We start from the raw sequence: 69325 nt of genomic DNA on the forward strand, positions 1-69325 counted from the left end.
ACTTACCTTCGAATTATAGTTGGTAAAGTAGTGGCTTTGTCTAGATTGATGTCCTGTTTCTCGTCATGACTGGCTGGAAGGCCGAGATCACTCAATACTAATCAACAGGCTGGACACGAACTGGTCTTTATCACTTTGTCCCCTTTATATGAATCCCAACCTTGGCGGTGCTACCAGTTGCCTGATTTCTCATTTTGTTGCACTGCGACTGACAGTGAGCGGCTCTGATTGAGGGGATCCATTAGGGATCGGCCTGAGGAAAGCTTGTTTGATGGATGAGACCAGCAGTCACCTTCAGAGCTTGCTAACAACACCTGTATCCTCTCTGTCTCTCTCACACACAATGCAGAGACACACAGACACACACACACTTTTGCTGACATAAAGCAATTCACACACATGTCTGCACATAGAGAACGGAAAACCTCAACTCCACTATCAAACCACTTGGCGGAACCTTTATCTAAAACCAATAACAAACAAAGATCCATTTGGGAAATAGAACTACTTTGTTTTTGTTTGTTTTTTTAAGTACAGTACTGTTTTTTTTTTTTACTTCAGTTACATCCCTTAAAATGACTAAAGTCAAGTCCGATCTGTCTGGATATTTCTTTCCTTTGAGGCTCTGCACCTTTGTATTCCACACTTTTTAATATCAAAGGTTTTCATGTATGAAATACAACAGGATCTTCAGTAGCAGCCAATTCAAACCCATTAGGATGAACATATATTACCTGCTCTAACAACCAACAATGTAAAGTCTTTGAGGATTATCTACAATCATGCTAATCTAAGCAAATGTAGTTACATGATTAAATAAATAATTATTATTAGGATGTTGTTCATAGAAACTTTGGCTTGAACAAGGTTCTTATTTCATAATATCTCACAGGCATCAGAGATCAGAAACCTAAAATCAGTGAGGAGAAAATTTAAAACAAAGAGAACGGAGAATCAAATCCATAGTTTTTTTTTAAATAGTTAACTGCCAGGGAGGCTTCCCCTGGTTGACACGATTACGTCATACACATCACTGCATATCATTTCTCCGAAACATATTTGTATCAAGGATAACGCATATGCAGGTTCGGGGCAAGATGTATTTTCAGGAGTTTGTGGATTCAGAAATCTTGCGACAATTCATCTTGCTAACAAGGTAAATCATTAGTGGCTGATGGCACCAAAGTTTTTAGAGCTGAATCTGTACTGCAGTTGATAATCTGTAGTTATAATTCAAAATACTAAGAACTGTCAACCCTGAACTGCGCAATTAGGAGATAAACAGAGATTTTTCAAAAACCTGTTTCTGATTTTAGTAGTTTTGCAAAAAATAATTTATAATAATAATTTTCAATATTTTTTGCAGTAGGCCCCATGTAAAAATGAAAACATATTAAGTGGTGAAACCTGGAGAAAATTGCTTTTCTCTAATTGTCAAAATAAAGCTTGTGATTTGCAAAACCGCAGCAGCTTTGTTCAAACAAACTGATGAATTTATAATCAATTTTCCTTAACCTTTGAATCTAAACATACACATGGGCTCAAATATGTTTGAATGTGAACAAAATTTGCTGGTCAGTTGTTTCAAAACAAACATAAAAACTGTTTTTTTTAGAATAGATAAAGCAAGCTCACATCACCCAGCTTAAGAAGTATCATCTGTTCTTGAAAGTCAATCTGCGCTAAGAAACAGAGCAATTCAAATTAAGTCTACTATTTTGCTAATAAAAAGTACTGGTCAAAGGCAGATCCAAAACCAAATAAGAGGTTTAATCATTCAACTAAAAGCATTCTGTCAAAGTGCAGCTTTCCAATAAACATGTGATTAGTTGGGCTTTATGTTTTATCTGAGCTTGTATGTATAATTCTCTGTGTGAGCTGACACAGTTAACAAAGACTGCTGGAAAGATGTCAGATTACTACTGATTAAAGTCTGCTTTGTAATTCTACCTGTGGGTCAGAGTAAAATCCATGTTTTGTGCTGATTCTATCTTAGAAAACTAGCCATCCATCCATGCATCTTCTTCAGCTTCACCCGTTAGGGTCATGGTTGAGCTGGTGCCAATCTCCAGCAGTCTATGGGAAAAAGGGAGGGGTTATACTCTGACCATGCAGATGTCAGTTAACCTAACATTCTTGCTTTTGGACTGGGGAAGGAAGCTGGAGTACCTGGAGAGAAACCACACAGGTACGGGGAGAATATGCAAACTCAATGCAGAAAGACCTTCAGCCATGAATCACAACCAGGACCTTCTTGTTGAGAGGCAACCGCACAACAAACTTATACCAGTATGTTCATATGTTGCAGATTCATTCTTCTGGGAAAAATAAATGATTTAAAAAACTCCTCATAGAGACATAATGTAAATTCTTACCGAAAAATATCTTTAAAAGAGCCTTTTTATTTGACCTTTTATGACTAAAACATTGTTTGATGATGTGAGGGACAGAGCCAGCCAAGCATGAGGATACAGTGGTGATTACCAAGAAAAAGTGGGTTTTATTTCCCCAAAGTAACAAAAATCCAGACAATAATTACAGGCTCCTTAAAATAGGTCAAATGAAGAGACTAACTAAAGGCAAAACTTATCAAGGTTAAAAATAAAACCTCAAACTAACTGCACAAACAGAACCGACCGACACACAGCAAACAAAGGGGACTTAAATACCAGCTGATCAGACCAGACTGACACACCTAGGAAGATGTAGGTAGAACATCCACACAAATCTAAGAAAAATATTTAAACAGTTACCCTAAGCATTAAACTTAAAATACTAATAAATTAACAAAATTGACAAAAAGAGTAGATTACAAAAGCAAAATAAAGATTATCCAGCATATTAAAATGTGAACTCCTTTGTCTTCCCCAATAGTGGAACTCCAGATGGTACCACCCAATCTATCACTCAGTCAATGAGGAGTGTGACAGCCAGAGTCCTTTGCCTTCTCCCAGGTGAAAGTACTCTCTCTACAACACAGGAAAGGGAGAACAAATAACATTAAATATTTGACAAAGTTCAGTTTACAAGAGTTAACCAAATGTTTAAGATTCAATTGGATACAATGTCTTTTATTATTGTCAAAATAAAAATAAACAAACTAACATATTTATGCTGCCGTGTGTTTAAACTTAAAGTGAAAAAGTGGTTGTGTGTGGGGTTACCGACCATGTGACCATCACAGATGAATAGTCTGACATCTCAGTAGTTTAGCACCAAGGCATCTATAAGCCTGTAGCCAATTTTCCTGAATGTCAGAAGTTCCAGCTATTCAGTGGATTTGACTTCAAGGGCGTCCATGTTAAATGGACACAAACTATCGAAACTTTATATTCAAGAGGGACTTTCTGGATACCCAGAAGTGACCAGCACCCAGCTTAGTCTAAGACTTCCAACCAGAACTGTAATTTGTGAGACAAATGTGGATAACAAACAAACTCTGGTTTTCTGGCTCCTATAGAAGAAGAGGGCAGCAAGAAGGTTCTGGGTTTGATTTCCGGCCCGTGGTCTTTCTGCATGGAATTTTACATGTTCTCCCTGAGCATGGGTGGGTTCTCTCCGGATACTCTGGCTTCCTCCTCACACAGTCCAAAAACTTGACTGATAGGTTGATTGGTTTCTCTAAATTGTCCTTAGGTGTGAGTGTGTGCGTGAATGGTTGTTTGTCTCTGTGTTGCCCTGCGATGGACTGGCAACCTGTCCAGGGTGTACTCTGCCTCTCGCCAGTAGACAGCTGGAGACACCAACACCCCTTGTGACCCCGCTTGGGATAAGCGTGACAGAATATGGATGGATGGTTTGCCTTTCATACAAATTTCAACCCATTCTTTTTCTTTGTCTTTTATTTTGCTGTGAGGCTGATTCTTTTCCATAAGACTTTCTGTAAGACTTAGCTTTTTTTTATCAAGTTTGTGCACTCAAACAATTTAAATTTCCCTCTGCTTTTAATGAAGACGTTTTCATTACAATAAGATTATAATAAATAAAGACTTAAAGCCCTTTTTATATAAATATGTATCCACACAGTGTTTTAACAAAAGATAGATATAAATAAATTAGTTCAAATATCTATCATTCAAATATCTATGGTGCTGATTGACTCTATGAGCTGCTTTTAATTTTTGTATCTAAGAGGTTAATTAATGTTTGCTTTTGTCAAACAATTCTTCTAAAAAGTTTATTGGAAAAACATTGGTCCATTATTGTTTATCCAAATGTCTATCTTTTTTTTTTTATTAAAGAGTTTGTGTTACTTAACAGCACTGTGAGAGACTGAAATGAATATCTGGATTTTAAATCTTTGCTTCAAGATTAAACAACCCTTAAATAGTTTTAAGAAGGATTTTCTTCCATTTTATTATTGACCATGAGCGTGAACATATAAACTAACAGGGTGCATGTCTAAGACTATGTTTGTTTTTGTAAATAGCCATCCACATTTAACAAGCTAATTGCTCCGAGCAGTATTATCTCATTATGGCTCATCAGCATTTGACATTTAAATACAGAGCTGCTAAAAGCCTCTGCTTATTTAACATTAGCATTAACATCTAGTGGTTCTTTTGGAGAGACAGGGCAGGTACAGACCTGGGTCTTTTTAGCTCATTTCACTTACCTCTCAGCTCTTGAAGCCTCTCAACAATTTTTTTTACTTAAATCACCAATTTATGCATTTAATAAGAATAATGCTGCTAATAGCCACAGTGTGAGTCTGGCAGAAGAGCAGTGAGAACAATTACATCAATAAGGAGAGAAAGTGGCGACATTAGCAGAGAGGAGAAAAGTGGGACATGGGGGAAAGAGGAAGGTCAGAAGAGTAGTGCTAGAGAGGGACAGTAGAGCCTGATGGGCACCAAATGAACAAATTATGAGGGACTCCATTTTGCAGGATGGGGTCACCCCCTCCTCCCTTCCCCCCTCTTCCCACCCTCTTCTCTTTTTGTAGTCCTCCTCTCTTCTCTTCTTTCTCCTGACAGTTCAATTTCCCCCTCTCGCCTCCCTGCTCCTGTCTGCTAATTGTGAGTGAAGCCTTATCATTTGGCCCCCCATCCACCCTCGGTCCAAGGAATCGCAGTCTGAGAGAAGAGACTGGAATGTCAAAATGTTATCCGAAACAGCAAACAGCCAGAGAAAGAGAGGTCACACACATTAAGGCCGAATATTCATTTGAATACCCAAACACTGAAAAAGCTTCTGTAACAGGAGGCTTAGAAGGAAAGGTATAAATAGCATATGAAAAGATGTTGCAGAAATTCATAATTATGCTCTGCTTTTATGCTCATGTTTTATTTTCTCTTTGATTTTCCACTTATGTCCTCTTAAGCAGTTTGGATTATCTTGCTCATGAATGCTGTGATACAAATAAAATTGCCTTGCTGTCACTTTAACATAAGCAATTACCACCATTATTCTTCCCTGTAGGAATGAAGTATTCGCAAAGATGTGCAGAGATAATCTCTACACTCCTGTAGAGTTAGCATGGTTCTCTAGGTTTAATTTATGATTTTCTCTCTCATTTTCTCAAAAAAGGGGGTCCTATTTTGTTAGTTCAGCAGATATCTTTCATTTTCAAGAATCCTTCATTTTAAAAGACATAGAGATAAAACAATAAAGCAAAGATATGGGTTTATTTGTAAGTGATAAGGATACACTTACATATGAACTAAATAGAAAAACACACAGATCCAACTACTTAAATCTCATGTATGAACAAATGGACCCTATCTGCAAGGTGGAGCCTTTTTGTGATTATAGTCCTCAAAGAGGCAATCTTTACACAGCGGGGAGCAGCTGTTTTTTTTTTCAGATAGGTTGGGGTTTTAAGGCACTTTATCGGTCAGCCGACAGCACTGATCTCAGGTCAGAACAATCTGAATATAGGAGGAACTATCATGGGTGACACTGGACAGAATCACTGACCCCAAATGTCCCCCATCACAGAAAACTAGATGGCGGGTAAGAAGAGAAGAAAAGAGAAGCAGGGAACATTCTGAGGGGGGAGAAAGAGCATTCATCTATATTCCTACCATGGTAATGAGGGTTAATTCACTGGTTAAGGATTAACAAGGAGAAGGAATATGATGGGTAAGTAGTTGGCTTTTTGAATATGGGTTTAAATCAACTCTGTAATGTGTGATGTAGGCATTAGAGCCCTGCCTAGTGGGAATGTAATTACGCTGTGATTTCAAGGACTCTTCTTGAAGTGAAACACCAAACGTTTCCTGCTGAGAGTTATATTAAAGAACAAAATCAGTGCAAAACTAACTCTGTGTGAACGCTGTTTAAAACGCTGTTGTTCAATGGATACACATGTTAACCCTCATATGCACATAAAGCACACTTCACACTAATTCAGTGTGGAAAAAATTGTTTGCTTCGATGACATGCATTCAGGGGACGCAGGTGAAGCACTTCCTCCCCTGCCATCATGACGAGTAAAATTATATGATTCGATGAATAGAGAGAAAAATACATTTGCTAGGGTGATTTATTTAGGAATGAAGTTGAGGGCCGGCAAGTAAAAAGAGTTGTATTAATGTGATGTTTCCTTGGACTTCATATATAAATCAAGGTAATATCTTGCATGATTTCCAGTTTTGATTAAGAAAATAGATCAGACAAATTAGAAAAAAAATGAATGAATAATCAAACTTGACCTTATGTAAAATATTTTGGTTTATTATATTAACTACTTGTAATGGTTTCTGTCTGTTCCTGCCTGACAAGCTACTGCCTGCAGTCCAATGGCATCACACCCAGCTCCCATGCCTGTGCTGGCCATTAGGTCTGAGCGGTTGCACCTGTGGCAGTGCAACGAACTGCTGCATCCAGGAGCACCATATATTTCTCAATCTTCTAGTGGCTAACCGCCAGATACTTGAAAGCCATTTGTGTAAGTTGACCTTCCAGAATTCCTTGCATTGATCTTCTGATCTTGACCTGTCTTGTTCTTGTTTTTTCCTCATGACCAAGTCAGTTTGCCTTTGCCTCTGACTGGACTGTTCTGTCTATTGAGTAAAATCCAAGCCAGAAACTCAGATCTGCCTCCTGCCTTTGTCCCTTTGGAAACCCCTGTCTAGTTAGAATGCTTTTTCTTCTTCTTGATTCTTCTCTTGTGCCTCATGGACTGCTTCTCTATGCAGAACCAATCATTAGAACCAGCTAAACCTCCCGGCTTCTGAGGTTAGTGGCTTACATTCAAGGCACTTTCAACACCACTGAGTTGTCTGTGTGTATGTGGTAAATAGAGTAAACATGAAACAATTTATTTTTGTATAGTCCATAAAGTGGGCTGTATTTGTACATTCAGTCCCTTGAAGGATTGAAGGAATCTGTTCAAGTTCTTAGCAACAGATAGCAATGTCGGGGGATCCCTAAGCAAAATGAACCTTTGATAGGAAGCATCCTGGTTCCTTTTCCTAACTCCTTCCTTACTGCCTGCACTATTTGCATATCACTTTTAATGGCAACCCTGACGCACTTCTACCTTGACCTAAGAGTACTTGCTAATATTAAGAATATAGAATACCCTTAGTATTCAATATTTCTCAAGAATTGAGCACCTTAATGGGATTTGTAATTTTTTGTGCTCCCAAAATCTCTAGGTGGCGTCTCTTTTGCAGTATTTTAACAAATTCTTAAGTTAGGAAAGGCAGAACTTACAAGTTCTGTTTTCAGCAACAAAACTTCAAAGTAATTTACATGGTGAAAACATAAAATAAAATGTAAAAAAAGAAAATAAGATAAATTGTAAGGGCTGAATAAAAGAAAGTAAAGAAAAGTTGAAAAAACACTAAAATTAAATTTTAGTAAACAGCTTATTTGGATGAGTCCAAAGAAGTTCTAAAATAATGAGCCTTTAACCTTAATTGAAAAGAACTCATAGTTTTACCATTTTGGCAGCTTCTTTCGGTTTTTTCCCAATTAACAGAAACTCAAAACTGGTTCAAGTCTGCTAGCAGACTCTGAGTGGACCTGCATGGTAAGTTTGCAACAATGACAACAAATATTCAATGCATTATGGTGCTAAGCCATTGAGATGCTGAGTAACTGAGGTGTATTTTTAAGTCTACTTTGTCAGTTATGTGCCAGTGTATAAGGTGAATGGGGATGTGATTCAGCCTAGACCTCATCTGACTGAAGCATCTCCAGTTAAATTCTAGAAAACTCAGCAATTTTAAATTTCTGATAGAACAACAAAAAAGGCTTTCTTTTTTTATGAAAAAAAGAAAGTAATTGATATATAGATAGCAACAAATCTTTATTATAAAGACAATATGGTCGTTAACACATTTTCTTCTTTTGAAATTCCATAGATAAACATGGCTCCTCATCCATTTTTGTTTCACCAAGAAATGTTTAACAGGGGATTTTGTTCAAAACATATTCCCTTTATTGTTAGGGTAATTAGAGAATATTGGGTATTCCGTAATAAGCTATATAGGTGTTATTTTGTCCAGCACAACTCATTTTGCATTTCATCCTAACATCCTGCAAAAGATTGTTGGAACTCATAACATATAAGTCAGCTGTACACAGGATGTTTCCCTGTTGAGACAGAAATTTAATTTCTATCACGTAATTATCTTCAAATAATACATTTTAAACTCTAACCTAATTGATAATTAATCTAATCTACCAGCAATGTGATTGAAACAGATCATTAATGTTAACATTATGTGTAGGCACTTTCCTACAGCGGTGCTCTATCAGCAGACAATCTATCTCTCCATCTGTACTCTGACAGACCAAAGGAGTGTAAGTGACATTTTAATGAGGCCTAATTTACAAAAGCTCAAAACTCAGTTTGGCTTGAACCAGACGTATTAAACACAGAAGTATTGAACAACTGTTGTCAAAACACATTTAGCCAAAGAAAAAGAAAAAGCAAACAGAAAAAAACCACAAAAACAACATATCTGTAAAAAAAAAAAAATAAAGATCTCTTTTAAGACACTTCCTTTTTATTTTTAGATTATTTTATTTTAGACAATTTAGCTATTTTATTTTTTCAAATGTCACAGCTACTTGTGTATCATTGTTTGTATGTGTTGTTTTTTTTTTTTGCAAACCAGATGAAATGTCATCTGGCTGATGTGACCAACGTAAAAATAAGGCCTTTTATTACTAAGATTATTCTTTCAAAAAAGAGTACAATATTTTCTAATGTGTTCTGTAAAGCTTTTAAACTTGCTAAAATGTAACATCCAAATCCTCATAATCCATCTAGTCATTGAATGTATATGACTGTTGTACATGCAGGATGTACTGTATGACCCTGGCCGGAAACAAGTTCTGGTGCAATACCTTTGCAGGCTTATTTGCATGAAAATACATTTTCAGTAGGTATGAACACTGTTTTTCTTTAAATATGGATACTTGCTATTGTTTCTTTCATACATCATCTTTTATACATTGTGTGAAGCACAAATGACCTCATAAAAAACAATAATTAAAAGAAATTGTGCTGTTATTAAACCAAAGCCAAAATATTCTAAAATAAGCATAAAATATTAAACTTTGTCTTTTGGAGTGGAGCCTAATTTTAGATTACATTATTTCATAGTTCAATCTGAAATTTCTTTCAGCTTAAGCAAATTTGCTGTGCATTTTTTAAAACTTTATACAATCTTGACAATGACAAACAAATTAACAACCTGAAAAAACACAATGAATGTACAAGTGCAAGAAGAAAGAATGTACTATACTGTTATTTGTCATTTATGGCATCATTATGGACCTACAAATATAGTTATTTTTTCTTATTCTGAGTGAAAATGAACCACTTGATTTCCATTTCAAGCCCTAGCAAACTAATGAAACTTAAGCTAATACTTCATCATTGCCTTGCCTTTGCTTGATAAATCCTGATTCTATTAGAAGACTAATGGCTAAATGCTCCGGCGCTGCTAAAGAGGATACAGCCACTGACATACTTGGCATCTGTTAGCTCATTTAGCATGGACACAAATGAGTCTGTAAAGAAAAGACATGAAGACTTGGAATATCAGTGACCCCTTTCATACTATATACCTGCACAATTATGCCACACACACATACAGACACATGGACACGGTGACCCCTACACATCTGATGAGATGGGAGCTGATATGCGAGTTAGTGGGAGCCACATTTGTAAAAAGCGATAGCCAATTACAGCATTGCGAACTGGGGGGATAATAGCCTGCCTGTCAGGATCTGTGTGCAGTATATGGGAGCTTATTCATGTGTGTGTCTGTGCCCGATCACGTAGTACCCTTGGGTGAATATTGGACTCTTATTCTCATCTATTTGCTCTATATCTCCATTTCTTAGATATTAATTTCAAAGCAGAGCTACAGCGCTGTGCCCAGGTCGTTAGCATGATTTATCAGAGGTTCAGCCACAATGTGCTTAAAAATGACAGAACATGAAGACTAGTCAAACAAAATGGATCGTATACCTCTGTGAGATTTTAGCAACGTGCAATATTGGATTTTTCTTTCACCCATATTGTTCAGGGCATAAAAAATTATATATATTTACAAGGATTAAAGTTAAAAAGAGCAATGAAAGCAACTGTTCAACATGCAGTTATAGGAAAGTAACACCTGTGGGTTTTGTATTTTAGAATGTTATAAAAGCTGATCTTGTCTTTCTTAGATTTCCAAATAATGAAAATCTAATTCATACAGTATACAACTATGCAGCAGATTCTGTTTTCTCATTGATGTTTAAACTGAGATAACTATTGCAAAAGCTGTGTTGGAAAACTAATTACATCCCCTCCAATAATTCACTCAAAGAAGAAAATGTAAATGCTATAACTTGACCAAGACATCATAGAAGAATTCTGTTCCACTCTCGTTCAAGTTATTTCAATAATACATTTAGAAACATTTGTTTCTGCAAAGAACCAATCCACTTCTGTTATTGAAATATGCAAAAGATGCAGCATCTTTTCAAATGGTGTAACTAATAATTAGGTTTGGACTTTGACAAGACACCTGCAAAAGACCATTCTGGTTTATGTTGCTTGGTTTTCTCAAAAGATGTCCACATTAAAGCAAAAGATCTCCACCTTAGTCTTATATTTCCAAAGGACACGGTTGCGGAAGTACTGAGGTCCTTTCAGGATCAACTTTGCAGAGTAATGTAATGAGGCTATCTTCTTCATAGAAAGTAGATGTGATTAACTTTAACTTTTGACAAGCAAACTGGTAGAATTATCTTTCTTAGTGTGGTATGATGATGCTCCATAAACTTATTGCTCATAATTTTCCCTCTCTGCCTCAATGTATTACCACACACCTGTAAGCTCCTGACTGCAAAAAGTCTTGCCTTTGCAAATGTCACATTGAAAACAAGAAAATAAAAAGAGTTTGATTTTAGGCCTAAGCAGAAACTCGAACTCTAATCTCACATGAAAGCATCAAGGGTTTATTTACAACCAGATTTTTAGTTGACTTTCTTTTTCCTTTATTGAGGTATTTAAAAATGAAGTATATAAAAACACAAAAACACATTAAAGCTAATATTCTCCCTATTATTTCCATATACGCAACAACATTAATCCAAAAAGCGGATGTGCTTTCTTTTTTCATGACTGTATATGTCACATTATCTAATAGACTGTGTTTGTCAGAGCACTCATATAAAGGTCATGGATCACTGAATCTACATGAACCTCTAGGAAACACAGCCCATGGAGAAACGGCAACAATAGAGACACAGTTGGAAAGATAGCGGTTTGTGTCCTGTACTTTCCACAGACACATGATCTCCTCAAGGACTTGGCCCTGTCAGCCCCAGCAGCCAGCCATCTGAAACAGGGGCATGATAGACTATCAGAGGAAGGGAAACTGTTCAAGGGAATTGTGTGGATTTAGTGGTCTAGTGCTGACACATGGCTTTGAGCATGGTAGAAAAGCACTTTAACTCTTGAGTGCTTTTATCGCATGCACACACTCCATAAAAAGTGGGTTTTAAATCGTCGGATGGCTTAGACATACAGTACAGCAACACAGAGTGTGCATAGCACTACTTCAGTGGAAAAATGGCTTTAAAACTGAACCAACTGATATTTTACGCTACATAACAGTCTTGCAGTTGGTAAAAGTAGACGTTCATAAAGGGAATACAGACAGAAAAGGTGACTTAGATCTTGTTTTTAATTAAACTTGTGACTTTAAATATATTTAAATAGTAAGTCAGTGTTAACCAGTACCAGTACTTACAGGTACATCAAGTTTTATTCACATCAGTCAGAACAAATAAAAAATAGATTAAACAAAATTAATATTGGAATTAAGTTAGTATTGATATTAACTTAAATCCTAAAACCCTCTGTTCTTTGGGTTTTTAGACGTCTCTGCTCACAGAAACATGATGCTGCAGCCTGTTGGTCACCATTTTTTTAGGCCTGGAGTGTGGCAGCAGGAAAACACCAAAAACATGGAGGGTGGTGGGGCATGAGGGGTTAAGTGTTTCTCCAGGTTAGGAAACACTGAACTACTGTAAAACCATTATTAAATATAATATAAATATATACAGTGGTTATTTGTTAAAACAAGAATCTAGAAAAAAGTTAAAGATATGTAGTCTGGACAGAAGACAATAAAATCTTAAATTCTGGTCAACAAGCAAAAATGGGACAGAAACCCTCAATATACAACCCCAAACGCTGGCACATTAACATCAGTTACTGTATATGGTTTGGGGATCATATTCTCTATCCAGGACATAGAAAATGGTTGGAGCCGGAGGGCAGGTGGAAATTGCTACACTTAAGCTAAATTATGAGTATACTTGGAAGATTTTTATTTTAAATAATAATATTTTAACCCAAAGGTTTGTTTGGTATAAGAAATTAGAGAGGCAACTAAAAAAAGATAATAAATCTGCAATCTGTCTTTAAAAACATCTATTACAAAAAATGCATAACTATTGTTTCTATTAATAAATAATGAAAAAAGTTGGCTTTTGGAATTACAACACGCTTCCCTTCTTGTAATGCAGAGCAGCCATTTGTATTTTTACACTGATACTTTAACAGTTCTTTGAGCTTGGAGACGGATTCATACATAAATTCCATGGAAAATGAATGACCCTAAATGGCAAAGCTGGTATGACAGCCAACAATGATTAGTAAAAAAAAATCCAGGCCTGTTTTGAAGCTGTTCCATCTTTTTATTCTGGACAGTAATGAAAATGGTTGCACTGCAATATATGTAAATTTGGTTGTAATTTTATTCGATCTATTACTAAGCCTGTTTTTGTATATTACAGAAATAATAAGCAGAGGCTTTACTACGAAAAAGAAACATGGAAGTTATAGTATGTCCTATGTGATATTCCCCTCTCTACTATTCATCTCTGTAATAGAGATGCAAGGTTTGTAATGCTCGCTGGGAGCCAAGCATGAGATTGAGGATTTCTCACACACCATGCATTATTCATAACCCAGAGCAACAGAGTGTGTAAGATGAGAATTACACAGCATGAAGAGAACAGGGGAGAGGGGGATAGAGAGGAGTGGAGGGGAAGAAGGAAAAAAAAATAGATGAGATACAATGCGGAAAAGAAGGAGATTTACATGGAGAAACCACAAAGCAGCGATTGATAAATCCGTTCATTTCAGGGTTAACACCTGCATTGTTTTTGGAGGTTGAGGACAGTTGGGTGGAAGAAATACATAAACATATTATAGCCCAGAATGGTCAACAATTTGCATTTGCTAAATGTGGGTATAGTGAGTTCTACTTTTATTCTGAGCACAAACAGAATAGCGAGCAGGGAATTTCAGGGTTCGTGTTCAGCCTTAGTCTCCGTAATAAAAAACAGTGGGAAGTGAGGCCGGGTTGGAATTTATTTGTTTAACAATAGAGAAGAAACAACCTAGGAGGGATGGAGCAAAACAGGAGGTATGCCGTCTTCACTGACAGCTTGAGACCAAGAAATTGCAAGAATTATTTCTGGACGGTTAAAAAAAAAAATTGGTTTTATGTCCGTTACTTTGTTATTACACTTTCAGTCACACGCATCAGGATGTCAAATGGATTTTCTGTGCTTTTTAAAGTTAAATTGGTACATATAAAAAAAAAAAAAACAAGTATTCAACACTCATTTTCTGATTGTAATTCTGATTAGTAAAACAATAGCCATACAACTTTAATTCTTCCTCTGATGACCCCATTTGCTTGGTCTGAAAGCTTTTTAGCAGGAGACTAATGCTGTTAGTTTACCCAGTTAATGGAATATTACATTACATTTTTTTCTATTACATATGTGAGCACAACTGTGTGTGAGCATCTCCACCGATGCAGCCTTAATGACAAGAATGTGATGGTTACTGGCTTTTTAGCTTCCCAGTGATGAAAAGCCAGTATTAATTTGGGCTACAGATTTCATTTGTTCTGAACAGGAAAAACAATATAAATCACTTTTAGCGTGATTAGAGTGAGAGTTAGATTAATCCAGGCCTGATTAGGGCATTATGCCGGCTTGTTATGGACACACAGGGTGACTGACGGTAATTACTGTCTGTAATAGGAGAGTGCACGTTCAGTCAAGCTTTGAGCCGGACAGTGTGGCTGAATATACGTGTGCAGTTATCTATATGCGGCATGTGACAGTATTGCTTGACTCAAATTAGCAAATTAAATGATTTTTCTTTTTAAATAAACTGTGAGTAGACTTGTCTGCAAGGCAGGGTGGAGATATTGCTAGCTGCATGCAAAAAAAAAAAAAGACTTATGACTTTGTTTATGATTATAGATATCCTTCGATAAATATATTCACCTGGATAATAAAAAACGATTGGCTGATATGTTTGGCAAATATTAGCTTGCAGAAAACTCCAGAGGTGCTACATCAGCAAATCAAACCTGACTGCAGTGGAAAGGTGTTTGCAGAGACACTTACATCCAATCCATCAACACAACATATAGACAAAACATTAGTGCAGTTTCTGCCGAGGCATAAACTTGAATCACGTTACAACCTCATTTATTTCCATCAGTATGTGTCATTTTCTCTTAAAGACACAAATCAAAATCCAGATTCAAATCTTCACAGCTATGAATTTTTTGTCTTTTTTATAACTTCAAGATCAGTTCATGAGATTTACAGGTCCGGTTTATATGACAGGTTAATAACTAAAAGAGCAGACAAGCTGATGGTAGGAGGGGCTGGATGGTGGATGCATTGTTGATAAGCTGTAAGACTTTATGAAATAAAATTTTCTTAGAAACAAATGAATGAACACCAAATACACAGTCCCTTATAAAATGATAATAGTTTAGGTTTCAATGCAAAATATTAAGTCAGGGTGTCTGGCTATCATCTGACAGCATGTTCAGATCTGCTTCACCAACAAAATCTAACAAAAATGGCAATCAGTGATTAGTGTGATTCTTATTATAGCCTTACGATTAATGCTTTAATAATTAACTGATTTGTGAACTTAAAAATATTCTGGCCCAACATTACAGCCTGTTAGGGAGGGATGGAGGGTCCTGTACCGAGGCAAGCAAAAGCCACTGCTCTAGACATGTAATTTCAATAGACTCTGACTGTAAATGAGAGCTGTCCCATTCCTGTAGGTTTTTTTCACATTTAAGGTTTAAGCATGCCTGCATTCTATCCAAAAAACAGAACAAGACTTTGAGCATAAGACACCATCGTCATAAAATTATTTATAATTGAAGAGCATTTGCCTGGTATAAAAGGTTGTCACGGTAAAGTCCAAGATTACTGGTAGGGACTTTCGAAAGCAGTTAAATGCTTGAAGAAGGTTAACTCAGGCCAGGTGATCTGTGTATATTACATTAACAGCTCAAATTGATTAATAACTAGAATTCTATTTTGAATATCAGTAATTGTTTTTTTAATCTTTCTGTTCAATTGGACTGAATTTAATTATTTTGCCTTTTTTTTTACAGGTTTAAAAAACATCTGTTATGAATTTTCTGTTTAAAAATAAACTGAATCTAAAATGAAATTGCTTCTAAAATAATTAACCATAGATATAATGGAAAAAATAAAAGGAAGGAACTATTTGCATGTTTTTTTTCTAAAAGAGCCATAAAAGTTACCCTGATGTTTTATATCTTCTTAGCAATGGAACAGGGAATAAAGTCTAGAAAGAAATTATTTGCAGACTTCTATAACTCAGACATGGATGTAATTCCACACTTTTCCACACTGATGGGAGCCCTGGGCATGAATTCAGTGATAATACTTAGAAAGGACTCCATACACTGCTGTTATCATTACTGCAGGGAATTTCCAGCAGGTGCAGGGCTAAATATCTTTTACAGTTTGGAAGCAGACATAAGGTACCCAATGAGATGTATCCCATTAAAGGCATGGAAAATAACTAGGCATATTTAGCACCACACTGCACATCTCTCTTACAGCAGCCCTCCCTCTTCCATACTTCTTTTCCTTTTAACCACTCCCTTCTTCCTCTTGTCATTCTCCCCTTCTTCTTTATAGCTGCAATTGCTCATTTTTAATACATCACCACTAAAGTGAAGTTTCACATGCTGTTAACATGCCAAGCCATGTGACACATCCCCCACCCCCGTTGCCTCTTTTTGGTTGCAAAACAATGTTCTAGAAGCTGATTTTATGAGTGCACGCCTCTGCTCTTTGCATGTTTATGTCAAATATTTGGAACAACCGAAATCCATTGACTGAAGCAACATGGATAAATCAAGTCAATTCACAGACGGGAAGAGCAGCATAGGCCGCAGCATGAGTGGCCCACTTCATGGCTGATGTGAGGAGCACTGCATTATTCAATTAATACCTGAAAGGGTATGTTTTATGCAATATTTACAAAAGCCTCCACAAGTTACCATGCACAGAAAACACACAAAACGTTCCCCACACAAACACAAGGGTTTGCGTTTGCATCCTGGGAAAAGACTGGACTCCCCTTCCATTTTGCCAAATCAAATATACAGTGAGAGCAAGCTAAAAGGCACTTTCAATCAGCCTCTCTGGGTCTGTCTGTCAATCTGGGAACAACAACAATCTAGCCCACTTGGAGTGGTCTAGTCAACATCCATTCCCCAATAAATTCAATCAGAGATGCTTTGTGTGTTTGTGTATGTGTGAATGTGTGCATGTGTCTATATGTGCGCATCAGAAAGCAAGCGTTTATGAAAGAGACAAGGTTTCTGACACATTGCTTTAGCACAAAAACAACAACAAAATTTAAAGTGACATCTGCATGTATGGAAGAACCTGAATAGCTATACGGCAAAAAAGATGGAGACACATCTGAGTTGGTGGATTGTGCCTTCAGTCCAACCTATTCCTCTTTCAAAGTGACAATAAGAATCTCTAGTTCTCTACATAATCTCAGAAAGCTGACACTGCATGAAAAGTGGGATTTTCGTCAATATACGGCACTGTAGATTGTCGTGGAACTTCAGGTTAGCGGCAGTATACGGCAATTTGCAGGCTTCGACGAAAACTCCCGTAAATTGTCAGAAATTGACGTGGAATTTCTTAGGCAGTGTTCCCCCCATGCCTCCCCCCCATGGAATTCTAGGGGAGGCTTTAACATGTAAATGAACATGCTGTGAGCTATACAAATGCAAACCAGGGTTGCAGGGGGGGTTTTACCCCCCCCTGCAACCCTGGGTAAGAAAATCTCTGATACAAAGAGATCAGGTATAGCCTCTTACATTTTAGCTTGAATTGATTTATTTAATTAAAGTATAGAGACCAAAACAGATCTTTAGCTGACAGAGCAATACATTTAGAGCAGTAATTATTTTTTTTTAAATTTGCATTTAAGATAAAAAATAAAATGTTGTCTGTCAATATGCTCAATTCACAATTACTTAAGTGGAAAAGTTTCAAGAAATGATTCTGAGATGATTCACTTTATAACATGGCGCATTATCCTGTTGGAAGTAGCCATCAGAAGATTGGTACACTGTGGTCATAAGGACATAGGTCAGCATGCTAAATTGGTTTTAAGTGGCCCAAAGTGTGGCAATAAATATCCCCCAAATAGATGGTAGAAATAGATCAGGCTCAGTATAGCCTAATTATAGACTCTTACATTTTAGCTTGAATTGATTTATTTAATTAAAGTACGCTAGATTACTGTGTATGCAAATGTTATGTAAAAAAAATACACAAAATAATTTACTTCAAAAATTAGTTTTAATCAGAATCAGTTGGCTGTAATGGTTAATTTTTTTTTTTAGATTTCCACTTTTTTTTTTTTTGTTATTGAATATATAAGAAAACAATAACAATCTCAAATAACAAGTCAATAACAAATATTTCAATACAAGAAGAAATATCACAACTCCTGCTTTTGAAAAATAAAATTAAATGCACAGGCTGGAACAAAGTATAAAATAAAATAAATAAAAATAAATAAAATAATAATAGTAGTTAAAGTAAATTAATCAGTGGGGACTACCAACTGAAATTCTTCAATTAACTCAAACAATTTAATTGCATTTAAATTCTGCATCTTTCTCAGACATCTTTTGAAAAGGGAAAGTTCATTTTTGAGAGCAGAGATTGGGAGGGAGCATTTTGCATAGCGACATTTATGGATATAATACTTTGTTACAATTATTAGAATATTGATTAAAAATTCCAAATTTTTTTTTTCTTTAATGGATAAACCGAATTGAATGTTTTGCCAGGAAATAAAATCTAAATTTATTGTTTTAGTTTTTGGGAATATATACAAACTATGCTCTAATTTCTAGATACCGATCTGTTTTTACTATAATTTAATTTGACAAACCGGGTCTTCTCTACATTCTTTTTTCTGTTTGGTGCGATTGCAATAGCGGGTCTTGATCTGGACGGACCGGAGGGGAGCAAAAAATAGCTCAGCTCCGTATTTTGACGGTGAAGGACGGAGAAGACGTACGTGGGCGGTGACGAGCGGAGGATGTGGAACAGCTCTCATTGATTTACATGACAGACAAGTAATACAGATAGTAGGATGGACATTTTATTAGAAATAAATCATACACTGTTCAGAATACGAAACATGGGGCTGATAGTTACATTTGTGTGGGTTCCAGCACATATTGGGGCGGAAGGAAACGAGAGGGCAGATAAAATGGCAAAAAGGGCAATTAAACATTCTATTAGTTTTATAGTTAAAATAAGTAAATCAGAAGGAAAGAGTATTATTAAAGAGAAACTTATGGAAATTTGGCAAAAAAGGTGGGATGAAGATAAAACAGGAAGATGGTTTTATAAAATTCAGAAGATGGTAGGAGAAAGAAGAAATGGAAGAAGAAATAGAAAGGATGAAAGAGTGATAACAAGGTTAAGATTTGGTCATACAGGACTTAATCATACACTTTTTAAAATACAAAAACATAAAACGGGCAAATGTGATTTCTGTGATAAATATGAAACCATAGAACATGTTATATTAGAGTGTCATAAATATGAAAAAGAGAGAAGATATATGAGAAGAGAGTTTGAAGACATTAAGGAGAAGGTTAATTTATTAGATATACTGAGGAAAAATTTAGGGAGTAAACACATACAAATAATTATTCGATTTCTAAAGAAAACGAAATTATTCCATAGAATTTAATTATAGTAAGTGTGTTTGTGAGTGAAGGAATGATATACAAAGCTGTGCACAAATATGTTTATATTTTTAAGTGTGAATGTTTGAATGTATGTTTAGAAGAAGTTAGGGTAGAATGTATCAGGATCAATATTTAAACCATCACGAACCACACTCCATACCAGTAAGTGGCGGTAATGCTACTAACAGTTTGTTGCCAACCGCCATAAAACTCGACAAGAAGAAGAAGAAGACAGACAAGTACTCCGTACGTGAGCGGGGCGGAGCGCTGACGGAGTATGTGGAATCTGGGGGTAAAGGAGGACAAATACACGTCCGGCTGGGTGCAGCGCCGGACGCCGGACAGTGCAATGAAAATCCGGACTGTCCGCCCTAAAGCCGGACATCTGGCCACCCTATCTGCAGTCGAGCAACTTTGCGGGATATATACGAACTCGAGGAAGAGAAGACGGGTGCACAACGCCACGCTAGCGGTAAATATGTTCGATTACTGGTAGCTATGCTAAAAGCAGCCTAGCTTAGCTAGGCAAGCTAAAGACAACCTAGCCTAGCTAGGTAAGCTAAAAGCAGCCTAGCCTAAAGCTTTACTAAAGTGTATTTTTTGTGATTCACAGGAAGCATTATGCCGTCTTAACAACTCGGAGACTAATTGCAGGCGCTATGAACCGGCAGGGGTAAGGTTTAAAGAATATGCTTTCATTCTGCGGTAAAAGGACATGGATACGGATGGATACCGACCATAGCTTTACTTTTTTTTTTTCTTTCACAGACTACAGTCGCCTCACAATGAGGCGGTGACCTCCTATTTGTTTGGATTTGCACGATGTTGATAAAGACGACATTGTGTGTAAGTGACTTGTTTTAATGTTTTCTCCTTCCTTGTTACTGTGACTTGCGTTTGATTTTTTTTATTTTTTTATTCATACCACTCTCATTTAATTGTTTTCCAGCTGCCTGTAAGACGTATTATGAGACGGTATGCAGGAGCTTCAGATACACGTTGCTAGCCAGCACGCTGCGTGCGGAGGCCGCCAGGCTATCTGCTCGGAGTCGGGCCAGAAGAAAGAGGGTAAGACTTTATTTGGTGACTATTTTTCAGGTGCATTGATAGATGTGTTGTGTCCATATGCAGTGCGCTGATTCATGTTTTTTTTTTTTCAGCTGCTGAAGGCGAGGCAGAGTGTGCTGGCAGATGAGGAAGTGGAACTCTGTAAGTCCGCCACCGTCGACCTCATGTCCGACGAAGAAGATGGCGTCGTCGGCGGTGTCTCTGGATGGATTGTACGGTCGCCGCCATTTCGTAGGCCGGATCTCACTGAACTCTGTGTTAAGCTGCAGTCCCGGTTAGAAGCGATGTCGAAGTACAAGGCCACGCACAGTAGGCGTCTGCACATCGGACCTGCCTCGGAGGGAATGCTGCCTGTTACCTCCAACCCAGAGGAAGCAAACGGACCGTTCACGGAGTTGTAATTTTTAGATACGCATGTGTTTGGATACGCGTTGTATATAGTTGTGTGTGTTTTAATAAAGCTCTTTCTTTGCATAAACAGCTTCCTGGCAAATGTTCATTTCCTGTATAAATTCATTCATGTCCTTGATGGTAGCATAATAATTGTGTAGTAGTGTAGGATAACATAAATACACAGCATATGAATGAATAAATATATGAATATATATATATATGAATGAATAAATATATATATATATGAATAAATATATATATGTATATATATATATATGCCAACCAATCACGAGCGGCTTCACTTGTTTAAAAAGAAGTGGTTCCGTCCAATACTCAGTAAGAAAATTAAAGCCTGGCGTGGCCACGTGTGGTTTTGCTGCCAATCACGAGCGATTTCATTTGTTTGAGAATAGTGGTTTCAGCCAATACTGAGAAGGTTATTCAAGCCAGACCTGGCCAGCCGCGCGGGTTTGCTGCATTCATATGCTAATTAGGGCCATTAGTACAGCTGATCGCTCTCCACATACGTCACTGTCCGTTTCCGACAATTTGTGGCACGACAAACGCGGACAAGCACGGGTTGCAAATTGTCGGAAACTGACGAAAATCAGGCAGATCTGCGGGAGTTTACGGGGGTTTACGGGGACGAAAATCTCACTTTTCATGCAGTGTGAGAAGCAGAGGCAACCGGCCCCGGTTAATGACATTGAGGTGGCGGGCTGCACGCTGGAGTGATTGTCTGACTATCTGAGACCCAAAAGCAGCGTGAGCAGGCTCATCATGGCCCTGCACACTCATTATTTGGCCACAAATGGAAATGCAAATCGTTCGCTTTGCGGACGCCTCAAATTTATTAAACTAAAAGGTTTAATTTCCATTTTTTCTCTGCATCAGCTTTATTTATAAATGTCGTGCCCTATGAAGACCCAGTTATTTTCTTCCTCTCCAGCAGGCTCTTAACAAATCTGCTCATTAATATGGAAATGGAGAATCAATTGCTTTTCCACTGACAGAGGGCTGCTTCCCTCGGCGGCGTGTGTAATGTGTTCTGACTGGTCATCAGCGCAAACAATCTCACTAGCAAACACACAACACATACAGTCGCACAAACCAACACTTTATATATCTGTATCTTAGGCAAGAGAGCGACTTGAAATTGCTGGATTTTATCTTAGCACCATAGAATGAGTTGCATACCGAATTTTCCAGCATATTTAAGCAGTGCCAGAACCCTACCAGATGTTGGCGCATTAATAACCCATAATATCAAGAGCTGCTCATCCAGCCTTTCAGCGCCCTAAAATAACACTCATAGACTTTAATTAGATCTAATTACACACAAGGTTCTTATCTAGGGCAATGGGGTAGTTATAGCATCTGTGACTTTTTGCTTTGGCTGTAATATCAAACTGTGAATTGGATAAGTGTTCACACCCTTTATCTTTTCACATTATGTCACGCTTGCCAGAAGGAGCAGTCAAAAGATCCAAAACACTGTTTTATCAATCAATCAAAAGAATTACCATTAGGGGCATCGATTCTAGCAATTTAAACCTAGATTCAACTCAAGCTGAATTCAGAGATCTGAATAAAGCCCAGGAAAGCAAGGAGCTGGATTTTTTCATTCAAACATTTCAGATAGTTCTCTTCTTCAGAATGTCCACACATATCTCTGAACCTTAGCATCCAATTGAATGCTCTTTAAAATTCCTAAGTTTGGTTCTGTTCAGATCTGTGATCCTCTATGGAACCCAACCACACACTTACATGTTTTATTTCGATTTTAATGTGATAGGCCAAAGCAAAACTATGAATGAGTGTAAAGTGAAAGGAACATAATTAATTATTTCAACATTTATCTTTTGGCATAAAAAAAGTGTTGTTTATAAATGTATTCAGCCTATTTTTACAATGATTAAAACAAAATTGAGTTTTGCCAGCTGCCTTTAGGCAAGGCAAGGCAATTTTATTTATATTACACAATTCAGTGCATGGGCAAATCAAAAGTGCTTTACTTGAATTAGATAATAAAATACAAGAAAAATAAAAGAAGAATAAAAAACATTGCAAAAACATTTGCAAAAAAACGAAATCAATTAGGGTTAGATTGTAATATGTAAACAGCACCAGTTCAATTCATCATTTCAAGTGTGTGGTAAAAAAAGCGTATTGGCCAGACAATGAGAACATCAAAGAAGAGGTTCAGACATCAATGGTAACTCTGGAGGAGTTTCCAACATTCATAACTCAGTGGGGAGAATCTTTAATAATGACAACAATTAGTTGGGATTTTCTTAATCTGGCAAAATTGTTCTAAATTATGTAGGACTGTTTGATTGTTAAAAGAAAATAATAATGATAATAATAATAATAATAATAATCTATTTTGGGGCATGGTAGAAAAAGTGTGTTTTGATCAAATGCGGAGAACTCTGGATTACATGCAAAACACTATATGGTAGAAAAGTAAAATTCTGAAAACACTGTCTCTATGTTGAGACACCGGGATAGTGTTGGTCAGATTTAATAATTAGATCGGTGCAACAAAAACGTATGAAAATTCTGGGAGTATGTTGGTTAAAAGCTGTAAAAGGTTTGAGGTTCACCTTCCAGCTGGATAACACTCAACAACCGTGCAAGATTGCAAAGAATGGTTCAGATTAAAGTATGTACATGCAGTTATAGTCCAGACCTAAATCTTATAAGACTCTATAAAAAAAACTGTTTTTGTTTAAAAGAAACTTTCCAAAAAAAAATGACTAAACTTAAGCTTTTAATAAAGTAAAGATTAATCATTCACATATTGTCTTGATTAAGGAAGTTATTACATTTTCAAACCACACCTTTCAGAGTTGTAGTTTAAAACATTTTGAAAAACATATATTGCTGGCACTTATTATCCACCACATGCAATCTAAACTATTTACACTGTAGTGCATTGTTTTAATTTCATAAAAAAAACATGAAAACATTGAATGGGTGTGAATTTGTTAGGCACTGTTTTCCCTCTATTCTGTCTCTTTTTCTAACCCCCCAGTGTTTTTGTTATGTCTTCCTTTTAGTTGACAGCAAAAGAGCAACTATCCACTCCAGCCTGCAATTTAATGAACATTTCTAAATGGCCATGACCAGCTGGTTAAGAGACTCATGTAGCAGCTATTAACGAAAGTGGCTGTTTCCATACAGTATCATGTGTAGAAGCAGAGTTAGAATAGGAAAAGAAAAAGATTATTATTTTTCACACTGCGCTATATACAGTAGATGCATGCACACATTGCCATAACCTAGCATGGCTTGTTTATCTTTCGCATTTTGCAGCAAACAAACCATGTGACGTAAATTCAACCCACAAAGCAGAGCTTATTAGTGATTCAAGGTGTCTGTGTGTCTGTGTCCTATTAGGAAAATTCAGTTTCACTCAAGGTTTCAGGGCTGCAGTTGCAGACCACTGGCCATTGATTATTCATAGAGTCTGTGATTGGGTCCATTAATACAAGATTAGGGAAGGAACCGATGCTCATTTTCTCTCTGTTTGTGTGTGTTTTTGTGATTTAGTTTGTGTGCTGTAGGTGAATTGTAATAAAGGTGCAGTTTGATTCATCCAGAGGCTATAAAGGCAAAACATTATACATGGAAAATATATCAAAAATAACATCAACAGGGTTCAAATTCAACTTATTAACACAAATTGGGTTTGTTTCATTTAGATGATGGTGTGATAGACTGCTGTAAACCAAAACGGCGAGGTGCCTTTGTTTAGAAATGAGCACCAGCATTCCAGCAGAGAAAGGGAATTGTTTAATCTCATACTGTAAGACTTCCACCCTAATAGCATTTGTTCTTCAATTGGAACTTAATCTGGGTAAATGGTGCTTAAATGTTTAAATCACATTTACAGGCTGTCAACTGATCTGATGTTCTTCACATGGTCACCCTTCGTTTGAATGAAAATAAATTGATGGCAAATGAGGAAAGATTCTGCAAAGTGGGCAGAAGAGACAAATTGCATTGTAGCTCCCCCAAGTGGGCATTGAGGGCAAATAGATAAATATTTGGAGCCTTTGAGAAGTAGCAAGGTTTTCAAAAGAGGCCTCTGACAACTTATTTCATGGACAAGTTGATAAACAGGGTAACCAAAAAGTTAAAGGAACTGCATCTAAGACTGAGGTCACTATTCTTCAAATAATAAATGCAGTCTGGGTTGCTTCTTCAGACCACTCATGTAAAAAAAATGAGCTGCTGACATTTCATATATCAAAGTCCTCATCATTATTATCATCATTACCATAATCATCACTTTCATTTAACACAGGGGATGGTGGTTGAATATGACTTTACAAATTATAACATTTACAAAATGGCTTCAATAAAGAAGACAATTTATTTTTATTTAACATACAGCAATTTCATAATTCAAAAAAAAAAAAATGTCTGTTCTTTTCTTTCATTTAAAACCTAAAGTATAATGACTGATTTTTCTTTCTATTATCAGTCAGGTTACAACCCAGCATGAGATTTTTAAGACCTATAAGGAGCACTATAAAACAAGTTAGTTACACAAAAACATTGAACAAATACATTATAATACAGAATTGGTATCTGCAACCTGTCAAGATGAGGGAGGCCATTGTGTTTTTAATCCAGAAGAGGAAAGATTATTATTATTTTTTTTTATGTTATTCAATGATGCTTCAAACAAAATCAAAGGTACAAACTGTTTCTGGCTTGGGCATAGGTGTTCAAGAACACATTAACTGGGGACAGAGAACTGTCCCTTATTTTATTTCTTTTTATTGTCTTGTCTATTGTTGAAAAGACTGCCTTATTAGGAATATTTAAAACTGTTCAGTCAATTAAAATTTATTCAAATTTTAATCAGAAATACTTTATTAATCCTAAAGGGAAAATAAATCATGCCCCATAAAAAATCAAAAGGTCTTTTGAAACTTGTATATGACAGTTCATCCATTATGGTATCAGTATCCCAAAACTTTTCATATGAATTTACTTCCTCCATTGCAATCAAAGGCTGATGGGGTTTATTATTTGTCACCAACTAGTTTAGTACAGACCAGTTTCATTTTTGCCGAGAAGAGCGTGATAAGTCTGATGTATAGAAATATCTATTCTGTTCGGCATTCAAGATTTAAGCTCAGACTAAATCCCAAAATAGTGACAAATAATGCTTCACCTTCCACTTTATGTTCCTTATATGTGCAGGAGTGTAAATGATTTGGTTTCTCTAGCCAGAGACACAAAGATAGCTTAAACAGAAGAGACCCACTATCAGTCTGGGACTGTTTGTGTTCCTGTGATGTTGGACTTGAACCATACCAGCATCTCTCTAAGGGCCAGGTTTCCTCTAAAGGCCTTTTGTGGGTTAAGAACATGCCCAGCAACATCTGCACTTCCATTTATAAGTTCTTATAAAAATTAGAATGGACCAAAGGGCATCCCTCTCATTCTAATGTCCTTCTATAGGGTGTTAACACCTGACTGCATCTTCGTGTTAGTATGTAATAGAATGAGAGCCGTTAATAAAACGGGAACAAAAATACCCTCTGTTATCTCTATTATTCCTGGAGGAAACTGAACATTCCAGAGACAACAGAAGAATTACAAAAAATATCAAATACTCCTTCCAGTGGCTCATCAGGGCAGACTGATGCCTTTGAGCAAGTATTAGATTTCTAGGAGTCTGTATACTGTATCCTAGATGACTTTCATTTTTATCCCTGGTCTATCAAAAGAGCCAACTTACTGCTGTTCTCTGAAGTCTTATTGAATACGTTTTTTGTGACCAGGGCAAAATCGGTCTGCTGTTACTATCATCATTGCAACTCCTCCACAATTCTTCAATTATTTTCACTCCTGTCTATATTATTACTAATCTTTTCTACATTGTAATGAATTTAATATATTTGAATAATGAAGGAATTAATAAAATGCATTTTGAACAAATAAATATGTGATATAGTTCATTTTATTCCTCCTTTTCCTTATACCCCATTTCAAATATACATATTTTAAAATATATCTGTTTCACAATATATGCATAGATAACCTTGCATTGTACCCTCCTTGTTTTGGTGAATCTGCCCAGGATGTTTCTTGACAATAAATTGTTTTTGGCTTTAAACATTATTTGAGCTTTCTGAATTTAAAAAAAACAATAATTTTTATGAAAATGTTATTACTGTGCTCCCTGAATCCGGTTTGGTTGTTTTTTCTTGCAGTGTGCATATAGGCTGTTTAGTGCTTTTATAAATATATCCCCGAGACACACAGGATGACGGATATTGCAAAAACAATGAAAAATGTATCTCTTCATTGCCCTGAGATTAACTACCCCTCTTTACAACCCTGCAAGAATAGCTGAGGGTATGATGATTGTGACAAGCAAGGAGGACAAAAATATGCTCTTTCCTGTTTTTCTCTGTGTCATCAGTTGTTTGTTACAGTGTTGAAGTCAATTACTCTGAACATTTTGTGACAATGATTGGCAGGATGAAAGAGAAATCAAAAAGACAATGTCATTAACTCTATGCTCAGGTTAACAATCTACATGTTTTTCACAGACCGATTTAACAAAGCAGATTTAACAAACTCAGACTTAAATCCTCAACTCTATATTGACCTAGCCTAAGAATGGAAATTATTTTTTTTGTTTTGTTTCACAACAGCTGGTGTGAGTAGGTTCACTCAAAGTTGAGCGTGTGCATTACAACTTTGAAAAGTCATCATCATCAGCTGCTAAAATCACATTTCTAGTTGCAACTGTAACAATAGATTTCCTAAAAGACATTTTGCCAACAGAAACTAAAATTAGTTTCATTAATTTAATAAAGTTTTGTATACCTAAAAAAGTGTCCATTTAGACATATATCAGCTTGACTGAATATGTATTTATGGTAACTGAAATACATTTCTTCCTAATCATAATAATACAAATTATGACCAGAAACAATCAGAATATCCATCCATCCATCCATTTTCTTACACGCTTGTCCCAAGTGGGGTCACGAGGGGTGCTGGTGCCTATCTCCAGCAGTCAACGGGCAAGAGACGGGGTACACCCTGGACAGGTCACCAGTCCATCGCAGGGCAACACAGAGACACACAGGACTAACAACCATTCATGCACACACTCACACCTAAGGACAATTTAGAGAAGCCAATCAACCTAACAGTCATGTTTTTAGACTGATAGAGTAACAATACCCACAAATGTAATAAAACAACTGAACATAGTAAAAATATGCAGCATTTAATGTATAATCCCTCAAACATAATAAGCTTCCCACAAATGTAATAGTCACTGCCTACTAAAAGATGGTAGAGTTTTTGAGTATAAACAGCCTGTTTATGGTGATGTGGGGCTTAGTATTATGATTTGAAGGCTTGTTCTTTTGTGCTGAATACCATTGTGCTCTGACAACAGAGTGATGGTGGTTGAACATCATCCTTGAGAATTTTCTGGTAGAGATAATGAAACCATCTTATTCACTTCGAAGGCAAAAATCGTAACAACACCCCCACGCTTTAAACTCTAATCTGTAGACCTCCCAGATAAATTATAGGTGCTCTCTATGCATTTAGGTTATATGTTTCATGATTTTTTTCTTGAACCCAGAATCTTTTTCAAATATGTTTTAGAAAGAAATGTACGAAAAAAAATAACTTATTAATTTCAGTTTAATATGGTAAAAAAATTCAGAATTCTGACTTTAATCATAGAATTTTGACTTTAATCTTAGATTTCTGACTGTTTCTCGGGATTCTGACTTAATCACAGAATTTTGACTTTAATCTCAGATTTCTGACTTTTTTCTCAGAATTCTGACTTTAATCTCAGATTTCTGATTTTTTTCCCCTCAGAATTCTGACTTATTTCTCAGAATTCTGACTTATTTCTCAGAATTCTGACTTTAATGTCAGATTTCTGACTTTTTTCCTCAGAATTCTGACTTATTTCTCAGAATTCTGACTTTAATTTCAGAATTTTGACTTTAATCACAGAATTCTGACTTTTTTCTCAGAATTCTGTCTTTTTTCTCAGAATTCCGACTTTTTTCCCATATTAAACTGAAATAAAATTTAAAAATCAGTTAACTTTTTTATTTTTTCAGTGGCCCTAGATGAAGAAAAAAAGTATATGTAAGGAAAAGAACAATGCATAGGGCCCTACTGTGCATTTTGTGTGTGTATAGGGGGAATATCTTCATCATAATTTAGGAAACTATTGTAGAAACAAAATCCTAGAATGCTGACCTTAAATGAACTGGCATTCTGGCTAGTATGATCAAATAGGCAGAAAACAAAATACACAAAGAGTAAACGTCCCATGGACCTTTTTGCAAACTTGCTCTCTATGGTTCCCATGTGGTGAACCTGCTCAGATGGTCCAGGCATTGTGATGCTGTCTGACTCCGTGACGCTGTTTATCAGCATCCTCTCAGCTGCTGCCATTTTTCTGCTACTGGCTATCTTGCTAATCGAGAGCTCTCCATCTTCAGGAGGAGGCAAAGAGGGCTGCCAACAACAATAAGGGAATTTGAATCCGAGGCGAAACCTTTCCTGGAGGATTGGGGGTTTCTCTAGTAAAGAAGACAGTCGTTAGAAAGGCGATACGATGTCTGATTTTGACAGTAATCCGTTCGCAGACCCGGATTTCAGCAATCCCTTCCAGGTAGCTAACATGGCTAGCATGGTTGCTGCCCATTGAGCCCACATTATTTACCTTAGCACCAAGGCTAATAAGCTAGACAGACAAGAAGCTCCTCCAGGAGTGTCAAATGCTATCTTATTTAATGATAATATAATGGTTTAAGATACGTTATAAAGTTATATCTCAGGCGATATTGCCGTAAATAACGTAATAACATCTGCAGTTGTATATGTATGCTAGCTGTGTAAAGTAGCTTTAACCGTCGCCTGTAAATATTTGCATAAAGCTACTTTTTTTAGAGGAGAATCTTATTTCTCATCTTTATTTAAGTTTAATGTCCGTGGCAACATTTTTTTCTCCAATTGTAGATGGGAGGTAGGCCGTAACAACTGGAAGAGCAGAGATGCAATTAAGCGCAAGCGATTTTATTAACGAGATTATTACACACAGCAATCCTCTGGACACATAAGCACCTGTGGTGTCGACAGGATTTATTTTAGCGTTTATTTTAATGTTATATATCTATCAAGCATCTAACAAGCTTTGTAACTGGATCATATAAATTAGCAAAAAAGTTTAAATAAACAATTGACCATTTACATCTCGTAGATAATTAAAAGACCTTTTAAACCTCATGAATCGTTGGTGTGATGCTTTCCACTGTTTTAAAAGATGGACCTTTAGGGAAATTTTTATTTCTAAATAAATAAAGATTGTTTAATTTACCTATAAATAATTATTGTCCTCCTTGGGCTGAACTAAATGGCCAAACTATAATAAAATATTTGAAAAACTTTGACTTAACATAAGTGATATTGTTTAACTTCAAACATGTTTTTGTTAATTATCTATTTTAGTTGAAGCCACTAACGTAAATGCACAATAAATGTTACTTAAGTTAGACTTAGCCCAAACTCAACAACTAAGATATACTAAATGAAACAAAAGTTTTGATTTTTGCTGTACAAATTATAGTTAAATTCTATAGAAAATTTCAGCATAAATGAACATAATTTGCATGTAAATGTTCCTCTGAATAATTTTAGACTATTTGCCCTTGAAAGCATAAACTAGCAGATTATATTGTTAAATGAATAAAAAGAAATGGAGTATTTTTTTGTTTAACTATGTTTGTGCGTCAAAGCCAACTGTATTTTAATTAAATATTTTTAGCACTTATAGCGGCTGCAGTTACACAAATATTTATATACATTTATTGTGGATAATAAAGATGCATTGATCCAATATTGATATTAGTATTGCTCTTAATATTCTAGAAAATTCCACATTGGCTATCAGTGAAAATCGACCCGATCGATAGGGGGAGATCCTATCCAATTAATTTTGTAATACATTTAAGAAAGGTTAACAATATGTTAAACAACTGTAAAGTCAACCCTTAATAGCCTTTGTCTTTAATTTAATAAATGCAATTAATTTGGAGCTTCACAGTTGCACATTTGTTTTCAGGTTTGGAGTTTGTCCTGTTAACATGACTTTGTTTCTCACATATACTAATCTCAAGTTGCCTTTTGATATATATGCGTACATAATACATAGCATGCTTGCAGAAAGGAGTTTATGACAGCGCCTCTTGAAAAGTTAATACTAATGATGAATACATTAAAGCAAACAGAGCTCTGGTGTTAGGGTTTCTTCTGATCTCCAAATTGAAGTTTCAGAATTAGTTCAGAAGGGAAAAAATGTGGATCAGTGCATTATAATAATCTAATTTCTGTTTGGTGAAGATGTTGACCTACGCCTAGAGGAGCACCCAAACAAGTGTATTTGCTAGGATTTTAGTTTTTTTTGGGTTATCTTTTAGAAGAAGTAGATTCCCTCCCTTAACTCCTGTTTGAACCTTTGTACCTTGTAGGATCCTTCGGTGACCCAGGTGACACGGTCTGCCCCTCCTGGTGGTCTGGAAGAATATAATCCCTTCACAGACGCTAGAACGGTTAGCTTCAGATTGTGCATGAGAGTGTGTGTGTCTGTATTTTAGAGTAACCTAGTTTACTCCTGTCTTTCCCCTGTCTTTCAATCTGAAGGTAAAATGACATAATATTTTGCGGTAATATTCAGTTGCATAGGTGACATTGTGGATGTCTTTTGCTGGTCTGCAGGCGGCACCTGGAAATGCTCCCAAACCTACACCTGCCCCTTCCCAAAACACGCAACCTGCCATCATGAAGCCTACAGAAGAGCCTCCAGCTTATTCACAACACCAGACTCAGGTAATCCCATAACATCATCACTGCTATGCTCTGAGCCACAGCTGTATTTCTTTACTTTCACTGCAATAGATAAATAATTCATCACTCACTAATAGATAAATGTATATAGATATATTTATTGTAAGCCGTTTTATCTTTAGCAGGGTTGCCAAAGATAATGGAGGACTCTATGTTCCCCCGCCCTGATCATGTGTTTTAATAATAGCACAATTTTACATTAGTAATTTTTTATTTGAGCTTCGAATTAAAGAAAGAACTTTGTTCTTCTCTCATTTGCAATCAAGTTAAGAGATAATGACCATTCATCTCATTAAGTTATGTCTCCTCTACAATTTAAACAATCATATTGTTCTTTTGTCTCTTAAGATGAATAAAGTCCTCCATAGTTAAAACCACATTGCAATGGTAATCATCTGATTATTTATTTAACTTAAAATCCTACATGTGTATCTTTTTGCACAACAGAACCTCCATCTATTCATTTGATTAATTTTCCTTGTTGTTCTTTATATACTTTTGTGTTTTCTGATGACCCAGCCGCAACATAACGAGGTACAGTCTTTAATCTGATGTTTCTATTTATCACAGAACAGTGATTTAGGTTTATCGACTTCCCCTTTTTTTTTACCTTTAATTATCAGATGTAGTTCTTAAAGATAGGTTAATACTAACAGAGATGTGTTTTTCTACTCCTTTTCCAAACTAACATAACATTTACCAAAATTAAAGATGGTGTAAATAATTGTATTATTTTAAGTAGGTTGCAGCTTTCAGGTGTGAATCATACAGGCTTTTCTGTGTCTTCCAGGACCAAGCTCGTGCTCAGGCTGAGTTGTTGAGAAGACAGGAGGAGCTGGAGAAGAAAGCTGCAGAACTTGATCGTCGGGAAAGAGAGTTGCAGTCCCATGGAGTTGCAGGAGGTTATTCAGATTTCCATCACTCATCCATTTATTTTCCTTGCAGCTGAAACTGCCCTTAGTGATCAGATCTTATTTCATTAAAGTTATTCAGCGTACAAGTAATTCTGCAATTAAAAAAATATTTACTTTGCTTTAGACTTGGGAAATAAGTTTAAATAACGCTCTCTATTAGGGGTACACATTCCTAAAATGTATCTTAGCTCTGTTTATTTAGACAAGTATCCTTAGCTTCTATTGATAATGAGCTTTTAGGTGATAAGAGATACATTGGTTATCACCCCCAAAATGTATTTAATAAGGTGTAATTTTGCCTGCATCTAAATCTCTGGTATAAGCAAGCTGTTAGAAACACCCCTGCTTCCATCTGATTCTGTTTAAAGTTTTTTTTAATCTGTTGGTTAATGATAATCGGTTCAATTATTCTCATACCAATAGTAGTTAAGAGTTATTCTCTATTTGAGTAATATCACTTGATCAACCTTTTTTAACATTACACACTACAAAATGAGTGGCAAAGGTATGATTTATTCTGATGTGATATCGATTAATATCAGTATCGTTAAATGCCTGAAGTTGCAATATTGGTATCGCATCAGAAATAAGAAAGTTGTATCAGAAAAACCCTACGTTGATCACATAGATTTAACGTGTTTAATCAGTTAGTAGAAGCTATAAATTTCTAGAGCATTAGTTGAGTAGTGAGTTATCATGTTTTGTTTTTGTTTGGTTTGGTTTTTTGGGGGTCTATAAGGAGACTCATCACAGTCTGCCATGCACTTAAAAGAATTTGGTATTTAATTTATTTTATTATAGTCCTAATTGTTACTCCAAATCTGTTATGATGTTCTATTAGTGAATATGTGTAGATTAGAAATGTATTCAGAAAAATTACAATCTAATTCAAAATATACATTTTCATTAACTGTACACTTCAGATAATTTTTTTTTTCAGTTGCATTGCCATTACAAGAAAAAAAAAGACAGGGTTGAATTAACATTTTGATTTTAAAACCAAACTAATTAAAAAGAATTTGCTGACTGAGCTGTTCATTGAAATTTAGCTGTATTTCGTCTATCTATGTTTGACCACCTCGATATCTCAGAAATAATGTTTGCTTAAAAAAAGCTAGAATTTTGTCTTTTAGAAATTTGAATAAAAGTTTTAGGTCTCATTCTTTTAAAACACATTAGTATTTATCCATCTATCCATTTTCTTCCACCTTATCGGGGGCTGGGTCACGGAGGTAGCAGTCTAAGTGGAGATGCCCAGACTTCCACAAACAATGCCTCCAACTGCTCTGGGGGGAACCCGGGGCGACACCAGGCAAGCTCAGAGACATAGTCCCTCCAGCATGTCCAGGGCCTTCCACGAGGCCTCCTCCCAATAGAACATGCCTGGGACACCTCCCGAGGGAGGCAACCATGAGGCATCCGGAATAGATGCCCGAGCCACCTCAGCTGGTACCTTTCGACGTGGAGGAGCAACGACTCTACTCCGAGCTCCTCCTGGGTAACTGAGCTCCTCACCAGATCTCTTAAGGCTGGTTTATCCTCAGAAACAAGGTCGTCTGCCTGTGTGTCACAGTTATCTACATCTGCTCTACTCTATGCGTATTTCCTGTTTGGTACCTTACCGGCTTGTTTTGTTTGTTGAAGACCGAGGTGCGCGAGGACGTTGAGACCCTTTTTCCACCTGGATCCTGCTCTTTTTCGCCCAGTTGTCTCTCCGTTTTTGCACAAATTTGCCCCTTGCGTTTTTCCACTTCCTCACCACCTCGGCCATATCTAGACCCACAGCTAGTTCGTGATTGCCCCTCTTGCATTGTGGCATGGAATAACAGTGCAGACCACGCTTCAATATCGGGCATAAATCAAAAATATCTGCGTCATACCTGCGACACACTGCTGCGGGAGTATAACCAGCCTTTAAGGGTGTGCCCAGCCCCCCTGCGAAAGAAACTCATCTCGGCCGCTTGTATTCGCGATCTGGTCCTTTCGGCCATTACCCAGATTAGCCTTCATATGCCTCATAAATCATAAAATGAAATGTTATTTGATATAAAGTAATATTAATTATCAAAACACTGTCTGCTTTGCTCATACAGGCCGAAAGAACAACTGGCCTCCACTACCAGAAAAGTTTCCTGTTGGTCCATGTTTCTATCATGATATTGCTGTTGACATTCCTATAGAGTTCCAAAAGACCGTCAAGATCATGTACAACCTTTGGATGTGTAAGTTGACCATCAACCTCACCACAATACAGGATGTAAAAATTCAATTTAGTAACTTCCTTCAAAGTTTTCTTATACACATAGGGTTAAAACTAGTTCTAACAACTGAATAATGCTGTAAGTATATCTTACTCTTTTCAGTTCTTGCTAAAGTTTGTGTGATGTGACATACCAGTTCATGCAGGTACACTTTTTGTGAACATGTTTGGCTGCCTGGCATGGTTCATTGTGGATGCCAATCGTGGTGTGGATTTTGGCCTGTCCATGCTCTGGTTTCTGCTCTTCACCCCTTGTTCTTTCATCTGCTGGTACAGACCACTTTATGGGGCCTTCAGGTAAGTAAGATAATATGTCATAATACTTAATGTTTCAATATGAATTATTTCCTAACAGCTCCTGTCTTCTTCTCACTTCAGGAGTGACAGTTCGTTCCGCTTCTTTGTCTTCTTCTTCATCTACATCTGTCAGTTTGGAGTCCATGTTCTACAATCTATTGGCATAACAGGCTGGGGAACATGGTAAATATGTTGTGCCATCACTTGATCTGTCTCTCTGACTGTTTACAGAGTTCCTTAAAGCTGTCTTTGGTTTGGTTTTTGCCAGTGGCTGGATTGCAGCGCTAACTGGTCTAAACACCAGCATCCCAGTTGGCATCATCATGTTACTGATTGCAGCTCTCTTCACTGCGCTGTCCGTGGGCTCGCTCATAATGTTTAAAAAGGTAACAAGATTGCCATTTACAATTGTCACACTGTTTAAAATATCTTCTTAATTAGGATTTTTTTAGGTGTTTGGAAATTAAATCTCTATAAATCATAAAAGTTTTCATAAAAAATAAGCGATCAGCAAAGGGTCCTATATGTGACATCTAATACTTCAGAGTACTTCTCAAATATGCTAATTAAATGATAGACGAATCATCATGGTAGCTTTCATTTAATGATTAAATGACACACAGATGGCAGCTAACGTCTCTGCAGACCCCACACACCCTGGACACAAAGTGTTTAGACTTTTACTTTAAGGTGCTAGGGACATTTACTTCCTCCAGTCTTTCTCTTTGATGAACATAAAATTAAGAGTCCCAAGATTACAAGAACAAACCTGTTATTTTAAAAGTGTTGTGCAGAGTGTGCTAAAAAATATTTAATTCCACAGGTGGTTCATTTTAGATTATCTAAAAATCCAATTTTAAGCACAATGCACTTCTGTTTCTCTCTGGTTTAAGTTTCATTTCATTGTGGATAGCATGTAAAACATCCAGAGACTTATAACTGTGCTTATCTCTGCCTTTTCTAGGTTCATGCACTGTATCGAACCACTGGTGCCAGCTTTGAGAAGGCTCAACAGGAGTTTGCGACCGGCGTCATGTCAAACAAGACCGTTCAGACTGCAGCTGCCAACGCTGCCGCTAATGCTGCAACCAATGCTGCTCGCGGGGCCTTCAAACCTCATCCATAAACATGTTCCAGGCACAGATGCTCACAAATATAACAAAACACACACAAAAACAACTACATGGAGGCGCTGAACTCTGGTCCCGGTGCCTCTCAGATTCAATAGAGCATATTTATGAATGTTTCCCCTGCACATTTATCTTCTGAGGTGCGAAGCAAAATAACAGACGAGTTACCAGAGTCGATCATCTTCACCTAAAACCTAACATCAGTGAAGACACTATGGAATTCACCCTATCAGGTCACTGTCCTGTCACGTCAACAAAGCGATTAAAGCTGGGCTTTAAATGTGTGTAGTGAGCGATCTGATTCTGCACTGTTATCCACTTTGGTTCTTTCCTCGTCCTTTTGTGTCCTTTGAGACGATCCTAGATGAGGCAGATGACACAGACGCTCTAGCCCAATTTGTTGTGGTGATGACCTCCGAACAGCTACCCGCTGGATCAATTCAGTGTTAGAGTTATGAGTTGTTAGAATCTTTTTGCACACAGTTAATTTCATTTTCGCTTTTTTTTTTTTTTTTTTTTTACAGATGGATTTCAGTGCAATACTATATATTTTGAGCAAGTAATGGGACATTTAGGACTTAAAGGTAATGTTTGCTAGATGTAGCAAGATGATAACATTCTTAATATATGAAAAAGCATTTCAAAATTATATTACTTAAGTCATGTCCCAGTTATAACTCTCAGTTCTGCTCTGTGTGCTTCTTTTGTTCGGCTGATTCAACTCCTTACCCTACCTATACAGCATGATGGCAATAGGCATGCTAAACAGAAATTACAGACAAAATCTTTGTTGCCATCTTCAACTTCATTTCCTTCTATCAGGCTCCACGGGTTTTTCTGCAAAAAAAAGTGTATTACTGTAATTCAAGTCGTGGTTGAAATATCCAGGTGTATTCAAAGTGGGTAAGTTCCAACAGAAACCAATGTACCCCTTCATTTTTTTTTCGATGGCATTAACTCATTACTACAGTATGTGACCCTCAGTCGTTTTTGTATCTGTTCTCACTTGTTAGACAACTAACGCTGCTAATAACCTTAGAGTCGCTTGATCCTGGGCTCTTGCTTTCCTGTTAGAAAAAAAAGAAGAAAAAAAAACAAGTATGGAGAGAACTGAAATGCCTTTTCTCTCAGGAGAATTTTTTTATTTTATTTCATAAGACTAACCTGCACATATGTTAAAATGAAAAAAGAAACCTTAAACTGTTTTCATGTACACTACATAGGCTAACAGTCCATCATTTGAGCTGATGTTTCTCTGTCTGTGTTGAATTACAGGCAGTAGAAAATTAGTACCCAGAATAAACCCTAAAGGAAGAGGGGACTGAACCTGATGCATACTCGGTGCCATCAACATGTCTTTATTCACACTAAAGTTGTACAGACTACTGTCACCAGAGTGAAACATGGATCTGCGTTTTTATCCTTCCGTCGTGCTTAGGCACTTCACATAGTGAACGTGATCGTCTGAAGATGTGCATGATAGATGAATGATAACCGCTGTGCAAAATATTAAATACTCCCAGAAGTAAATGTTAGAACATTGAGGTCTAAAATAAGCTCAAATCTTGGCAGTATTGCTTTTTGTTTGGAGTTATTTTTCTATACATGAAGCATTTCTCATTTTACATCAAAGTTAGTGCAAATAATGTGTTAATTTATGTTAAGTTATTTAAGCTGTTTGCATTTTATTTTTTATTTTGCCTGTGTGATTTTTGTAATGACAAGGTTAACGCGACAGCTAGGCTGTAGAAATGTTTGACTTTGCAGATCAGCCCTGCAAACATGCGTGTGTTTTATGAGACTGAGTGTAAACGATTGGAATGGAAGAATTAATCTCAAGTGTTATTTTATGTCCTGAAAAGCTGTGATAAACTACCAAATGTTCATAGAACTGTTTTGTTTTATCCAGTCGTGGCTTTGTGATGTGCACCCTTCAGTTTTACCTTAAGTTATTACAATACTCTGCTAAATAAACCCACATTATTACCATGTATTTATACTTTTTAAGTACTATATGAAGCCTTGCCACAGTGGGTAATTTTTTTAAGTGTTTGGCAAACTGGTTCTAATGTACAGAATAATCCGTTTTAGAAGTCTACTGACACAAAACAGTTTTCTTTTTTGTTTGTTTTTTTGTTTTTATTTGGGCCTGTGACAGTGTTATTCAACAGAATCAAATGGGTAAAGGGACACCTGTATATTTTGTAATGTTTGATCCTCATGATCAAACAAGTGTAAAAAGGTGATGCACTCCTGTCTGGCTTTTGTCGCATGTGAAATAGTTTCAGTTTTGTATATTTATGGTATTAACATTAAATAAAATTTGAAAGAAGTGATATTTGTTATTTCATTTTAGATCCATTTAAGTTCAGTTTGCAGACAAAGACTCCTTGTTCAGGAGTCTCCCATCCAGATCACTTTAAAAGCCTTAGCTGAACTTTACCACCATTAGGGAAACTATTTCTTTAAAAATTACTGTTTAAAATACTGTTGAGGATCATCTTTAGGTCTTAACCATATAAACGCATTTTGAAGGATAAAATGCGTGGAACTGGGAGGAATTTATATACTCATCTGGTACATAACTATTTATGGATCAATGCTTCTATAAGTTTTTTCGTATGTCTGGTTTGATCTCCTTTAACCAGAGGCAGTTTGCACTTTACCTGGTTCAGCTGGAGGTTTCTTTCTGTTAAAAGGGAGTTCTTGCTCATCACTGTCACTGCATGCATGCTCGGTGGGAGTGACTGTTCTAGAGTCAATGGAATAATGAAAGTAAAAATCTACTGTTGCCTGCTGCTCATCAGAGAGGAATGAATTCTGTAAAGCCACTAACTCAATTGGTTTCATTAGAAAATCTTTAACTAATCTGACTGTATGATCTGAATGAATCGTGTCTATAAAGTGTCATGAGATGATGTGATTTGAATTAGCACTATGTAAATAAACTGAATTGAATGTAAATAACAATTTCTTTATATTTACTGCAGAATTTCCTTCATGAAAAAGTTGTGTATTCCTAAATGTTTATTTACATGTGGACATTTATTTTTCCTCAACATCGTTGAACAAAAAAAAAAAAAAAGCAGTTTCAAGTTTAACAAGATTCAAAACTTGGACACAAAATCTAAAAAAAAAATCACTGTGTACCTTTTGCATATTTGTCATGCTGCTGTTAAAATTAAAGGTAATTTCAAATAATATCAGTGAAAGACTTCCAAACGCACACCGCTGCAAACAGACTCATATAAAATATGGATTTTGAAATCTGTATTAAGTGCATACGTAACGTCTGTCTTAGTGCTTTTAAAAAACAGCTTGAAATTTTGACATAAACTTGTAGGAGCCTTGCAGTCCTGTGCAACAATCCTTTGTCACTAGGTGTCAGTGTCTCCTCAGTAACTTCCGAGTACATGTCAACCTGCAGTTTATACACAATTTTTATTTTGCAGAAGACAAGAAATTAATTTTACATAATTGATCCCTTTCTATTCATCAGTCTCATAACTGCTTTAGTCACTGAGGTAAAATATTTTGGGGTGAACCTGGATTCAAACTAAAATTTCAAGATGCTTGTTTAGTTTATTACTGAGTTCAACCTTTATTATAAACTTTAAACATAATAGAAAGTTTAGCTAAGACATTCATGCATGCACTTTACTTTCCAATATTCTGTGTCATCTGTTGGAGAAACAGGTGACGGCTATTTATGTTGGTCCAAATAGACTGCTATTATACTGCTTGAAAAAAAACATTGTACTGTAATCACTTGTATAAGAAAAAAATAATTTTTTTGAGCTTTGAAACTTGTAAATATTTTAAATCTGTATCTTTTATAAAATAGTAAACACTCTGGTCCCTCCACTACTATCTGATTTTGTCTATATTTATCCTTTGAAGTCGATTCAAACAATTACATTTTAGTTCAGAAATACTTTATGATCCCAAAGGTAAATCAAATGATGTCGTAACTCATAGTTAAGTTTTTTCAATGTGTTGTTTCATATAGTAATAGCAGTAAGCAGGTCTTTGTAGATCTTCTGTAGCAGTCTGTCTTGTACCAGAGCTGTCAGAGATCCTACAATTCTACCGTACTGTCACCCAGCATGCTGCATTTTTTTTATCCCATCTAAAAACTGTCATCATTGACTATATGCAGACACGCATACAGTGAGGACCATTTTTCCAATTTCAGCATCAAATTAAGGACCTGCTGTTGTATAAGTGAGAACATTTTGCTGGTTTGCATGAACTGATATGAAAGACGTTCGGTTTAGGGCAACAGTGTAAAATGGGGTTCAGGGTTGGAGTATTTGGAGTATGGGTAGTTGCTTGTAATACCTGTTTAGGATTGTTTTTGGGTAAGCTTATGACCTTCCTGAGGACCAACGGGCCTTGTTGGGACCAGAGGCTGGTTCTAATGTGATGCGCCCCCCACCCAATTTTAATCTTAGGGAGTCAATTTAATGGAATGGTGAAAATTAACTTTGGGTTAAAGAAATGTACTGGTAAAGGTTAGGCTTAGGGTACATGTCAGGCTTAGGTACAAATGTAGTAACTTCAATGAATATAAGTCAAAGTGAAGTCTTATTATGCATACAAATACAAACGTGTGTGTGTGTGTTCTTGTTTAAGTTACCTATTGTGTGATGTGAATAGAGATTATGTTTTGTTCTGTTGTTTTATTTATCTCTTTTTAAGACAGGGATGTATCATATGCTATAATCTGAAAAAATTGCATCAAATGGCATTAATGTTTGAGCTATGCACGGTCATCTTTTAAATAAAGTTTTATTATTATGAGCAATATAAGCATGCATCACATGTGCTGCTGTTCATTTGTTAATGTAACAAAAATATACTTTAAAAAACACTAGATAATCCTCCTTGAAGCAAATTCATTTCCCTTGTAGTTTCAATCATTCCCATCAGTCAGCAAAATAATTAAGTGTATTATTGCACATAAGACACAAATTATTAATGAAGAAAAGCACAGAAAACTTGAATAATAACAGTTGCAGTCAAAGTTGGAGCATGAATTATGGAAAAATATCTAAAAAAATTATGCTGCTTTAAAAGAGTTAAATTTAAGTGCAAAATGCTGCCAAAGGTGCTGTATGGAACAGAAATACTATGAAAAAGCAAAGATATGAAATAGATATCCACCTTGACGAAATAACACTGAAATGTGAGCAAACCTAGAAATGTATGCATCAAAAGCAAAATCAATAGAAGCAAAAATCACATAATGGGAACTGGAACAATAAAATGTGTGGCCAGTAAAGCTTATTCTACAGGTTTCATTCTCAAACCCAGTCAAACATAACCAATTAATAAAGAAAACTCAAATCTCAGCTTTTGTGCAGCAAAGTTAGGACAAAAAAATGTAAAAAAAAAAAACATAGCAATTGAAATATTATAACAAGATTATTTCTGGTGCTTATCTAAAACAGTACTCTAGGGCAAAAGTTATAATGAATCTCGATGTAAGATTCCTGGTTCAAGAAATGTAATTTCAGCAAAATATGTTTTTTGGCAAATAGCATTAATAAGAATCTGCTAGTGGTTTGCTGGTTGAAAATATCTGGAATTTTGCTCACTCCTCCAAAAACGTTTTGAAAACCATTCAGAAGTCTTTTTAATTTCTGTAGCTTGTTTTGTGGTGGTCGTGTTGATTGAAATCTTGCAAACATCCATAATACAAGCAATGCTACTTATACATAAGTGACATATCCACAACTTATTTCTTTAATCTACTTTTCATTTTTTAAGGATTGTAAAATGACAACAAAAATAAATTTGTACAAAAAAATGAATGTGTAACCTCCTGATCTATAACAATTTTAGAAATGTCACATAATATTGATAGAAAAATAGAAATTTTTCTACTTAATATCACAAGCTTTTTTTTTTTTTTTTTCTGTAACACTCTTTTATCCAGAATGGGAAAACCCTGAGGGAAGTCCTTCTCTTCCTTCCATTCATATCTACAAGTGTGCACACCCTGAAAATTCCGCCAAAGGTGATTTCCTGCTCTTCCTGGACATTTCTTTAAGGCTCAAAACAGGCAGATAAGGCTTTTCCCCTCCTCGATCTCCTCCTGAACCTTATCGCTGGATGTGGCGATCTCGGCCTGTGCAGACAAGACAGAGCAAAGAAAAGTTGCAAGCGTTCCTCCTATCGCTGCATAGAAGGCCCAGCCAAGTGAGCACAGGGCAGGCCTGAAGGGCGAGGCCTCCTTTCCACAGAACTGCATCACCTTTTCCGAACCCCAGCCTGCAGGGTACAGCATCAGGCCAACCATGAGCAGCAGGCCTAGGGTGAGAGAAGGGATCATGCATTGAGCTGATTGTGTTTGTTATAGATAGATGTATTTATTTTAAAAGTACACTTGAAGTAAAAAAAACTTTGCTTGAGTAGATAAATATATATGAAATTTGTGATCACTGTAAAATGTAAAAATAGATTTATAGAAATGCATATATATTCATGCTTGTTGCCTTAAGTGGGGTATGTATATATGTGTAGGGGCATGCTGCATGTATGTGTTCTAGAGATATGATGTGTGTGTGTGTGTGTGTGTGTGTGTGTGTGTGTGTGTGTGTGTGTGTGTGTGTGTGTGTGTGTGTGTGTGTGTGTGTGTGTGTGTGTGTGTGTGTGTGTGTGTAGCTTCACAGTCCATTTGCAAGCTTCACAGCTGTTCGAAGGAAATGCTGGTATGAATGAGTTTGGATGTTTAAGGTTAAGGTCCTGATATAATAATAAACACTCACTTGGAGGTGTGAGAAACATCTCATTTTAGACTTCGCCCTTGGAGAAATGTAGTGCAACTAGGTTGTGAAACTAGATATTGCAGCTTGCAGAGTTACGTAAAAGGAGTAGCTTGATGCGCTGACCACAGCAACAAGTCAGCTGTCATCATCTTTTTATGTTTTCAGTTCCACTTTGATTTGTGTTATTATGTGTTTTCTTGTTCATTGGTTCAATCGGTAGAATTATTAAACGACATGGGGTAATTTAACACGTTAATTAAATTAAATTTAAATTAATTATAATAAAGTCAAAAATCTTGGAGTTATTTTTGATCAGGACCTGTCATTTAAATTCCATATCAAAAAGGTTTCTAAAATGTCCTTTCATCTGGACAATGTTTAAAAAAAATTGAAATATCCTGTTCAGGGGTGATGCTGAGAAACTAGTCCGTGCATTTGTTACTTCAGGGCTGCACTATTGTAATTTTTTACTATCAGGTAGTCCACATACGTAGTAAAAGCCTTCAGCTGATCGAAAATGCTGCAGCCAGAGTTCTGATAAAAATTAAAAAGATAGACATATCTCTCCTGTTCTAGCTTCTCTACACTGGCTTCCTGTTAAATCCAGAATAGAATTTAAAATCCTCCTTCTCACATATAGAGCCTTAAATGGCCAAGCTCCATCTTAGATCAGAGATATGATTGTTCTTTATGTTCCTAACAGAGCACTTCGCTCTCAATCTGCAGGTTTACTAGTGGTTCCTAGAATTTCTAAAAGTAGAATGGGAGGCAGATCTTTTAGTTATCAGGCTCCTCTCCTGTGGAACCAACTAACAGTTTTAGTGAGGCAGACACCCTGTCTACTTCTAAGGGTAGGCTTAAACTTTTCTTTTTTGATAAAGCTTATAGTTAGAGTGGCTCAGGTTATCCTGAGTTATTTCTATAGTTAGCCTGCTATAGACTTAGACTTCTGGAGGACATCGGGACCCCTTTTTCATTATTCTGCTTCATTCTATCTCTATTTTCCCACTCTGCTGAATCTGTTATTTCAATCTCATTATGCTCTTTCTGCTTTTTCTCATAGTAGCTTTACCTTATCTGTTCCTATTTGGCTGTGACACCATCCTGGCCTTTCGTATCTTTGCTTCTGTCTCCTTGAACACAAGTTGGCCTCTGCAGATGGCCGCTCACACTGAGTCTGGTTCTGCTGGAGGTTCCTTCCTGTTAAAAGGGAGTTTTTCCTCTCAAAACTTGCTACAAGCATGCTTAGTGTGAGGGATTGCCAGTAATTGAGTCGATGCAATCAACTGGTTTTCCTTAGATAGAAAACTTTGAATCAATTTGACTTTATGATCTGGTAAACTGTAAAATGCCTTGAGATGATGTGTTGTGAATTGGCGCTATAGAAATAAACTGAATTGAATAGAATTTTCCAATTAGGCAGTCTTGTATTTTTTTAGTTGCTCTTTATTCCCCCCGTGTGCTGTTCTCCTTTTCCTTAGTTCCTTGTGGTTACGGTACTTCTGTCTACACCTGCTCCCTATTATATAATTAGTCCTCACATATCCCATTTCTGTCTCCCATATATACACCATGTATATGGAGTATATATACTGTACAAGAAACCAAAAACCTGTTTTTTGATTTCCTGTATTTTGTTACTATTTTTCATTAAATCAGCAAAACTCATCTCTCCCTCCTCGTCTCTGCATTGTGGTCCTTAATCAACCTTCACCCCAACTTGACAAAAATTATTTTTAATGTTTGCCATTTCTATCTCTCCATTTTCTCTTAGCCATCATAACATCAATCATGGATGAACTTAGAACATGAAAACACAGCTAAAAAAATGATTATGGTAACTGGAGTTTAGCAAACATTCGTTGCAAACCAAAAGTCTCTCCCATGAAAGTGTTATGATTTTTATAAATAGAAATTTTGTGGCTTTGTTTTTTCTATTTTTAATCAATTTTCAGCCATTGTTAAAAAGCTTTGCAACTGCAATTTTGCATTTAAAAAAAACCATACAGTACTTTAAAGAAGCATGTAATATTTCAGGGGATAGTCTGGTGCACCAGAAACGAAAGTATTACCACTAAACATCACAAAATAAAAAATATGGTTAGAATTGTTTTTCAGCAGTTTCCCTGCAATGCAATTATTCCCAAGAAGGGATATCTTGGCTCTGCAGTGAGTTGGTGTGATCCATGAAACTTCCTATGAATCTCCAAATAGATAAAACAATGCTTTCTAGTTAATTAATGTTGTGAAAACATTTTCTGGGATTTTAATGTGACAGTTTATCATCTAAAACAAGAGCATTTTCAGAGCCCAGTCAACTGCTTATATTATGTTTTTGCAAGTATGATGTCTCATAATGTCAGTGCTTTAGTAATGCAGCCATTGGGTTTAGAAGTAAGAAATAATTATATATTTACTTTAAATATCTTCCTGTGGTTTTATTCTCTGGAGTTTAAACGCTTTAATAAAATCCACGAGAATACTTTCAAACTAACAAGACCACACTTGAGGTGTGGAGGCACCCAGCACTCTCCCACCCCCACCTTTTGCTAAACCCTGGCTGCGAGTCAGCTAAAAACAAGTAACAACTTTTCCCTCGCCTGCAAGAAGGACAAAAATATATTAAAATTACAGTTGAGAATCCAAAAGAAGATATTCAATAAAAAGCTCTCTGCAAACTCTTTTTATTATAGATTTATGCATTAAAATCTAAATACTATTAAATATATCGCTATACAATATTAGACTAATTCTAATAATCTACATATTATTTCAGGTATATTTTATTCAGTTTTAAACTAAAGTATTAAGATTATGCTGTGTGTATTGTTTGAAAATATAGTGATAATAAAGTTAATCTGTAGAATTTTTTTGTGATCACTTTTCAATAAATTTTCATTAGATACTAAATGCCCACAAATACAGAGCTGCTCAGAGTTACAAAGAAACATTGCATATTTACCTCCAATAGCCTGGAGCAGTCCACAGATATTGAATAGGCTCTTCTTCTTGATGCTTTGAAAACACAACGTGAAGATGGAGATGCAAGCGACACACCCGAGCACCAGTGTCCCAGCAGCCAGAAACAACATGGCGGCCTGCCAGAATTTACTGGCCACTTCCTCAAATGTGTCTGTGTACGGCCCACAGCTGACCCCAACTCCATAGGCCCCGATGGGAAGGCAGCGGCTGTAGAGGCCAAGAGATGACCGGTACCCCCTTACATCCAATTCTCCCTTGTTTACATCTGGCTCCGACTTTGGGTGTCCCAGAAGCCAGTCGGGGCTCATGAAGGCGACAAGCTCCATGAAGGCTACCATGATACTGAGCAGGGTCCACAGCAGGGAGCGGCATGTTACAATAACATGACACATATTTTTTTACCTCTGAGAAGGTAAGCACCAGTTCAAAAAATGGCGTAAAACCTCGTAAGAATTCCTCTCCGTCTGAACAAAACGGTCAGGGAGGTTCCCTGCTTAAACCAAGATGGACTGAAGATCCTCGCAGAGCAGATCTTGGTCCCTTCTATCCGCTATGTTTTCCTTTTCAGAGTTTCCCTCCACCCTTGGAGACGAGATGGTCATCTGAAGAACTTACACAGCTTCATTTAGCTGTAGTATTGCCTGGAAAATGAAGAAGGAGAGATATAAGAAAATATCAATCAAAATGTTCCCATGCTCTAGTAATCATCAAGTTTTCATCCACTGGTCCTCATTATGCTCTTTTCATTTCCTTACTACCAACCAAACTACCTTAGACGCTACTTCAGACCATCAGCCAGCTGTGAGCATAACATGAGCAATAATCCCAGATGGTTCTCAGAACAGTCATGATGAATCACACACACATAACTTGTTGAAATGACACAGTTAATCTTATGCCGGGACACAACAGGAGACTTGTGTGAGCAGCTGTCAGCACAGATCAGAGCAGAGCTTTGTTACAGCATGCCACATCTGACAGCAACAGAAAAACATGCTAGCAGCAGATACTGCTTAGATAGAGTGGAGTGTTTCTGTTAGCGTCTCAAAGACCATACATGATGAGCTCTATCTATCAGAGCCCTCCTATGTGAAAACAGCTTATATTTATTTCAGCATGAGTAACTGAATTTCACTGGAAGCACTTTTAATACTGCTGCAGTGTTATAATTTAGCTGCCAATTCATTATGATGACATAAAGCAAGAAAACAAAAACAAAACACTTTTAGTATCTTGTTCATAGACTGCCTTATTGGTTTAAGTTTGGCTGTTTTAGTTGGTCCGGAGAGGTCCCAGTAGGTCTCAGTTTCATAAAAAAACATGTTACCGGTAGTTTGCATTTCTAAACTTATTGACATTAAAGTTACAGAGTCTACCCAATGCATACCACCAGCATATGAGTCTGCTTCGGCATTTAAAGAGGTCTCTAAATGATTTGATATTAACTATGCCATTGCACAGAAAATGGTCTACAAGTAAAAGACATTCATAACAACTTCCAATAATCCAAAACATGTAAAACATCATTAGAAGACCTGCAACAGGTTATCTGGGCATAAAGGTCAGAATTTGTTTTCTAGAGAGCATATGAACCAAAACCTGGACATTTTGGATAATATTCCTTGGAGAGATGAGTACAACATAGCATTATGTTAATACCAGAGTAGAGAAAATGTTTAGCATAATATTGTCGAGCACTCAGAACGTAGGACCCAGAATTCAAGCAGACAGATCAGGGTAATTTCAAAACAAGCATTTATTAAAATGTTAACATATGGCTGCTTGTCAGCTGGGGCCAGCTCACTGGATACTCTGGTAAAGTTCAGTCTCACCCCAGAAGAAGGAGTGAAGTCCAGAGTTATATTTTCTCTGTAGCTTGCAACGAAGCCGCTTCCAGAGTCCCAGGAGATAAGTGGAGCAGAACAGACGCAATCGAAACCCAGAAGTCCCGGGAGCAGAAACTAGTCAAGATCAGATTATCAGAAAATCACAAAAGTTTCTTTTATTTCATATATTAATATTTGCTATTTACTCACTATAAAAGTTTTCACTCAGCCTGGTTCACCTGCAAGGCCACACAATTCCCCTGTGTGAGGGTGTTTTTAGACAAGATATACATTCTTCTCATAACAAACCAGATTCTTTCTCAAGGCTTATTCATAACATGTTACTGTTTAACCACAACTTTCCATTATTGTAAGTAAGGGGGAATAGATGCTGCTCAGGTAGAACAGGGCTGATTACCAAGCAATAAGGGCTGTATGATGAACTGTTCTCTCTTTGCAAAGATCATGACAAAGTGCCGACCGTTCTCCATTTATTTAACTGGAGCAAATAGTTGAACCCTTTTTTCGTACTTCATCTCACACTTGGCTCAAATACTCTGGTACCAATGGATGGGAACAGGTAGCTTAAATAGCAGAAGGAACAGGTGGATCTAACGAGAGACAATGAGCACTGGGCATGTGGAAAAGCAAGCTTAATCCAGCTATTAATGCCAAGACCATGGCAATATACTGTTCAAGGGAATATACTACATACAACCTTTGAAGTGTGGTGTATTACTTTCTACAACAGAACCTGGCCAACTCACCATCACAGAATCCACCATGAAACATACTGGGTTACAAAGGGAGCTTAAGGAAAATGTAGGACGATCTGGAAAATAATAAAGCTGGACTAGAGGTGGACCCTGAGAAATAACAATGACAACACATCGTATTACTTAAAGTGGGTTTATGACTATAATACAATTCTATTTCCTTACTTATTGGGTCATCTTACTTTTGATAAAGATTTCAGCACTTAACATTTATGAAGAGCTATGAATCACTCAGACTGGTTTGTCTGAGTCTGAGTCAGTCTCTAAAGTGCCTTTAGATGCAATATGTTGTGAATTGGTGCTATATAAATAGTATTGAGTTGAATGACTGCAGCAGTATGCCAAGTTAAACCAGGAAGAATAAGCAGCAGCTTTTCATTTTTTCTGATAACATCTGAGTCTCTTACAGGGAATCCACCTCTGAATTTCACTGCCCACAAAGTAACAGTGTTATCTACCGGTATTTTATTTTCAAATGGAGGGCTGATGTTTTTTCCTCTAAACATAGGAAAGAGTAGAAAACAAAATAAAAGGTTCCACTGAGCAAATAAAGAAATATGTCAAAATCAGAGATTAGGGCATGCAACTTGAGATGCAACTAGGATTTATTCTGTTAGGATGCAGTTTTTTCTCTGCTTGTCTAAAGCTAAATATCAGGAATCTTTTGTAAATTCAACATTTCTTTCTCTCAATTTACTTCTTTACCACTCCTAATTAGAGATTACATGAAACCTCAGCCAAAGTACTCTGTCTAGTGTCTACACATAATTACTAAGCCAGCTTGCAGATTGACAGTGGGAGTAAATTTCAGTTAAGTTCATGCCAAGCCAATTGGTACACAATATATAATACATTGCCTATGTCACTGTTCACTGTTTGTCAACAGCAGCAATAAATAGGAAACAAACAGGAACAATCAGTAACTCTCCCCATGAGTTCTATCCTGAAGTCATCATCCTTTTAATGCAAACCTTCTATTGAGAAAAATCTCCACAATGCATACAAGGTAAATCCAACAAGCCAGATTTAAACTTGTAGTACTTAAAGAGAACTGTGTCCAAAATTTAAAAAAAAAATCGACCAACAGTATAATATGGTACCCGAGTCATGATTATGTGGCACAGGACAATTTGTGGAGTGCCCCATGCTATTACAATACTTTTATTTGTTTATTTTAGGCATCTTCACATACGTTAGCTGCTCTTATATTTATCGGTTTCCCCTTTGCAACAATGGTTTTACACAACAGCTAAACCACAATCTATCCCAGCCATTCAAACATCTCTAGTAATGACTGATTATAAAACATTTAGATTTTACATAAAAACATATTTGTTTCTGAGTTTACCTTGTGCAGTATGAGTCTTTAGTTTGCTGCTGATTATAGTTTATTCAACCAGAGTGCTGCGCTTTCTGTTAAGACTACAGTGCCCACAAATTAGCAGCTCTTTCACTTCAAACTACACAGACGGAGCCATAAAATACATTTTTGGAAGGCAATTAGCAGGCTCCTTTTGTGTAGCCCTCAACTATTATAGAAAATTGTCTCTTTCTTACCGCATTGTGGCTCCCTTGTCTTTTCAGAGAATTTATTTTGAAGTGCTATGAAACCTTTAAACTACTTCTTTTAGGTTTAGAGGGATATTTTGAAGTAATATGGGAAAAGCAGGTGGGTTAATCTACTGGCCAAACCTGCTACTTAATCTTTTTTTTCTTTCTATCTTGCTAAATACTGTCAATTGGAGTACCTAAAAATTCTTATTCACTTTTTAAAAAGGTTCATAGTGTAAAATTACAACCCCATTTATGTATAGAAAGCATGTGTCCTCCTTTGAAGTATATGTACTTCTTTGACTTCGAGAATTGCCTTTTAAAGTTTGTATGATAGATTTCTCTGGACATGTGCCCATATTGACATGAAAACCTTATATATATATGCTGCCAGGTAAACATTTGCATTGCAAAATAATAAAAAATACATAAATTAGCCAGTTTTTCTTAAAATAAGTGCATTTTTTTTTCTTGAATTGAGGAGGTAAATGAGACTGCCAATGGCACAAGACAATTTACATTTAAAATAATAATAAAAAATAAATAAATTGCATTTTCTTATTTCAAGTGAATATTATCTAATTATCTTATAAGTCCATTATTCCTTAGATCAAAAACAATTCAACTTGTGGAGCTAACTGAATTTAAGATGGCTGAAATCATGTTAAAGGCCTCAAATTTGGAGCTCCCTGAAAGTATATAAAATATGTTCTGCCAAAGAGCCGTCAAGTACACCCTCAGAGGACATTTGAGTTTTGATTAACAGTACTGCAGAACTACCTTGAAAAGCATACGTGCCACGAGACATGGAGAAGAAATATGGAATAATCTAGATGAAAACATCAAACACTGCAAAAATCTGGCAAACTTTAATAAGGTTTACAAAGAGTTTTTATTTCTTAGATATGAACAAAACGATTGTGTAAGACATGGATCAAGTCTAGATGCTTTTAGATTGCTTGGTAAAAGTTTTTATCTTTTTTTTACTCTATCATGAAGAGTGTTCAATCCTAAAACAATAAAATAGGTTGCATTATGAACCTACTTAAAAACTCAGGAAATGCCTGATAAATGTGGTAAATGTTTTGTATTTCTACTTTCCTTTTATAACTTGGATTATCATAAGTAATAAAATTGGTGGTATTGTAGACCAATCAAATGACTGGTAAATGTTTTTATATTTCTTTACTCTTGTTCAGTTTGTACAAACATAAATAATAGATAAGTGGTATTTTGGACCTATATAAGAAAGTGCTCCGTAAATATTTTGCTTTCCTTTCAACTTTTCAAATACATAATTTGTAAAATCATGTATGTGTACAAACAGATGCTTTGCACCTGATGGTACCTTTTCCCTGCTTTTATCCTTTTTCCCAGCTTTTATTTTCATTGAACTGTTGCAAGTATAGAGCAACAAAATTCGCTCTCTGCACTTGACCCATCACTTTGGGGAACAGCAGTGTGGGTTAAGGGTTTTGCTCAGGAACCCAGAGTGGAAAGGTGTGGGAATCCAACCGGATACTTGTAACCTTCTCAGAACATAAGCGCCCTGCTCTAACCACTGTGCCAACACTGAATAACCTGACATCTATAAAGAGTTAAACTCTAAACACATTTTGTAAGGTGAAAATCTGACAGCAGCTTCATGTATGATAAGTCAGGAGTGGGTTTTTCGTATGTTCTGTGAACTTTAACCTACTCCTTTTGAGTTTGCATATCCACATATTTTTCTGTGTTGGCATTTGTTGTTTCTTGTCTCTGTTTGCTACTGAAATAAACTCATAAACTAAACTGAACTAATTATCTTATTCTAAGGGCCGGATTTATCAAGATCCAATTTTGCGTGCAGTAATTCGCACTCGCAAACTGGAATTTTGCGCAAGGGGCTGAACCATGGTTTGCGGGTGATTTAAGTGATTTAAGAGTGATTGCGTAACTGGTGGCAGGTGCAAAACTGTTGGAGACGCCCTATTTAAATTATGGTTTTGCGCGTTTTGTGGTTTGCGGCAAAGTAGTTTGTAGTTTGTACAAACTAGTGCATTAAGAAATTTAAATCTTACAGTGACCCCCAACAAAAAAAAAAAATATATATATATATATATATATAAAAAAAACAAAAAAACTGTTTTCTCACCCCTCGTGGGGTGGTATGTGTCATCCTCAAGCTCGGGTCCTCTACCAGAGGCCTGGGAGTTTGAGGGTTCTGCGCAGTATCTTAGCTGTTCCTAGGACTGCGCTCTTCTGGACAGAGACCTCTGATGTTTTACCTGGAATCTGCTGTAGCCACTCTCCCAGTTTGGGGGTCACAGCCCCCAGTGCTCCAATTACCACTGGCACCACTGCTGCTCTCACTTTCCACATCTTTTCTAGCTCCTCCTTATATATATATATATATATATATATATATATATATATATATATATATATATATATATATAAAGAAAAAACTTTGGCAACCTTTATTCCCTAAGGTGGTATGTGGCTGAATTTCTACTTCACTGCAGTAAAAAACAAACAAAAAAAAAACAGGTGTTTTGTATTGGCCTGTAGAAAAATGCACATACGAAATGGCTCACAAGAAGTGACTGTGGATGATATTACTGCGCGTACGCCGTACGCATTCCCGCAGCATGTTGCTCCACATGCGCAGGGGGGGGGGGGTCTCCGATAGGGCGTCAGGGCGACATGGCATTTAGAACGTCGGACAGCACTTCTGAAAAACTAGATTGGGAGATCCAATGTTGCAAGGAGTTTTGTGATAGCTGGTATTGCGTGGGTCCTCCTTGTGGCTGGCTCCAAATCCATTCGGAGTTCCCCAACAGCTCCAAAATGTCAGTGCTGGATAAACAAAATGTTTTGATGATCGTTTCCTCGTTCATTCCAAAAATATTCACATGGAGTGAAAAACTGCGTTCTCTGCGTCTCCTTGCTTCATTTCCATGTCTCCTTCTTGCGACAATAACCGCTGCCATGTGTGCGCAATTACGCATACAGACCATTTGCACCTTCTTTTGAAACGTGTTAAATATAGAGTCAGATACCGTTAGCAAAATTGCTTTCAGGTTTAATAAATCACTTTGCGAGTGCTAAATTAATATATTTACATGTTCTCCTCCCACAAGACGCACTTTTGCGAGTAAACTCCCCATAGCCTATTGCATATTCATTGCAGAAAAAGTACTAAATGGATAAGAGGCGCTATTTAGCATGTTTTAAAGACCAAATCCTTTTAGCACGCTGTTGATAGATCAGTTTGAACATTTTTTAGCGTGCGCAGTGAAATAGCTCACGTTTTTATACACGCAAACCTTTGATAGATCCGGCCCTAAGAGTAGAACTATTCAATCCATTTGCAAATAATCTTATTTACCTGCTCACATTAAGGTAAATTTGAGAAGTTAATGAAAACATTGTGGTGCAACAGCTACTCCTAACCAACAGCTACTGGTTATTTTTCTACTCCTGCAATCCATCATGATGTCTAGCATCTTTCGTCACATATTTTGACAAGATTTTAAGATTGTGTTGTTAGTGGCTGTTTTTTGAGGTCCTTTCGCAGCTAAATCTCATTTATGATTTTTTTTTTCTTGATGTTTAGGAGGGGGAAAAAACCTACATGCTGGTGCTTTATTTACCTGAAGCCATATGTGTATGTAACAGAAAGGTGTGTGACAAGACTCCATAAAGTCATCTGATGATCTGATCTGTTTTTGAGCTTGTTAATGGTTGCATACACTTTGTTTTAGTGGGTAGAAATGTTGCTACATTCTGAGACTTTCTTCTTGTTTTCCAGTTGTTGATCAAGCTTTTTTAAAGTGCTTGTGCAGCACTTGACTGGTAAAGTTCTCTAATCTCTCTTTCTGCATACATAAATCAGCATTGCACATGCAACTCTGTGGACCATCAGCCAATGTTGTGATCAAAACGTCTATGCTCTGTAAACATTCCTTTAACTACCGGTAAACCTAACTTCAATTTAGACAGAAGTCTGAGACAAAATGATAAACTTGAGGAATTTTTGGGTCAGTCAATTGGATGCAGAATTAGCTGAAAAGTAAATCAGGAATAATTGGTCTACGATATCAGAAACAGTGCTGATAGCATGCCGAGGTGGTGAGGTAATGAGTGCTGGCCACTCATTGCAGAACTAAGAGTGAGTTAGATCCTAAAGGTTATCTTAAGTCCCGGCTGTTAGATTAAGCACACTTGCATCATCTTTAACCCATCGATGCTTTCAGAGACTGAAGGTTTCCTTTTAAAATTATGATGCTCAGTCAGATTGAATGAAGAGTGTCTGTGAACATGAAGTCTTGTCTCACCAAAGAATTATATCTAAACTTTGTCAGGACCATTTAAATGCAGAGATACGGTTGTCCTGTTGAACAGTGATCTTCCTCCTCAATCTTTTTTCCAATCCCTAAAAGTATTTTTAACATCTCATTCATTAACTCTTTCATATGTTTCCCATCCTTGAGAAAAACAAATTGTGCATACTGCAATGCTGTCACTACCAGCTAGATTTTATGTTCATTGTAATGTGAAATGTTACTTTTCTGCTGGATGTAGTGTTTTGCATGCAACACAAAAAGTTAATCTATGATCTCATTTGACCAATACACCTTCTTCCCATATTTACTCCATTAGCTAAATGAGTTGTGGCAAAACGACAAGTTGATGAAGTTTGATGACTTTTTAACAATAGTTGCAGCTTCTGCTACTCTTCCACAAAGGATACATCAACAAAATGGACAAGCAGAAGTTATTCTATTGACAAAAAAGATCCATTCTTAGTCACACAGATGGGAAATTTGTCCTCTGCTTTTGGCTCATCCCTTAGAGAGCAGTGTGCTTCTACACTTTGAATTGTGAACTGAGAGCAATCCGGGATTAAAGGTGTTGCTCAGGGACTGCGATTGATGTTTGAGTTACAAACTGGCAACTTCTGTGGCTCCATTCATTGAAGCAAACACCCAGTTCTTTAACCATCAGATCACCATTCCCACATATAGAGTGTCTTCCTTTTATAAACTTCTGCAGTTACTCCAGTATTACCATGACCATCTTTCTTGATTAATCCTCCCCTTTTCTGGTCGGACAGTATCTTGGTAGATTTGCTAATTCTGTCATATTATCATGTGATGTGTTAAAAAGAGCTCTGATGAGTTTAAAGCTTTCAGTATCGTTTTTTAACCTAATTAGGCATTAACATATCTTAACAAGAGTCAAAACTTTTTTCTTATGTTCTGTATGATTTTTTAATTAACTGGAGCAAGGGAAAAATGGTGCATTGATTAATAAAACTTGATCGATGTGCACAAAACCATTAGAGGTTGTGGCTGAAGCATGGTCAAATATGGAAAACTGCACATTGAAGCAACTGTAACTTAGCTGTCCAAATCTGTAGGTTTCTTTCTTACACGATAACCTAACAAGACTACTTCATGTTTTCTCCTTCTCAACTGCCAGTCCTAAACTAGAAACTTCCAACAAAAGCAGTCCGTTCCCTAATTTGCTGTAAAAAGTATAGCATCTGGGCTAGCCAAAGGAAAAGCTTCTTTAGAAGATAATAATATGAAATAATAAAATAAAAGCATTTTCTCCAATACAAAAAAGAAAACCATGTAGGGAACAGCCAGCAAATCACAAGCCACTAATGAGGATCTGACTTCCATCGTCTTTCCAAGAACCATAAAAAAACATGCAAACACCAGTATGACACCAGACAGGATCAGACAGGACCAAACATATTCCTCCCTCATGAAGGAATGCAAACAGCTGAGCTTAAAGTGAATTGAGGAACACTTAAGATATGAAAAACAACCAACAACCACACACTGCCTACACAACTTTAGATACTTTCTGAAGATAAGCTTGTTTCTTATGACCTCAGCAGGACTTTACTCTGAAAAAGCAGGAACTTAACATATAGGAGAACACAGAGGCTAATTCTTTGCAGACTTGGAACCATTTATTCCTGCTCCTTTTTATGACAGAAAATCAGTACCCACCCTTGCTTGGCTTCTGCAGACGTCATCAAATGCCTTCCAAACTAAACACCGTCCCATTAAAATAAAGGAAGATATTTCATCTAGCATTAAAATTTGCCAGGCCTCATTAGGTAGCCTTAAGCTGCATTTATTTTGGCATGGATCACTTTAATAAAGAGACAAATACTTTAGGAAAAAAATGTTAAAATAATTGTTCTTGTTAAGTGTTTGTCCCATATATAAATGAGAACTGTTCTATTTAAGAAGCCTTTCATATAAACCATAGCCATGTGAGTCACCACTTGTATTGCTTTTCATAAACATGAAATAAAAGATTTTCCCATGAATGGGTTTCTACCACGTGTTGATTCTCATAAATTCAGCATACGGAGGTTTCTACAAATCATTAACTTTTTTTTTTCTTTTGCTCCAGACTTTAGTAGATTGAATATGCAGAGCCTGACTAAACTCTGTAAAAAACCTTGGCTGGGAATATCCAATAACAATTATTCCAAGACTGCTCAAGAGAAGAAAAGTAATCCAAACAACCTTGACTGTCTTCCACACAAAGAATCATGTCGGTCTAAAGGATTTGGCGACACAAAGAAAACCAAAACATGTTAACAAGCGTTAACATGGTAGACAACGTTAATGACAAACAGTTTAACAAACAAAAATTTTGAATTATGCCAGGCTGTGCTAACAGTGGAAAAGTCTATTAACTAAATATACTTGTCACAAGGGTCTGGATGAACTTGTTGCAAATAGTTCTTTTATGCTATGAATTTTATTATAACATATCCACAGCAAGTTTTGCAAAGGAGATGGGAATTTTTAATTTTTAACAGTCATATCATATACTCCTCAGCATTGCCTTAAAGAGTTTTACATATTAACTTATTGATCCTACAATTTTTTTGCAATCAGTATTGGCTGCTTCAGCTACTAACATTAATGGAGTATATTTGATCTATGTTGTATAATGGGATATGTAGCTGAACCAAGATCTTCATCCATCCATCCATTTTCCGTCACGCTTATCCCAAGCGGGGTCGCGAGGGATGCTGGTGCCTATTTCCAGCTGTCTACGGGCGAGAGGCAGGGTGCACGCTGGACAGGTTGACAGTCTCAAGATCTTCATCTATGACAAAAAATCCTAAACTGAACTTTCAATTTTTCAGTGTTTTTTCTAAAAACTGCATCATAGACTGTTTGACATAAAACAATGACAGGAAGCTAACTTAGAGATCGACTGAGTTTAATGAACGGCTGTCTGCACTAAGCAGTGCTACTTTTACTTGTGAAAACTTTTTGGCAACTCTACTCAGCTCTGAACGAATATGCTGAACGAAGCATCTCACAGTTTAGAAACCTCCCATGTCTATGCTGCAATTACTGCTAAATCTTAAATATCAAAGTCATGACTAAGGTTTAGCATCGTCCCTGAGAAAAAATCGCAATAAAGGTTATTGCGGGTGGGTATGGGTGTTGGTCAAAAGAAACATATTAACATTTTTATATTTCTACAAGTTTTTTTATAGTTTTGCATGAGTCAGCCACAAGTGAAAGGTCTGCTCCAGTAAAACCTCATTTTGGAAAACCTCTACATGTCAGGGCAGTCACTTAAGTGATCAACAGGATTAAAACACATCCTGGAATCTATTGAGCACAGTTGATGAATCTTTGTTGCTGTGAATTTAAAGATTATTAAATTTTTTGATTATCCTATTCATTGAAGGAAGGATGGAAATTTGTTATCGCTTACTTAAAATATGCTCTTGAACTCAGCTTGTATAAACATTACAGATGTTTCTTGCTTTGTTTAGTTTGTGAAGTGCTACCACTTCCCCTCTCAGCCAGCACAATGTGCACAGAGCATGATGGGTGGCTGCAGCATACATGAACCCCCTCCATGAACTTCAAGGGCATGAGGCTTTAGCTGGAAACAGAGCATGGACATTTGTGGAGGACAGACTAGGAAGTAAAACAGTTTAATTGTTTCCATCCACAGGCGCTAAGGTTAGATGCTCGACTGCTTCCGTATGTTGTATCAAAACTGACAGCAGCAATGTATGAACACAATGACTTCACTTACAGTATGTGTTAAACACATCTAATTTTCCCCACTAAATAGGAACTCTATTATTATACTGACAAATATATGAAGCAATGAACACTACATACAAAAAAACATGTTTCTGTAAATTAAAGCATGGCTTGCGTGAAGATAAAACAAAGCCTGAAAGAACAGCTTCAACTATACTTTTTATTCAACTAAACTTTTATTAAAATAAAAAAAATCCCTGAATGTTTCTGTCAGAGTTTCAATTTGTCCTTGTTGTATGTTTTTCTACTTACTTGAATTTCAGACTCATTGCAGGCAATAATATATTCTGTCCGTCCGGTTTCGTTTCCTGCGGCAGACCAGCTCTCTCAAATGTTCATTGGGTGCCTTTCCTTTCTTCAGAACTGTTCAGAACTCTTTCCTTCTCATTTCCACAAAGACATCCCACTGCTTTCTGACGTTATGCTACTCCCCCAACCTCCTCCTATTACCTTCACCCATCCCCCACCATGTATGTCATAAAGAAAAGAGGAAGAAGACTTCATATGCAGCTACATATGTATTTGGGGCTAGGAAATACCTAATGAGAGGTTGGTTAACTAACCAACTAGTTAAATATAGTTCACATTGGGTGTGTTTGCCCCTTTACCAATTCATTCTCCCTTTCCATGAACTCATGCAGTCATAGTATCCTACCCTGCTCTGATTCTGTACCCATAATCAATATAATCATATTTATTTTGTGCTGCTACTCAAGTGCTTTTATTAAAGGACTGATGTCCAAGCAGGATCTAGAAAAACTTCTTCATGCATTTATCTTTAGTAGAATTTATCACTGCAACACTTAGGTAGATTTCTCCTAAACAGTCCATCAGAAAGCTACAGCTGATCCAAAATGCTGCTTGTTGTTTTCACTAGCACTAAGAAAGTAGATCACATCATCCCGGTTTTGAAGTCCTTACAATGGCTAGAGAGAGCTAAGAGAATAGACTTTAAGATCCCTTAGTCTATAAATCACTGAATGGATTAGCACCTCGATACATAACAGGTTTGTTGTCAGTGTATCAACCTCCCATGCCACTCAGGTGGTAGGTCTGGAAAAGTGCTAAAAAACAGGTTCTTTTAAGGCATAGTTAAAAACCCATTTGTTTAGAGCTGCCTTTGACTGTTGAAGTTAAATTGTTAACTGAATTATTATTAGTTTAAGGTTGTGGTCCAACTGTTTTATTCGTTTTACAAATGTTTTTGCTTTTATTCAGATTTTATTTTTCTTCAATTTTATTATCTAATTCATGTAAAGCACTTACATGTAAAGCATCATATACTAAATTGTGCCATACAAATAAACTTGCCTTACCTTGTATTAGTTATTGAGATAAATATGAATTACATTTTTTGTGGGGGTGATCTGAAGATCAAATATTTTATTTTTACCGATTGTGTTTCTGATCGTTGTTTAGCCTTCAGCTCTAATGAAATTAGATGTTCATTCAGTCCTAAATCAGAGATTATGACCCATTATCATCTCCTGCTGGTGGAGAATATTTATTAGTCACATAACGATAATACTTTGAATAGATAAAAGGTAATTATTTGTGACCTTTTGTTGTCAGAACAGGTATATCTGAAAGATGAATTTATGCATGGTTAGAATGGGATTCCCTTTTGTACACACTTTTGTTCTTGACTGAAAAAGACAAGAACAAAATAAGCAAAAGAAATTGAGGTGTGAAATGATTATGAACCTATTCAGCTTTTTAAGTTTTGGAAAAGGTTTGCCTCTGGGCTCTGTACTTGAATGACAACATTAAAGATGAACTCGCCACAATAGACGAACCTGCTAGTTTGGAGGATTTAATCCGTTTGACCATCAGGTTGGATAACAGACTTCGGACTAGAAATCACTCAAGGCAGAGAAACCTGAATTTTTCTGTTTCAACTCCTGCATTTAATTATGCTTCTGTTTTTTCTGGTTCCCCAGAACCCAGTACCAAGCCAAGGTCTAAGAATCAGACTCTTCCAGCGCCTGTCCAAGTCTCTCATTTCTCTTCTTCAGAAGGGGCGGAGGCCGAACCCATGCAAATTGGACACACTAGGCTATCCCCTGAAGAGAGGCAACAGAGATTTAAAGCTAAACTGTGTCTGTATTGTGGTGAGACTGGCCATTTTATTGCTTCATGCCCGGCTAAATCAAAAGCCAGGGCCCGTCAGAGGATGTGAGGAGTCTGACGGGCCACCTAAGATCTGAGAAATCTCCTCATTTGTTGTTGCCTGCTACTCTGTTCTTTTCTAACCAGAATCTCACCTTATCAGCATTCATCGACTCTGGCTGTGAAAGAAACCTTATTGATTCAGACCTGGTCCAGCAGTTAAAAATTGAGACTGTTCCTTTAACTAAACCTCTCAGAGTTTCTGCTATCGATGGAAAGAAGCTTCATCAAGTCACTCATCAGACACAACCCTTAGAACTGCTTATCTCTGGAAACCACCGGGAGATGATAACGTTTTTTGTTTTTCCTTCAGCTTGCTTTCCCCTGGTGCTTGGATCCGAGTGGTTGGAACGTCATAACCCCCATATCAACTGGGCTGAACGCCACATTGAATCCTGGTCCACCTCCTGTCACGAATCCTGTCTTCGTTCTGCGGCTCCTACTATTCAGTCTCCTAGAGGTAGGGGGGAGATGGACTCTCCTGACCTTACTTCTGTTCCTTCCGAGTATCATGATCTGGCACCAGTCTTCAGTAAGGTCAGAGCGACGTCTCTTCCACCTCACAGACCATATGACTGCGCCATAGATTTCCTACCAGGAGCCCCTCTTCCCAGCAGTAGATTGTATAACATTTCCAAACCAGAGCGTGGAACCATGGAAAAATACATCAATGAATCTCTAACTGCTGGAATAATTCGCCCATCTTCATCTCCTCTCGGTGCTGGTTTTTTCTTTGTGGGTAAAAAGGATGGTTCCCTGCGCCTCTGTATTGACTACAGGGGTTTGATACAGATTACCATCAAAAATAAATATCCCCTGCCATTACTGGCATCAGCTTTTGAACCTGTACAAGGTGCTACAGTGTTCACCAAGCTCGATCTAAGAAACGCCTACCACCTCCTTAGAATAAGAGAATGGGATGAATGGAAAACTGCCTTTAAGACCCCCTTAGGGCAATTTGAGTACCTGGTCATGCTTTTTGGCCTCACGAACGCTCCTGCCTGTTTCCAAGCTCTTGTCAATGACGTCCTCAGAAATTTTTTGAATGTTTTTGTTTTTGTCTATATCGATGATATTTTGATCTACTCCAAGAACCTCTCAGACCACAGGAAACATGTTCGTTTAGTCCTTCAGAGACTTCTGGAAAATAAACTTTTTGTGAAAGCTGAAAAATGTGAATTTCATCAACATTCTGTCACTTTCCTAGGGTTTGTGCTCGAGGGCGGGCAGGTGAAGCCATCAGAAGACAAGATAAAGGCAGTTCTGGATTGGCCTACACCTGAAAACCGCAAGCAACTCCAGAGATTTCTTGGTTTTGCAAACTTCTATAGGAGGTTCATAAGAAACTATAGCCAGACAGCTCTACCCCTCACAGCTCTTACCTCTGTTAAAAGAACATTCCAATGGACCCCTGAGGCCGAAAATGCCTTCAATAAATTAAAGAATCTCTTTTCCAGTGCCCCCATCTTGGTTCAGCCTGATCCTACGAAACAGTTCATCCTTGAGGTGGATGCATCTGATTCCGGTGTAGGAGCTGTTCTATCTCAGCAGTCAGATTCTGACCAGAAAACTCACCCATGTGCTTTCTTTTCACGCAGACTATCCCAAGCCGAACAAAATTATGATGTTGGTGACCGAGAACTTCTTGCCATTAAGCTCGGCCTGGAGGAATGGAGTCACTGGCTCGAGGGGGCTGAGCATCCAGTACTGGTTTGGACAGACCACAAGAACCTGGCTTATATCAAATCGGCAAAAAGATTCAACCCACAGCATTCAAGGTGGTCTTTGTTCTTTTCACGCTTCAATCTCATCATTTCCTATAGACCTGGTTCCAAGAACGTCAAGCCCGACTCTCTCTCTCGTCTGTATTCCACCGATCAACCTGAGACACCCGAACCTGTTCTCCCTGCCTCATGTACCGTTTGAGCTGTTTCCTGGGAGATCACTGATCTGATCAACTCTGCCCTGGCTTCTGAACCTGACCCAGGTAATCATCCTCCTAATAAAATGTATGTCCCGTCTTCCGTCAGATCCCGCCTCATCCAGTGGATGCACGCAGCTAAATTCTCGGCCCATCCTGGAGTGAGCAGAACCATCGCCCTCATAAACAGGCGATTTTGGTGGCCGTCTCTGCATAAAGACGTCAAAGAGTACGTTATGGCTTGTCCCATCTGCGCTAGAAACAAGACCTCCCACCAACCACTTTCTGGTCTGCTGCATCCTCTACCTGTTCCAACCCGTCCTTGGTTTCATATTGCTGTCGATTTTGTCACTGGTCTCCCGATTTCTAGAGGTATGACTACAATACTAACCATCGTCGATCGATTTTCCAAGGCCTGTCATCTTATTCCCCTCAGAAAGCTCCCCACAGCATTCCAGACGGCTCAGCTCCTCGTGAAGCATTTTTTTCGCCTCCATGGTATTCCTCAAGAAATCCTCTCAGATCGTGGTCCCCAGTTCATCTCACAGGTCTGGAAAGCTTTCTGTTCTGCATTATATTGCAAATCCTCTCTCACCTCTGGTTATCATCCTAAATCGAAAAGTACGAGAGAGAGATAACGGTCAGATCAGTCCATCATCACATCCGCCGCTGCCAACGTATTTGGAGGGATACCATCACCACCCTCACCCGCTCGTCAGCCTCAACCAAAAAGTTCGCTGACTCCAAGAGGCGTCCTGCCCCTGACTACACTCCAGGCCAAGAGGTTTGGTTGTCCACCCGAGACATTCCCCTAAAGGCTATGTCCAGGAAACTTTCACCCAGGTTCATCGGTCCATACAAAATCGATCGCATAATTAACCCCTCTGCTGTCCGCCTGCACCTGCCACCTTCTCTGCGCATCCACCCGACATTCCATGTTTCCCAGATAAAGCCTGCAGTCACTAGTTCTTTGTGCCCGCCTTCCGACTCCCCTCCACCCGCCCTGGACATCGATGGTCATCTGGCTTACACGGTTCGCCGGATCGTGGACTCCCGTCGGCGAGGTCGCGGTCGGCAGTACCTCGTCGACTGGGAGGGCTACGGTCCGGAGGACCGCACCTGGGTTCCTGGCTCGTTTATCCTCGATCCGTCCATGATCGAGGATTTACGAGAAGTCCCTCCCGTCCACATCCTCGGGACCGCCAAGAGGCGGTCGTTGAGAGGGGGGTACTGTTGGGATCTGGAGATTCTCCACCTTCTCCAGCAGAGTGCGCTGTGGATCTCCTGGGCTGGAGCCCTCCAGCACAGCTGACGTTCATCAGCCCATCAGGAGACCTGCCTATATAATCAGCGCCTTCAACGCCGCAGTGTTGACCAAGTTTGGAAACCTGTCTCTCGTCTGAAGTTCTGGATGAGCTTAACCTGTTACCTGCCTGCCTGCCCTAGAGAGCCAAACCTGAAGATCTCACTCTGGAATCCACCTGCTGCTCTTAAGGAAAGAGCTAATCCCTCAAACCAAGGTCTGTCACTAGAAAGTCAGAAGCTAGACGCTGCTGCTGCTGAGGACTCTGCTGAACACTCTGCTGAACCAACAGTCTCTGGACCCAACCGGTTCCCTCTCTCAGAAAAGAAAGCCTGGACCTCTTCAAGGTATTTTCAGAAACATCTGAAAACTCAACAACTAATCTGTTAACCTGGCTAATCAAACTATCCGTCTCTGCAGACGCCTGAGAATCCTGCCCGGACCAGTTTCCAGAATCCAGTTCATGTTATCTCTGTGCAAACCTTTAATAAGCTCTGTTGAACTTTTTATCAGTCTCCAAGTGGTGTTCTACATGTGGGTTTGATTTCTAAACCAACCATGACAGTACTTAGTGTTGGGAGCTGGAGTAGTACCATCTTTCTCCAGCAGAGTCCGCCGTGGATCCTCCTGAGCAGAGCCTCCTGCACAGCTGCTGCTCATTACCATCATCAGAGGATCCACTATATAAGCTGTCTTCAGACCTTGCCTCAATGCCGCAGTGTTGTTCCAGTTGGTCAGCTCTAAAGCCTAGATCTTCGTTGTTTCTCCATGACTTTGAATCCAGGTTGGATTCTAACCACTATCTCTGTTTTTCCAGGAAAACCCGTGCCTCCCCTGTGAAAGCTTAGGAAGAGCTAACCAGCCGAGCCGACCCTCAGAGCCAAACCCTGAGGATTCTCTGAGAACCTCCAAGCAGCTCTGGACTAGAGCTGGGAAACCTAAGCCAAGGTCTGTTCAAGCTAGACGTGAGACGCTGAAGCAGCAAACGGACTCTGCTGTTAAACTCTTCTCCAGAACCAACAGTGACTCTCCCTAAGAAAACCTCAACGACCCTCGAGACTCCGGTGAAACCAGAATCCAGGCCCGAACCAGAATCTATTCATTCTGTGTGTTTGTGCTAAATAAACTGTCAAACTTTCCATCCCTGTGTCCGTCAGAGGTGTTCTGCATAATTGGGTTACCTCCGAGTTCCAATCATGACAGAACACTGCGGCCAACAAAATTTCCCAGCGGAACCCCTCTGGAGGCTTCTGAAGGATCTACCGACTCAGATTCAGAACCTTGAGGCCTTCCTCCGTGGGAGCCACGATGAATTGGCTAGAAGAATTGAGTGTGCCATTCGAGATATTCAGGACCGGCTTTTGGACATAATCATGGGTGAGCTCAACACTCGACTTAATAAGTCTCCGCAGGAGTTTTCCAGACAATCAGCTCCCAGAGCGGAGCCCGTCCAGCTTCCGTTTCCGGAACCAGAACCAGTCACGTCACTTCCGGAATTTCGTCCGTCTCTCCCAGAGAAATATTCAGGTATCCCTAGCAAGTGTAAGGGGTTTTTGTTTCAATGCCGACTTATTTTCCAGAACTCTCCAGGCAGCTTTTCCACTGATTACAGGAAGATAAACTTCATCCTTTCTCAGCTAACAGGAAGAGCCTTAGAGTGGGCTCAGGCTAGATTTCCCACCGACGACAGCCTTGATGGCTATTATTCAGACTTCATCTCCGAATTTACTCAGGTTTTCAACCAAGATTCTGACCAAACAATTGACTCTCGAGCTCTGTTAAATCTTAAACAGGGGAACTCCTCCGCAGCGGATTTTTCCATAGACTTCCGGGTTAAAGCTGCAGCCTCAGGCTGGAATGAATGTGCACTTAAGAGTGCATTTTTCAACGCTTTAAATGAAAACTTAAAAGATGAACTCGCCATACTCGAGTCACCTGAGACCCTAGAGGAACTTATCAGGCTGACAATTAGTTTGGATAACCGTCTTCGAACCAGATCTAAGTCTAAGATTAAGAGTCATGTTTTTCCAGTTTCTGTTTCTACGGCTAAGAGAAGGGACACCTCTTCTTTTGTTTCTCCCGAAGAGGCGTTCAGAACTGAGAGCCGTGTCCAGCCTGAATTTGAACCCGTGTCTAAAACTCATTTTGTTCCACCAGCTTTTGAACCAACTGAGGGGGAGCCAATGCAGATTGGTCACACTAGGCTCACACCCGATGAGAGGAGGAGAAGGTTTAAGGAAAAGCTTTGCTTTTATTGTGGAATACCTGGGCATTTTGTTTTTTCCTGTCCAGCAAAGAATAGGATTTGGAGCTCGTCTGCGATTATGGGGGGTCTGGTGAAGCATCAACTAAATAGAAAATCCTCTCATCTACTTTTACCTGCTACCCTGTTCTGTTCTGATCAGACTCTCACTCTGTCAGCCTTCATAGACTCTGGTTGTGAGAGAAACCTTATTGACTCAAGTCTAGTTCAACAGCTAAACATTAAGACCACCCCTCTGAGGAAGCCACTTAAAGTCTCAGCTATTGATGGAAGGAGTCTACACCAAGTTACCCACGAAACTCAGCCTCTTCAGCTTCAAGTTTCAGGTAGTCATCGAGAGACCTTAACCTTTCTTGTTTTCCCATCAGCCTGTTCTCCCTTGGTTCTGGGATATGAGTGGTTGGAGCGACACAACCCTCATATTAATTGGACTCATAGACACGTAGAATCGTGGTCTCCCTCCTGCCATGCCCCCAGTCAGTCAACCAGTCCCCGTTCCGCCGAACCTTCTGGAGTCCCTCCTCGGCCGATCCGAGCATCCAGGGGCCCTCGGTGGGCGCCTCAGGACACCTCGGAGGCCGCACCGGAGTCGTCGTGGGCGGCTCTCTCCATGTTGCAGCCAGATCTGCAGTCGGCGGTCCTCTCTGAATCAGCTCCGGTGCCGCAGTGGGCGGCCCCGCCCTGCACCTATTTCTGAGCTGCTACCGGGTGTCTCCCAGTAAGATATCAGAGACATTCTTTGTTGACGTCCACCTTTTTGTGGATTGTTTTTTGTTCTGGGACTCAGTTTGTTTTTTCCTTTTTATTTTCCTCCGTCCACCCTGGGTGGGTTGGTTCTTGTTTTGGACTTGGCTTCTTGCCTACCTAGTTTGGTGCCCCCCGCGCCCACCCTTGGTGGGATGTTTTTTGTTGTTACCTTGTTTTCCCTAGGTCTTGTCGAAGCGTCTGGAATCCGCCCTTGAGGGGGGGGTACTGTTGGGAGCTGGAGTAGTACCATCTTTCTCCAGCAGAGTCCGCCGTGGATCCTCCTGAGCAGAGCCTCCTGCACAGCTGCTGCTCATTACCATCATCAAAGGATCCACTATATAAGCTGTCTTCAGACCTTGCCTCAATGCCGCAGTGTTGTTCCAGTTGGTCAGCTCTAAAGCCTAGATCTTCGTTGTTTCTCCATGACTTTGAATCCAGGTTGGATTCTAACCACTATCTCTGTTTTTCCAGGAAAACCCGTGCCTCCCCTGTGAAAGCTCAGGAAGAGCTAACCAGCCGAGCCGACCCTCAGAGCCAAACCCTGAGGATTCTCTGAGAACCTCCAAGCAGCTCTGGACTAGAGCTGGGAAACCTAAGCCAAGGTCTGTTCAAGCTAGACGTGAGACGCTGAAGCAGCAAACGGACTCTGCTGTTAAACTCTTCTCCAGAACCAACAGTGACTCTCCCTAAGAAAACCTCAACGACCCTCGAGACTCCGGTGAAACCAGAATCCAGGCCCGAACCAGAATCTATTCATTCTGTGTGTTTGTGCTAAATAAACTGTCAAACTTTCCATCCCTGTGTCCGTCAGAGGTGTTCTGCATAATTGGGTTACCTCCGAGTTCCAATCATGACACTTAGATTTATTTTGCTTACGATTTTCCATATGACACACTAAATGTTCCATTTTCTTGTACTTCTAAAACTAATATCTGTATTCATTTTACTTTCTCTGGGTGGCTGTTTATTTAACTACCAACTTTGGCTGTCAGATTTGACTTGCTCGACAAATTCATTTTAAAAGTATGATTCAGATAAAATGTAGCTGGCTCCTGTTTAATTTAATTCAATACACTTACAAATAATTAAACATTGAGCTAAAAGAATAACATGTAGTAGGACCTACAGTTGAGATCCTGTTTGGTTTCTGTTTATTTAATTTGCTATTATAATGCACTATTTCTTCTGTGCTCTGTCGTTCCACATTTTGGTGTGTGTATCTATCTGCAAGCACATTTTTATTACAACATTCCTGCCGCAAAAGCTTTGCGTTATTTAGCGAGCACACAACCTACAAATAAGGCCTAAAAACTGCTCTTTCCATTCTGTTTACACCAGCTCCTGTTTCCTGTTGCAGTGGGAGTTGTTCTAAACGCAGCCCAACACACCAACCTCCAAACATTCTTCCGGGCTGAAGCCTATTTGTCGTCACTCAGAAGATGATTCATTTGTGCGTTGTCACAGTGGCAACATGTCATTTAGCTGGCCCCAGGTCCAGGACTTCCTCTCGCCACACCACCACTGTCTCGGTTATCTTGGTGAGAACACTGTGGGATGCAGAGCAGCCTGTAAATAGTAAAGTGTGGTGACTACAGCTCTCTGGTCTCCAGAGAAATAAGGATGCTCCAAGCTGCAGGGCAACTCCATGGGAAACAGCTAAGGAGACAGAGAGAATTGTGAGAGAGCTGTGGGAGTTTTTGCAAGATGCTTGTCTTGTACACTGTGTTGATACATTAGGATGCGTTTGTGACAATACAAGATGATAAAACTGCTTACTTTCAACCTCTGATTCCTAAACTGTCAGTGGAAAGTTGGATAAAAGGATGATTTGATTGATGGCAGAGTCAAACTGCTAGGATTTGTTCCTGGAAAGTCAAATCAAAAGTGATATATTCAGTTAGGGGACATTTTTGATTCAAATGGGCACCCGTACCTTAACAGCAGATATCGTCATATGATATATGAAAATTAAAAATGTAGTATTAAAGTATACCACATTTATAAACTCAATTCAGTTTAAATTTTTTTAAAAAGGAGAGTTGAAAAAAAAAAATTCTGTTGTGCCCCAAGATGTGCAATTCACACAATGTAAAAAAGCTAAACATATATCTCAGTTCATGCCTACTTATCAGTCATTTGAATTCCCTTAACCTCCTTTATGCAAAGGGTCCATCAGTTTTCACTGCATGTTTTTGTCATAAAACGGAACAGAATGGACAAGGTGAGACAGCCAGTAGGAAAATTCAAAACCGTTATTAAACCAAACATAACAGAACAGAACAAAAGTATGCTGCTGTCGATCTGCGGTCCTCTCAATCTTAGGCAGGATCAGCTGATGCACTGCCAACGAGATGCGGCCCTG

General features: G+C 37.9%; 2 protein-coding genes across 5 annotated transcripts; one reads left to right on the plus strand and one right to left on the minus strand.

Moving 5' to 3' along the window:
* The first annotated feature begins 29481 nt into the window (after positions 1–29481).
* On the plus strand, positions 29482–38895 carry LOC119798547 (secretory carrier-associated membrane protein 1-like). 4 transcript variants are annotated; one of them, XM_038308061.1, is made up of 10 exons: positions 29482–29727; positions 31583–31663; positions 31830–31940; positions 32478–32492; positions 32749–32860; positions 34966–35094; positions 35270–35429; positions 35511–35612; positions 35698–35815; positions 36394–38895. In XM_038308061.1, the coding sequence occupies exons 1-10, from the start codon at positions 29671–29673 to the stop codon at positions 36553–36555; spliced, it is 1047 nt and encodes a 348-aa protein (XP_038163989.1). In that variant the 5' UTR covers positions 29482–29670; the 3' UTR covers positions 36556–38895. The 4 variants fall into 4 exon arrangements, with proteins under 4 accessions (XP_038163989.1, XP_038163991.1, XP_038163992.1 ...); XM_038308063.1 differs by lacking the exon at positions 31583–31663; XM_038308062.1 differs by lacking the exon at positions 32478–32492 and having other exon boundaries at positions 29483–29727.
* Positions 38896–42421: 3526 nt separating this feature from the next.
* LOC119798548 (LHFPL tetraspan subfamily member 2a protein-like) lies at positions 42422–58960 on the minus strand. The gene is made up of 3 exons (XM_038308065.1): positions 58813–58960; positions 46295–46955; positions 42422–42874 (listed from the first exon to the last, which is right to left on the minus strand). The coding sequence occupies exons 2-3, from the start codon at positions 46704–46706 to the stop codon at positions 42618–42620; spliced, it is 669 nt and encodes a 222-aa protein (XP_038163993.1). The 5' UTR covers positions 46707–46955; positions 58813–58960; the 3' UTR covers positions 42422–42617.
* Positions 58961–69325: the final 10365 nt, after the last annotated feature.

Source organism: Cyprinodon tularosa, unplaced genomic scaffold (genome assembly GCF_016077235.1).
Source record: "Cyprinodon tularosa strain WSP-4 unplaced genomic scaffold, ASM1607723v1 ctg63, whole genome shotgun sequence".
Lineage (NCBI taxonomy): Eukaryota > Metazoa > Chordata > Actinopteri > Cyprinodontiformes > Cyprinodontidae > Cyprinodon > Cyprinodon tularosa.

What these genes read in the sequence shown, in the direction of transcription:
- LOC119798547 (XM_038308061.1), top strand. Translation starts at nt 29,671, where the DNA reads ATGTCTGATTTTGACAGTAATCCGTTCGCAGACCCGGATTTCAGCAAT. An exon ending in GTCCCATGGAGTTGCAGGAG is followed by an intron (nt 32,861 to 34,965) that starts GTTATTCAGATT and finishes TTGCTCATACAG; the next exon opens with GCCGAAAGAACAACTGGCCT. An exon ending in CCACTTTATGGGGCCTTCAG is followed by an intron (nt 35,430 to 35,510) that starts GTAAGTAAGATA and finishes TTCTCACTTCAG; the next exon opens with GAGTGACAGTTCGTTCCGCT.
- LOC119798548 (XM_038308065.1), bottom strand. Translation starts at nt 46,706, where the DNA reads ATGTGTCATGTTATTGTAACATGCCGCTCCCTGCTGTGGACCCTGCTC. An exon ending in ACTGCTCCAGGCTATTGGAG is followed by an intron (nt 42,875 to 46,294) that starts GTAAATATGCAA and finishes CTCTCACCCTAG; the next exon opens with GCCTGCTGCTCATGGTTGGC.